The 72,089-nt window shown below is 37.1% G+C and overlaps 1 long non-coding RNA gene and 1 other non-coding gene across 4 annotated transcripts; one reads left to right on the forward strand and one right to left on the reverse strand.

Annotated features, from left to right (window-relative positions):
* Nucleotides 1-12,562: 12,562 nt before the first annotated feature.
* On the reverse strand, nucleotides 12,563-31,638 carry LOC133777863 (uncharacterized). 3 transcript variants are annotated; one of them, XR_009868892.1, is made up of 9 exons: nucleotides 31,207-31,638; nucleotides 30,243-31,083; nucleotides 15,155-15,510; nucleotides 14,638-15,076; nucleotides 14,066-14,560; nucleotides 13,741-13,954; nucleotides 13,346-13,667; nucleotides 13,065-13,148; nucleotides 12,563-12,803 (listed from the first exon to the last, which is right to left on the reverse strand). It is a non-coding gene; the product is annotated as an uncharacterized LOC133777863 (long non-coding RNA). The 3 variants fall into 3 exon arrangements; XR_009868891.1 differs by having other exon boundaries at nucleotides 30,243-31,638; XR_009868893.1 differs by lacking the exons at nucleotides 30,243-31,083; nucleotides 31,207-31,638 and adding an exon at nucleotides 15,659-19,747.
* Nucleotides 31,639-39,927: 8,289 nt separating this feature from the next.
* Nucleotides 39,928-40,034, forward strand: LOC133780959 (small nucleolar RNA R71). The gene has a single exon (XR_009869763.1). It is a non-coding gene; the product is annotated as a small nucleolar RNA R71 (small nucleolar RNA).
* The last annotated feature ends 32,055 nt before the right edge of the window (nucleotides 40,035-72,089 follow it).

Raw genomic sequence — 72,089 nt, forward strand, 5'->3', positions numbered from 1 at the left:
TTTATTAACTTGTTAATAAATTAATTCTTTTATTTTTAGAAAGAATAAAAATTATTTAATAAAAATAATTCTCACTAAAGTCAATGTAGTATTTTAGGTCAAAATATGTTTTCAAGACTTACCATGTTTTTACCTTGCAATAAGCAAAATTTTACTTTTTACCTTAAGTTCCAAAATCTCATTTTTACACTTAGTGTGAAATCCTCTTTTTCACATTTTTAACTACATACTTTGTTAGGTCATAACTTGAAATTTACTTACCCAATTGTTACCAAAATTTCCCAATTCCATTTTTGGTATGCTATTTAGGTCTTTGTAAAATCTTAGGTGAAAAGCAACGTTTTTAATTGGTGAAATTATTTTCCAACAATGAGGTAAAAATGACCTTATTTTCAAGTCCTTAATTTTTCCAAACTTTGGCACTTAGTAACATTCAAACTGTTCAGTATTTTCTTACCAAATTTTACAGTGGAATACTAGGTTATACCGAGATTATGTCCACAAAATTTTAGAAAAACTGGATTGATTTGCCCTGTACAGTGGCTGTACAAACTTTGTCCCGAAATTAAGAATATGAAAAAACAGTTTTTACCTAAACTTTGAAATAGCATAACTCACTAATTTTTAAACATTTTTTAGTGTTTAAAAAGCTCAAATTTATGTACGCAATCTCAATAACATCAATATACAGTGGATGCTTGACCCCTTGAAAGTCACAGCTCAAAGCTTGTATTTTGTTTTAGGGTTCTCACCAAAACCCTTAGGGATTTTGGTCCCTATTTTCAATAATCAACACACAAGCATCATAAAAATTATAGAGAAACCACCATAGCCTTATTACATCACCAACAAGAAACTTTAAGGATTAAATATATAAAATAATGCTTAAAAATAAAAACCATACAATAACAACCATTAAAAGTAAACTTTTTACCTCTTATTGTTCTTTCTTAAGGTTTGGATCTTTCTACTAGCTTTGGCTCCTTCAAAACTCTTTCAAATCCTTAACCAACTCCCCCAACAACATAGATAGTTATCTATTTAAAAACCTATGGTTAAAAACTTTACAAAGTCAAGTTTTTTCTTTGAAACTTTACCTTAGGGACACCCTTTCTAGACCAAAGCTTAGCTTCCAAGCCTTCTTAGTGTTCTTGAGGTTGAAGATGGAGAGAAAACTTAAGAGAGAGTTTTCAAAAAAGATGAGAGTGAAAGTGAGAGAGAGTGGGGCAGATTTGGGGGGGGGGGGGGGGGGGGGGGGGGAAGAAGGGTTTATACAACTCTAAAAATATCCTATAAACACTTGAGTGTTTTACTACCCACTTGCCTATTTACCCTAATACTTAAATAAATGGGATTAAACTTTATTAAAATTTTGTCAACCCAATTAATTCCTTCACATGGCCAGCCACAATTTAGTTTATATATGTGTTTATATATATATATATTTTATATAAAAGTTAATAAATATTTCTTAAGAAGAAAAATCCAATTTGACTTCCTATAACCCTTTCACTCTTATTAAGTTTTAAAAACAAAACTTAACACATAATAATTAAATTAAATGTCTCGCACATTTAATTTAATTAATCACACAATAAATTTTAACCTAAGGTCTATTCATGGAATAAAATTCCCCAATTCGGTAAAATTCAGCATTTAACACAAAATGCCCTAAAATTTCCATTTTCCCTTTGGTTTATTATTTTTTACCAAACTTGAATTTTTTTTATGAATGTATTTATGCCCAAAATATATTTTCCATATTTTTTCATTTTATTTTCCGAGATTTTTACCCGATCAAGGTTTTTGTGTGGGTTCAAGATCGAAAGTCTTATCTTGACTTTTAAACACAAAATCCATAATTTGGCTAGCAATAACTCATGGAAATAAATTCCAAAAAATATATAATATTATTTAAAATAATATTCTTAACTCGGGGAAAACAATCCTGACCCGAGTTGTTTCAAGGTACCCGAAACACAGGACGTTACAATACCTACAATTTATAGAGGTTTCGTCCTCGAAACTTAAAACAAATGAGGATACAGCTCCCTCATCTTGTCTTCTGTTTCCCAGGTTACCTCTTCAATGCCATGGTTACACCACTGCACCTTTGCCAATGGCACCGTCTTGTTCCTCAACACTTTTTCCTTTCTGTCTAGAATCATTACCGGCTTCTCCTCATAGATGAGTTGAGGATCAATACTCAGTTGCTCATAGCTGAGTACATGCAAGGGATCGTGCATGTATTTTCTCAACAAGGATACATGAAACACGCCATGCACCTTAGACAGGGCGGGCAGAATAGCTAAATGATAAGCTACTTCCCCGATCCTCTCTATGATTTCGAAAGGTCCAACGAACATTGGGCTAAGCTTTCCTCTCTTCCCGAATCGCATAGCCCCTCATAGCGGAACTACCTTTAGCATCACATTATCGCCAACCTCAAACACCAGAGGTCTCCTGTGTCAGTCGGCATATTTGCGCTGTCGATCAACCAAAGTTTGCAAGCGTTGCCTTATTTGTCGGATGTCCTCGGTAATCTCATCCGATCCAAAAAAATTTCTTTCACCGGTCTCATGCCAATGAATCGGTGATTGACATTTCCTTCTGTACAAAGCCTCATACGGAGCCATCTTGATGGAATCATGATAGCTAGTATTGTAAGAGAACTCTATCAGTGGAAGCTTCTCATTCCATGACCCTTGAAAGTCGAGCACGCAAGCTCTTAACATATCTTCCAGGGTCTGAATTGTTCATTTGCTTTGACTGTCTGTTTGGGGATGGAAAGAAGTGCTGAACTTTAGTTTAGTACCCAACCTCGTTTGGATTCTATTCCAGGATGTCGAGGTAAAATATCTGTCACGATCTGATACGATGGAGTTGGGTACACCATGCAGTCTCATTATTTATGCAATGTAAATATCTGCTAACTTATGTGCGCCATAAGTTACCTTGATCGGCAAGAAATGAGTAGACTTAGTCAGTCTATCTACAATAACCCAAATGGCATCGTTTCCCTTGGGAGTGGTTGGTAAAATTGTGACAAAGTCCATAGTGACCATCTCCCACTTCCATTTCGGAATTTCTAAGGGCTGTAACAATTCGGCTGGTCGTTGATGCTCGGCCTTTGTCTGCTAACAAGTCAAGCAATGTGCCACATATTCTGCCGTCTCCTTTTTCATCCCAGGCCACCAAAAGTACTTCTTCAAGTCTTGGTACATTTTTGTGGTACCCGAATGCATGGCATAAGGAGCATTATGTCCCTCGAAAAAGATCTACTTCTTGATCTCATCATCATTCGGAACACATATTCTGCCCTTGAACCCCAATACTCCATCTTCGGAGATATGGAATTCTGGTCGCCCCTCGTTCCTCACTTTGTACATCAATTCTTGAACCCAAGGTTTGAAAAACTACCCAACTTTTATAGCTTCCATAATGGTAGGCTCGATAGAGAGGTTAGCCAATTGACTAACTACTATCTCTAAATCCGAGGTAGCAAGGTCGGCTTGTAACTGTGGCGAAATCTCTTTCACTGTCATCACGTAAGCACTTGGTTGTCGACTCAATGCATCTGCCACCTTGTTTTCTTTTCCCAGGTGGTATCGTAGTCATTGAACAACTCCAACCATCGACGCTGTCTCATATTCAATTCATTCTGAGTGAAGAAATACTTCAGGCTTTTGTGATTAGTGTACATGTCGCAGTGTATCCCATAAAGGTAGTGCCTCCAAATTTTCAATGCAAAAACCACTGCTGCCAGCTCCAGATCATGAGTGGGATAGTTCTTCTTGTCGAGAAGCATAAGAAATTACTTTTATAGTGCTGCATCAGCATTGCCCTCAACCCTTGGCCTGAGGCATCACTATAAATAGTATATCCCTATGTGTTGTTAGGGATTGTCCGCACTTGGGCAGTCGTCAATCTAGTTTTCAGCTACGAAAAACTCTTCTCACACTTATCAGTCCATTCATACTTGATGTTTTTGCGGGCAAGGGCAATCATTGGTGCAACTATTTTGGAAAACCATATTTTTCACAAATCGTAGTTAATATCGCACTAACCCAAGAAAACTTCTAATCTCATGAGCACTTTTTGGAGGTTTCCACTACTTAACAACTTCTATCTTGGCGGGATCTACCGAAATTTTGTCTCCTGACACTATGTGCCCCAGAAAACTAACTTTCTCTAGCCAGAATTCGCATTTCCAAAACTTAGCGTAAAGCTTTTCATCTCACAGACACTGAAGGATTAGTCCCAGATGCGTTTCGTTCTCTTCTTGGCTTTTCGAGTATATTAGAATATCATCAATGAACACGACAAAGAATTTATCCAAATACTCGCAAAATACGCGATTCATGAGATCCATGAATGTTGTAGGCGCATTGGTTAGCCCAAAGGACATCACTAAGAACTCGTAGTGACCGTAGCACGTTCTGAAGGCTGTCTTTGGTATATCCGTCTCCTTAACCTTGAGTTGATGATAGCTTGATTGCAGGTCTATTTTGAAAAATACTGACGCTCCTTGTAAAAGATCGTCAATCTTGGGCAATGGATATTGGTTCTTGATCGTTACTTTGTTCAGCTCCCGATAGTCGATGCACATCCTCATCAAGTCGTCTTTCTTCTTCACGAATAAAATCGGGGCTGCCCACGGATAATGGCTTGGTCTTATGAACTTCATGTCCAATAACTCTTGCAATTTCGACTGCAACTCCTTGAGTTCAGTTGGCACCATCCTATAAGGAGTCTTTGAGATCGGCGCAGTTCCCGGAGTTAGATCTATCTCAAACACGATCTCTCGGTCTGGTGGAATCCCTGAGAGATCTTCAGGAAATACATCGGGAAACTTGCACACAACTGGTACATCAGAAGGTTGTTGACTCATCTCTTTATCCTTATCCACTTTGTTTGCCAGAAGACCGATGCATCCGTCACTCAACATTTTCCTCGCCTTCATCGCAAAAATCATGGGGCACTTCTTTTCTCTTGATGTACCCTTGACCTCGAATGGTTCTTCTCCCATTGGGGTGAAGACCACTTTTTTGCGCTTACAATTGATAACGGCTCCATATCTGGTTAACCAATCCATCACAAATATGACGTCGTATTCATGTAGGTCCAAGATTAACAGATCCACCGTCTGCTCACGACCTTCTACCCAAACTGGTACGGCTCTAACCTATGTCCGCACCAGCATACCCTCTCCCGAAGGCAAGGATACACCACAAATAACAGTATGCATATACAAAAGAATACTATGCACCAGTATCCATTAATGCATATGCAGAGGTTTGGGCGATTGAAATCTGACCTGACACCATATTAAATGGTCCAGCTCCTTTGTTTCTTTGCGTAAGTGCATAAACTTGAGGCGGAGCTCCAATTTGTTTCTGCTGGTCATTGTCGTTGCCCTTGGCTGGCATTCATCACTCTTTAGCAAAGTGCCCTAGCTTTCCACAATTATAACATACCCCACACTCGCCCTGATGGCATCAGTTACACTTGTTGCACAGTGGCCATTGTTCAAACTCGTGTCTCGGCTATTTTTTGGGACTAGCCATTGCCTGATTGGGAGGTCCCCCATTTCTTTTGTTACTTCCCCCAAAAATCGGCCTTGTGTGTCTTGGATTGTTTGTTCACCCCGAGCTCTGGTCAAACCTCTGGTTGAACTTTCCCCTTAGGCCATTTTGATTGGCCTGAAACTGTCCAGGGTTGTTGGGAGTGTACCTCCTATCTTCGTTTTTCTGTGCTTTTGGCTAGTTTGACACGACCCATGTCTCTGTGTTGGCCCTTCATAAAACTCCAGGTCTTATTCTCTTCAGTGTTCACCTGGTTCTTTGCGAACATTGACAGTTGGTCAAATTTTCGAACATAGTCCTCCACGCTCGACGTTCTCTGCTTCAAATTAGTGAACTCATTCACTTTGTGCTCGATCAGTACCTTACTAAAGTACTTGCCATTGAACTGTTAGGAAAACTTATACAGGATCTTTATTTATTTTCAAGTAGATCTAATATTAAACAAATTAATATGAGATAACCTAGAACATGTTTCTAAAATTTAATTCAAAGAGAAACAAAGACAAGAATACTTACAGTATACGCAGCGGAATGAAAGAGTCCTTCCTTCAGTTTCTCTAACTCTTGTATCCTCTCTGTCGCAGAGTATTATCAAGAAACTGAACTGATCTTCTATTTTCTTCACAGCCTTCCAATGTATCATTAGAATCACCTAGACTATTGTGGGCAATTCTCAACACATGAGATAGATACAGAGAAGAAGAAGAGAAAATAATCAAAGAGGCTTAGAAAAGGACTTGTGTTTAGAAAGAATCTAAAACTGTCGGAAAACTAGTGATTAAACTTATGTTTTGACTTCTCTCTAAGCACTCCTTTTATAGAATCAATAAGGCCATTTAATTTAATTAAAAAAATAAATAAAATAATAGCCATTTTAAAGCTCTAGGTTGAAATTATCATGGGCTTTAGGTCCGTGAAATTTCCCATTTGATTATAAGCCCATTGGTCTTAAAATCAAGGCATGTATTAGTTTCTATTGATTTAATTAATTAAATAATTATTTAAATCCTTTATCAAATTTATTATTTATAATTTGAACCTTGATTTAAACTTATTTATTAATTTAGATACCAATTTATCTTAATTAATAAATCTGCCATAGTTTCTCTTTTCTTCTCAAATTACATAACTCTTTGAAACTATGCAAAATTGACCTGGTCAACTTTGATAATTCTAATTGACAATTAAATCAATTAATTGAGACTATATAGATGATTTTATCCAAGGTACAATGGGGACCATGGGCCTATGAAATCAAGCTCCAATAAGTTATCATAAATCTAACAAATAAATTTACTAACTTATTAATTCCTCGTGACTCCACTATAGACTCGGAATTGCACTCTTGAATTCATAGAACGCTCTATAACAAATATAGATACGTTATTAATTATCCATTGTTACAACCATAATTGTCACTCAATCTTCTATAGACGGTCTACCATGAGATAGGACTAAAATACCGTTTTACCCCTCATTGTATTTTATCCTTAAAACACTTAGTTCCTTGTAAATGATATTTCAATAAACTAATTTAATTACTGAAATGAGATCTCTATCATTTAACACCTTGAACAAAACTAAAAGGAAACCATCGTTTCACTTCTTCATCAGAAGCTATAGATGTTCATATCTATGATTAACACTCCTAGTCAATTATACTACCGAGTTCCCAAGATGTAAGTATGGGCTAGTCCGTAGGGTAAGCTGGTAATGAACAAGTCAAATAACTCAAATAATACAATCAGTTAGAATACTAACCACTCAGAATCGAGATTGAATTGACCTATGGTCAACTTTATGATATGACTAGAATAGATAATAACGGTATGTTTACTTATCTTATCAACTATCAATATCGATCCAGTCCGATGTAACAAATAAATCTGATCTTATCTACTTTGCTAATGTTCTAGAAAGAACATAACACTGTAATGAGTAAGTAGATCATATCGTAGATTGGCAAGTCAGTGTAAATCCGGTGCACTGACTAATCTTAGGACTAACTTATTTTGAACATATAATCATATTTATATTCCACTGTGATTACGTCACTATAAATAAGATTAGCTATATGCTCGGGATTTAATAGAATTTTATATTAAACAAATAATCATGAAAATAAAACATGTGAGCAAAGTGATTGACCAAGTCAAAAAATGATTTTTATTCTTTTATTGATAATAAAATGAGATTACAAAGAATTTGGGCTTTAATTAGGGCATAAAACCCCAACATGAACAAGGTCAAGAACTCTAGCCATTCCATCTCGGCAACGTTATGCCCTTTCTTGGATGTGTCCCACCAGATGTGGGCATCTTTTCTCAACATATAGGTCACACAAAATACCTTCTCTCTCTCGGCTGTTCCAATGAAGTCGAAGGTCCTTTCCAAAATACTAATCCATTCCTCTGCCATTGATGGGTCACTGCTCCTCTCGAATATAGGTGGATTCTGGTTGTTGAACCTTTCTGATATAGGTTTCGCTCAGACAACTCTTAATGCTTCTACTGGTAGTACCGGTTGCTCAATGACAACCTGCGGACCAGGGTTCTGTTCTTCATTTTGTTTTTCGAGGTGGTATTTTGTTGTTTGCGGGTGGTACTTTTTTATTTTTAGCATTATTGCATGGCATGGGGAGTCATCCCAAAAAGGGTATTAAACCTTTCAGCTTGGAGGGCATCAGAATCCTTCTGTCTCTTTTGCCCTCTTTCAATTTGGGCTCTCTGCGTCTCCACTAGCCTTTGTAGATTATTCATCTGCTCGTCTATCTCGCAAATTCTAGCAGCTTGGGTTGGAGCTCTAGCGACATGTGCGTTCTAAGCTCTAGCAGCAGGTGCGGCCTAGCCCCAGCCAGCAGACCTCTTCCTCTCTGAGCTCTTGTCCTTACCATTTTTGTTTTATTTAAAATCAGAAAGCTCCTAAGCGCATAGTAACGAGAAGTTAATACCAACGCAGATTACCTTTTCCCTTTCGGTAGCCGCCACAAAGTCAAATATCCTTTATCTGAGTTGCCAGATTTGGTTCCAGCTATACTCTTTGTCCTCGGCCTCAACCCTTCCTCTGCCTCGGCCACAACCTGCATCTTGGTCAACGGCTGCTTTCTCGGCTTGGTCTGGTTGATTAACAACTCGACCTCCCCTAGCTCGAGTGTTAGGAACCATCGCAAGTCTTTATACCGCAATGTATAGTAGGGAAGAATATTAAACTAGGAATAAATGAGCATACCAGTTTTGCTCATAAACAAGAAAGAAGAACCATAATGATTCAACTCAAAATAGGTAGTCATAATATTCAGGGATATAACCTAGCAATACAAAATGATCATGAAAGATCATCCCATAGGATTTTAGTTAGCAGGACGACAATCCAAAAAGAGAACCCTAACTACACGTTGGGTTTCTACATCTATCTGCTACAACTACACCAAAGTCTTAAAACCTAGTAGGTTTGCAAAGTCTTTACAAAAAGTATCAACAAGACTCTCATAGCATAACCTAATCTAAGCTATCCAGCAACAATCCAGCTCTATGTCAGTATCCTCGTCCGACTGCTCAGGATCTTCCCCTGGCTCTACTGAAGACTTCTGTCATGTACTGCATACATTGCCAAACAACATGCTGATGTCGTTGATCGTACTCAAAGCATCGAGGAAACTCATCGTTAAAGAGTCTATACAAATCGTTCCTATGCCTAGGGATCATCGGTAGTTTCTATATCACAAGGTCATCTATCTCAGGTATATCAACCATAACCTACAATTTATAGAATTGTGGTAAATAAAATAAAACAAAGGAACATATATATAAAAAGACAGTACTTATAGTGAGTGTCGTTCTATCTTTGCGAAATGTACATGTGGGTTACCTATAGAACCGGCTCAACTCGAGCTCTGATACCAACTGTAACGACCTATATTTTTAAGACTCGATAATGCAGAGGCTGCCATCCAAAGTCTTGGATTCGAGCCTCTTCCGAGTTGATGAAGCCTTGTGCCCTCCTTCTAAATTCATCAAGAGTGGCTACCTTGTTGCGATGCATGTCGTCCCAGAGAGAGGATCTAGTTCTTATTCTAGATTGGAGGGCTTCTAGGCGCTATCCTACATCCACCTTAGTCTTTGAAGCTTCTTCTGTGAAGCGTTGGATGTAAGCCTTAAGAGTTTCAATGGGATGTTGTTTAATTTTGGCTAGTGCACAAACTTCCATGTCTAGTTTTTGGGCGCCCACAAATTGTTACGGAAAGCTAACTGTAATCAGGACCAAGATTGGATCAATCTCATCTTGAGCCTTTTCCACCACTCTTCGGTAGGTCCAACCAAAGTGATCGAGATGCACATGCATTTTTCGTTGTTTCAGACATTTGTTATAACCATCAAGCGATTGTAGCTGGATAGATGATCTCTAGGGTCAGTTGTTCTGGTATATAGGCCGGTATGTCCAACATCATGAACCTTTTGGGTAACACGAATTCTAGGATGTGCTTGGTGCATGGTTCCTTTTCTTCGTCTTCAGAATCGGAACCTCCGCCTTCTTGTTTGCGGACCAAGCGACCCGTGACCATTTTGAGAATGACCAACTGTTCCATGAACTGCCTGGCCATTCCATCGTCAAGGGGAACTCTTTTTTTCATCCTGTCATTGAGGTTATTCCTCAAGTTGCCTCATCGAGGGCGAATATTTTCCTTTTGGGCCTACTCCTTCTGACCATTAAGGTCATCTCGCAAATCCACGCGAGATGTGTCATCTCCCGAACTCACCGATTCTAGCTGCTCTCCGCGTTTATGCCTTCCGTGATCCTTGTTCACAGAGGCACTAGTATAAAAAAAAATTCCTTGATCATCTTGTTTGGGGATGTTTCGGGGCTTAGTACCCTATGGGTGTTTCCCCTATGGATTTCTTGGATCATTCTATCCTGGGACAAGATTCATCCGTTCTCTTCTAGGGAAATGCCCTGGGTCTGCCCTAGTTTTTGGAGCAGGAGAAGCTTTCTTGTGGGGGTATTCTTTTTCAATGGGACCGACCACTTTGGCTTTCCCTTTTACTTGATCTGGGTTCAATGGACCGGCTTCAGGATGTTGGGATCATCTCGCAAGAGGAATGGGGGTTGTAGCATTGTTGGGCACGCCAGTCCCTGTAGGTGGGGCAGGCGACTACGTTCTTGGGGGAGGAACGACTAAGTGATTGGCTGCAAATCCCTGAGCAACGATAATAGCTTGATTAGCCAGGAGGGACTCTTGCATCTGGCGGGTGGTCTACTACTGTTCTGCCATCCTTGCTTCTTGGTCGATGACCTATTGCCTCAGACGGACCAATTCTGGATCCTCCCATTCAAGTTCAACATCATTCTCGTTGAGATCAATAGAATTCTCAGTATGGCGGTCCTCGTACCCCTCTCCATATTCCTCATAGTAGTCTTCATCGTATTCACCCCCTTCTCCAAAGTTCTGGGAGTCGCCAGGCCAGGGCCCATGATAAGGCACATCCTCTAGTTGGTCTTGAGGAAGCTGTTGGTTTTGTAATTGTTCTCCATTGTCTTGTTGTTGCTGGTGAGTGGGATCAAACATGGTATGTATGGTGTTCACCATCTTCGTAGATGACAAAGATTGATTCAAGATTTCTTCAAGCTCTCAATGAAAGCACTCAATGAAAGCACCAAAATGTTTACCAAGTTTTTCAGAAACTATAAATATATTGAAAAATAAGAGCTAGAAAGAAAGGCTAGGAAATGAATAAGATCACACGAGTCACTAGTTTTAGGCTTTAGAGAGTTTAACAATAGAGGTATTCTACAAGATCAACATTGTTTTGCTTACAAGAGAAAATCGAAGATCCTCGCTACAGTGCACGAATGACCCTATTCATAGGCAGTCATGTGACTTGGGTCGGACTAATCCGGGCCCAATAACGATATAATTATAATTGCTCACTAATGGAGCCATAATACAAGAATGTAACGTGATTAAAAGATGTTAATCTAGGCCCATTGGGACGGCTTATGCATGGTATAGCCTTACAACTTCCTCTTATACATTGGCACAGACTGATCTGCCTGGGAAGGTGATTTGGGCCTGCTTCTAAATTTTGACCCCTTTACTATGCTAGTGCTACTGGCCAATTATTGGGCTCGGTATGGCCTGGGCCAACATGGTTTCCTTGTTCATTATTCATTGTGCCCAAGTTAGGCCCGGGCCTCTCCTGAAAGCCCATGGAACTCGTTTGGCCATGCCACGTGTCCAAAGTGGAAAATATGGATAACACCAGTCAAACCACTCGAGGTTGCAAGGATCCTAGAAGCGCTTCGATGGCCCCTTCATGACATGGAAATCCACATTGTGGGTCATGCCAGCCAAGTGAACGTCAAAGACTTGAGGGCCATAGAAGAGCATTCCCCCTGGGACGGCCTGGAGTGGCCTAGGGGTTGAACCTAACTGTGAATTATCCTTCTTCCTCCTATGGTATTTCCCTTTTTGTTTTTACTTTCATGAGCTAATCTTGTCATGCTTCTTTCTTTTGTAGTATTGCTTAGCTCAAATCTGTGGCATCGCTCGGTTCTGAGCTCAAAGAGAGGAGCTCAAGGCCACCCAAGCTGCATTCCAAGACAATGAACGAATAGCCAAGGACTGGGTTATTGAGGTGAGCCAGCGATGAGACAAGTTGCAGGTCGAGGTCGATAGCCTCAAGAAGAAACTTAAGGAAGTCTATGTGCTCACTACTGCAAAAAAGGCTTTTTAGGGCTCACAAAAAAGTTTTTATGGCTCGCGAGGCGCTTGTCCTCTATTTGAGAGCCTTAAAAATTGAGGTTTTTTAGGACTGGCCTTTAAGTAAGTTTTTAGGGTTCTCTTCACGAGTTCTAAAAGAATATTTGTAGGACTTGCAATGTGTCTCCTAAAAGATCCTGTTGAGTGTCTTTAAATTAAGTTTTTAGGGCTCTCTTTGCATGCCCTTAAAATTTAATTTTTTTTAAAAAAAAAATGCAGCTACAATTTTCATTTTGATTTAAAAAACATATCCCTTTGAGTGTCCAAAATGTATTAAAAGAAATTTGAAAAGAAAATACTAAAAAAATAAATTTAAAAGAAATTTAAATTTCTCTACATGTATTGTAAGCTAGCTATTATAACATCTTTCATTTTTCTCCAACCAATTGTAAAAATGACATCGCCTATTCTTCTCAAACTTCGTCAATTTCTTGAGTAGAATAAGGTTTGTCAGAGGTGAACTGAAAAAATAAAGAAACAAAACTTTAATTAGAATTATATTAGTGGTAATAAATTCAAAGCATATTCAAAAATTATACTATATTAATATTATGTAGTTGTATATTCATTGTTACCTGTTATCTAATGGTACATTGAGAGGATCGAGAAAACAACAATTATGCAAATTGGGATATAATAAAAATAGCATCCAAGTATTATCATGTTTCTAACTTTAGATTCTATTTTTTTGTATCAATGAAAAGAATATTAATTAAACTTACCCATGGTTATAAGGCATAATTATCCAATCATGCATTTTAGACGTTCAGTATAACATCCTATCACATAAACTTGAGCACGACTATCTGCAGGAGTCACAGAAGTAGAAACCTTATTCGGATTCATAAACAACAATGTTCCTCTCTTTTCCTCGTCTAATAATAGTGTTCGGTACAAAATAATACCAACAAATATTATTCATTAAAAAGAAAAGTTAAAAGAAAACTAAATAGTTGATGAAAGAAAATTCTTACAATAATTATTAGCTTCATATAGAGCATACCTCATGTAGAACACAATGCATGATTGTCCAACCATCTCCTTTCTACAAAATTCAAGTATTTCATCCCGAAACAGAGAAAAGTATTCACAAGCATGGCCAAACACACCAAAGTCAATGGACACTTCAATGGCATAATCATGTTTAGGCCAATCATTGACGATATCATATACTTGTCTCAACTTAGGCGACAACGGAGAAGGTTGTTGCACCTCTTGTGACAATGACGCCTTAGGTGCTCGTTTTGGAACTAGTTTTTGTGTTGGTGGTGCGAATGGTAGAGAAGTTTTTTCCTAGCTTGATTTCCTGTTTTTTTCACGACCTCCTAATAAACTCATAACAAATAATTAATAATGGAATAAGTAAATAAAAATTTAAAAATCTTAAAAAAAAATTACCTGTGTCGCTGCATTGAAGATGACTAGCAACTTAGGCCAATGTATCAATGTCCTAATTGTTTGACCATATAAATCTCACTGGTAGGGATCGGGTGAACTAGTAGAGCATTAGGTTGGTCAGCAAACTCAATTGCGTCGCGGTAGTTTTCCCCATGGATGTCTATGCTACTAGTAACAAGAATGTATCCCCTACCAACGACTTTGGTGATCGACCCTAATGCAAATTTGCATTCAATCATTTCATCTTGCACATATTTATAAATTTTTATGTATAAATATGTTATACAAGTTCAAGAATTTAGATTTTAAAAAGATAAATTTATACCTTATTTGAGCCAGGAGTGGGGATAAATATAGGTGCCTCCTCTAGTTGTGGGGGCGATGGTGCTAGAGGTTGATGCTGCGATTATGGTGATGCCTGATGAGATGGTGTCGCCTGATCTATGGGTGATCCATAGTGTGGCACTAACAAATGAGGAGATCCTCCAAAGCCACTACGTTCTCCTTTCATCTGTTCCATAAATTGTCGCATCATTTGCTCTTGTCGTTTAATAATTTCCTGATGTTGTTTCATTGTTTCATCTTGTTGATGGTATTTTTCGTCCATCATTGCAAATCGAGCGTCAACTGAGGAAGTCTCAAATTATTTTCCCTTCATCTTACTGGATCGTGGGGTTTTTTAAAATTGGCTAGGCGTTACACCGAGCCCAATTTCCCTCACTCAACCTCTATTCTCAGGGGTGCCTAATGCCATAGTAAGCACATCCTTAGACCCATCCAGTTCAAATTTTCCATCACTCATGAGCTGACTAAAGTGCTCCTACAAACAAAATATAAAAATATAGTTATTCTCTTTAAAACTATGTAATCCAATCATATAAAAAGTAGTAGACTTACTATATGCGAGCTACGCTTGTTGCCTCGGCACCAATTGACTCACCCTTTTTGTTAGAATGTCCCACCAACACAAACTATGACCTGTCGATTTTAGACACCTCGAGTCCAAAATTTTGTTGTTGCAGCCTTTTCACTACCAACAGATACCCACCTCGTAACATATGATGGTCGTGTTTCTTTTTCTTTTCGAAGATCTTGATGTATTTTTCTTTTTTTTCTTCCAATCATCAGTCATACAAGAAACACATAACTTATCTCATTCTGTTTTAGTGATCAACTGTGAGCAACCTCTTGGCATTTTGAACATCTTGATGGTTGGATTTACGTCTAGCTTATCGTGGATGCATACTTTAGTCAAATAGGATTTGAATGATCTCCATTGTTTTGCCGCCCCTGACATAATTTTTCTTTTTGCTTTATAGTCTATGTCAAACGTAGCCTACACTTGAAAACAATACATATCATTAGTCTATATTAAAAATACAAACAATATATATTATAGTGATAGAGAAAATACCTTAATGATATCCTTAAATTTTTCTTTGTCTGATTCTAGGACATTATCCCAACTCGCATGGGTAATTGAAGCATACCACTTTAAAGTTGATCTGATCATTGATCCTAATTTTGATCTCGTTGTACCAATCACTTGTCCATATTCGTTGAACTTGATCGGTACCTTAACACCTTCACTTCGCATCTTGGCTATGTCGAGGATGGTACATAGTCCTCTAACAAATCCCACCTCCTCTATACCATCTTCATCATTCTCCTCCTGACCAACATCATCTAGCCCAGGAAGTAAGCAATCATCATCAAGTCCAGGAAGTGGACAATCAACATCAAAACCTTCTGGATACGGCATGAAAATATCTGAAAATGAAACGATTATTAACAATGTTAATAGACAATCATCAACATAATAGTAAAATTAAATATAGAATGAACACATCCAACCTTAATAAGAAAAAAAAACAAGTCAAAATGTATCAACTTATATGATCAACCAATACACTGTTACCATAAAAACGCAAACAAATATCATCGTCATCTACACCATCATCAATAGGGTATTCGGTAAGCTATGGTTCAGGAATTGTGACAGGTTGCTGAAGAAGTGGCAGGTCATGTACATCATTCTCTTTGTCTCTCCAATATATCGGTTGAGTAGGAACCACGACTGACCATTGCTTGTCTGATGGATCATTCACATAAAAAAACTAGTTTGGCTTGTGTTGCCATTATGAAATGATCATTTATGTGCTCAATTCGATTTAAATCAACATATGTAAAACCTAAATCATCAACATTTACTCCCTTATCACTTTACACCCAATCACATAAGAAGACTGGCACTCTAGTTGTAATATAATCTAATTCCCAAATTTCTTAGATTAGTCCATAAAATGTCATATCACACTCTACAGGATTTTTGTCCTTTGAACTAGAGAGTTTTTCTTCAATACAAACTGCACTATTCTGTGTGGTTCTTACATTATCTCGTTCCAAAGTATTGAATTGAGTACCATTCACAATGTATGATGGGTACTTAAACACATTCAGAGAAGGACCACGGGAAATCCACTTAACTATGTTTGACACATGACTTGATGTTTGAGTCACTTCAATTGCAGTCTTTGTTAAAAACCAAAAATGAAATAAAAATTAATGACATGTCATGCAATCAAAACAAAAGATATAAAATTATTTACTTAAATCAATACCTTACTCTCTAACCAAGTACTAAACATATGATAATGTTAATCTTGGATCCATTTTAGGTTCTTTGACTTAGATAGATATTTTTTTCGAATCCAAATTTTATGATCCATTCATAAATGTATAAAAAATTAGTATGAATCAATACAAATATCACAACAATGTTTTATCATAATGTATTTGTAATGACCCAAATTTCCTAATAAGGCTTAGGACCTTGATTAGGAGGCTGGGAGGGACATAAATGAATTATTATGTCATTAAATGATTATATGCATGATTATGTGAGTTATATTATTATATGATGATAAATGCATGCATATGGGTCCACTTTTAATTATAAAGGCATTTTGGTAATTTGGCCCGTTGAGGGCATATTTGTATATTTTCATGCATGTTGGTGAATTATGAATGAGGCCACATTATAATGTGGATTTATTCGAGCTATTCGACATGAGACGATCTTTGAATGGATGTTAGCGGTTTTGTCATAACGGGGTTAATTTCCCGGCCCAGGGTGAGTCTCAGGATAATTTGATGATTAGTACATTATCGGGAATTATAGGGTAATGGGATATGATTTATTAGTATTTGAGAATATTGGGAATAACGGGAATTGGAGGACGTTAGTTATAATTAATGAGATGGATGAAAAATGGCGATTTTTCCCTTGCTAGCCTTGAAAGGAAATTATTTAACCTAGGGGCATTTTGGTCATTTGACCAAGGGATATATTCAACTAGAAAGTTGTAGAAGGAAGCTTAAGCAGTAAAAACAGAGCACGTTTCTTCCTCTTCCTCCCGAACATCTATTTCTCCTATTTCCTTTGAAATTTTGAAGCTCCAATTGAGGATTCAAGCAAGGGAATCAAGGCATGGGGGTTTAGGATTGTGTTCATCCATTGAAGAGGGTCTAATCCTGAGTTTGAGGTAAGAAATTCAGCCATGAAATCTCTAGTTTATGCCCTGTTTTTCAGTTAGTTTTCAGTTGGAATTTTTTATTTGATAGTTGTGAATTCAATAAAGTTTTTGGCAAAATTTGATTGGGTTTTGATGCCTAAGACTAGTAGGATTGGTTTATGGATTCATTTTTGGGTTTAGTTGAGGTTTGGAAGCAGCTTTTGAAGTTTTGAAAGTGGAGAACTCAAAGAGGAAAAACCAGGGCTGGAATACCCTGGTTCTGGCGCTACAACACTATCTAGTGCATGTCAACTCTGGCTGTAGCGACATTTTTTTTCAGTTAGTTTTTAGTTGGAATTTTGGATTTGATAGTTGCGAATTCAATGAAGTTTTTGGAAAACTTTTATTGGGTTTTGATGCCTAAGACTTGTAGGATTGGTTTATGGGTTCATTTTTGTGTTTAGTTGAGGTTTGGAAGCAGTTTTTGAAGTTTGGAAATTGGAAAACTCGAAGGGGGAAAAACTAGGGTTGGAATACCATGGTTCTGGCACTACAACACTGTCCAGGGCATGGTAGCTCTGCTTGTAGTGTCATAGCGCCTGGGCGACAATGCTGTAGCGCTACCCTGTTTTTCCAGGGCACTTTTTAGGGTTTTTGACTCGTGGTATCAATTCTTAAGGCTCGAGATCAAATTTATTAACCTTGTTAGTGGGATTTGAGGTCCCGGGAGCGAGGTTTAGATCATGAACCTTTTATTGTTGATTTTATTGATGGAATTCCATATTTGGTTATGACTAGGTGACTGATAAGGGATCAAAGGATTGATCGTTCTCAAGGGTCATTTTTAACTTATTTCTCCCTCGAACCAGATATAAGAAAACTATACCCAATATGTGATGCATGTGATGCACAAGATACATGAGATTAGGGCATGGCATGAAAGTTGAATATGAGATTGATAAAAGCTTGAGGCTTTGTAATTGTGCATGATTATAATTATGCTTATGATTATTTATTAAGCATGCTAAATGCCTTATATCTGAATATTTGACATATGATACATGTTTGTTTGCATTACCTCATTGAGGAAGCTGTGACTCATTTGTCAAGTTCGGCAGTAATACTGAGCACTGGTCGTATGGTATTGGCTTATGAGTCAAGAACGATATTAGCGTGTTTAACATAAGTTGAAAAGATTATTACTAATCGACATAAGTATTATCATCATAAGCATGAAATGTTTTATCGACCTTAAGTTTGATGAAAACAAAAGCGCTTGTCTAGTCTAAAGGCTAGTTACTTAGAGCCAGGGCCAAATGGCTCAGGTGACTGCAATGTCACATGGATGTGGGGGCTGAGCCCAAGTTTGTGACTCATTCATTAGTCACTTATCTGATTAGGGTGCATAGCCCAAAGAGTGTGACTCATTAGTCACCTATCCAGAGTGTGACTCATTAGTCACCTATTCAGAGTGTGACTCATTAGTCACCTATACAGAGTGTGACTCATTAGTCATCTATCCAGACTGTGACTCATTAGTCACCTGTCTAGAGATAGACTTATCAGTCATCTACACAGAGATAGACTTATCAGTCATCTATTTTGAGAGTGACTTATTTGTTAACTATTTAGAGAGACTTATCAGTCGTCTACCTTAGAGAGACTTATTAGTAATCTACCTCAGAGTGAGTGACTTATTAGTCATCTACTCAGAGTGCAGGACTCCACAAACATTTATTTGTACCTACTTGCATGCATGAGTAGGGTTATTACTACTAGGAATGTATATAGTGATTTAGTAACATGTTATTACTTGTTCATGAGCATATTGAGTTTTCTTGCTGAGCTTCGGCTCACGGGTGCTATGTGGTGCAGGTAAAGGCAAAAGAAAGCAGGACCATCCTTGAGTTGGAGAGCTTAGGTGAAGATGTGTACATATGCTGCTGCTCGACCGCCACGGCCAAGGGTTTATAGAGGAACTACGGTTAAACCCTATTTTGCCGCTTTGGTCATCTGGTTGTAAATATTTTATTGTAATTAACCTTTAAATTATATTTTGCGATCCCAGTGTATATAGTAAATGTTTTAATGAAACATTGTATCTTTGACAAAAAAATTTAACCCTAAACCGTTAATCACACTTAGTTACATGATTATGAACAAATGGCTCGGTTAGCGAGTTTAGCACTGTTTAAAATGCACAACGTAACGCTCCCTGGGTAGTAGGGTGTTACACACTTGGTATCAGAGCAAGCCAAGGTTAAGGGTTCCCGAAGACAAGATGGGCAAGTACACTCGTCACTAAAGATAGCTTCACTCAGGGTATGGTAACTATTTATGTGGTTATGTGCTTAACTACTTAAATAGAATGTAAAGTCTTTACCTGCATATTGTACTAGGGAGCATGAGATTCTAATTGAGTCTGGCTCTTGATTATTAATATGATTATATGATTACATGCTCCATGAATATATATATATATATATGAATGTGATAATTGCATGCTAGAGTTGGAAGCATGGTGTGTATGTTGGAAGAGCAAGGGTTATGAATTTATGAACAAATGCTATGGGCATGTTTTTAGCACTGCAGTGGTTTGTGATTGTAGTGTGGTATGATTGATCCCGTCGGGAAGGCTTTTGAATATGCTCATCATGTTTAATGGGTCAAGTTATTGACTGCAGATTCAATCAGCAAGCATGTATCCAAGGCATATAATGAGACCTGGTAGTGGTTATACCGGGGCTGGGGATTACAGCCAAGATTTGAGTTCTTAACCTGCTTCTAAGGATTTCCAGTAGGTGTTTACAGATATGCAATTAAGATTGCGGAGGCAAGAGGAAGAGATTATGTGTTTGAAGTAACATCATAATCTATTCGGGAACACCTCTTCCTTTGTTATGCTAGGAGTTGCACCAGTTTTGGCTTAGCCTAGGTTTGAGAACAGGTGTGAATTTCTTTGTGGAAGATTCCACGAGTATTACCCTCTAGTCTTTGAGGGAGGCCTAGATCCATTCAGAGCTGAGCAATGGATGGGCTTGATCAGTTCCAACCTGGACTGTATGGGGTTGGTATGTCACGATAGGGTGATCTGTGCTACATATGTATTGTGGGATGATGCCCAAACATGGTAGGAAGTAGTATCCCGAACACGAGATACAGTTGTGATAGACTGGAAAGTATTTAGGCAGTTGTTTAATGAAAGATTTTACTGTGATGCAGCCAAGACTACTAAGATGAATGAATTTCTGAACCTCGTTCAGGGAAATGCAACTGTAATCGAGTATGTTAACAGATTTAATGGGTTGGCCAAGTTTGCTTTTGATATGGTACCCACAGATGTAGCTCAGAAGGAAAGGTTTATCCAGGGATTGAATCCCAGAATAGCTCAGAGCGTTAAAGTCGCCCAGTGCATGAAATTTCCACCTATGCTCAGGTGGTAGGGAAGGCTCTTGCTGTTGAGAGCACATGAAATGAGATTATAAGGGATGGTGCTGGAGAGCGTAGTACTCAAGTAGTGACACCTCTATTTATTGAAGCAAGCAAGAACAAGGATTGGAGATTTTTCCCAATATGCGCTTGGTGCAAAAGGCGTCATTTGAAGGGATGTCGACCAAATGTATGTTTCTTATGTGGGATAGCAGGGCACCTCAAGAAGGATTTCCCAAGACGGAGGACAGATGAGCAAAATGGGATAGACAACTTGACTCCAACTCAAGTGTTCACTCCGATGCAGTCAAAGTTGGAGACTGAGACTGAGGCTAGTTCCTCATGGGTGGCAGGTCAACTTTTAGTTCTGATTTTTTTGTATTATGTTGACTAGTTTTGGCGCCATGTTGTTCTTTGCTTGTTGCATCTAGAGAAGCATAGACTTGTTATACAAATTTCATGGTTATGTTGTGATGAGTTAGATTATGATGGAAAGGACTCATCAGTTGTTTTGATAAAGTTGGTTATGACTGACTTCATTATGATCCTGGACATAGATTGGTTAGCCAAGTATGGGGCAATGATGGGTTAGAAGGAAATAATAGTGACTCTTGAGCTTGAGAGTGAGAAACCATTACAGTAGTTGGCACTATGTTTATGACATCTGTATTTAGAGCTGGAGACATATTGCAAGAGGATGCATAGGACTTTTAACTAGCATGGTGGATACTACTTAGGTCGTGCCAGTGGGACCAAGACAGGCTAGATAGTCTATGAATTCTAGATTTATCTCCAGAGGAATAGTCCGGGTTACTTTCATATAGAGAGATAAAATGGTGATTAAATTGGTGCCAGAGAAGGAATCAAGTCTAGGGTATTGTATTGAACGGCTTCAACAAAGATGTAAGAACTATAGGCTCAGTTATTGAGTAAGATAGTATTCTCCAAGGTGGATCTTTGATCTGGTTATTTCCAGCTAGAGATCAGGGAGAAGGATATGAAATAGACTGTTTTTATATCAGATAAGGGAACTGAGAGTACTGAGTTGTTTTGATGAATAGAATATTCAAGAATTATTTGAATTGGATTTGTGATCGTCTTGATCGATGGTATTGTGGTATATTCTCGGTTAGAGATTTTCTAAGGTCAAGGAACGCCTTAGAGGGCAGGAGTTTCCTTGGATGGGCAGGTTATTACATGTGCTTTGTGGAAGATTTTGAATCTTCTTACAGAACAGAACAAGTTGTAGGTTGTTATGACACCTCAATGATAGGAAAAAGTGATTTCCTATGCATCATGTTAGTTGAGGGATATGACCAGAACTAGAGTAGAGTTACTAGTGGGCCAGGTGGCCAACATTATGTTTGAGTTACTCTTGTAGAAAGGATTAAAGGAAAAAAAATTAAGTGAACCACAAATGGGAGAATTGAGGGGAATTTCTTAGCTGGATTAGCTAAGGATTATACAGTTTCAGGTATGGGTTTATTGTGGTATAAGATTGGATTTTGAATCCGATGGACACTGGGATTAAATGGGAGATTCTGGGTGAATCTCATACTATTCTCTTATTCTCTTCATCCATGCAACATGAAAGATGTATTAGGATATGAAATCTTTTATAGTGGTGGCCTGGGATGGAGAGAGACATAATGGAATACATGACAAAGTTCTTAACATGTTAGCAAGTCAAGACAGAGTATCAGAAACCAGTAAGGTTATTGTAGCCTTTGAGTATTCCATAGTGGAAATAAGGAAACATCGCAATATGTTTCGTGATGGGGCTGCCCAGGATAGTGGGTCAGCATGATCTGGATTGAGTCATTTTGGGCCAGTATTTAAAGTCAGCTCATTTCTATTAGTAAGGACAAGTAATACAGTTGATCAGTATACAGACCTCTATGTGAGAGAAGTAGTGCGCCTTTATGGAATTCGAGGTCTATCTTATCAGATGAGGACCCTGCTATTACTTCCAAGTCTCGAGGAAGGTTGCAGAAGAGGATGGGTATACAGTTGGAATTTAGTACAGTTTATTATCCTCAGACTGATGGTAAATCAGAGAGAGAGTTATCCAGTTATTGGGAGAGTGTCTTATGAGATGGGTGAGATGTTATATCTGGATCCTGAGGTAGTTCAGAGGATCATTGAGGGTATTAAAAAAGAGTTAGAGCTTGGATGCTTACTTCTCAGAGTAAATTGAAAAGTTATGTTGATTTGAAATGTAGGAACATAGAGTTCCAGGTGGAAGACTGTAACTTCCTTAGAATATCACCATGGAAAGGAGTGATGAAATAAGGGCAAGTTGAGCTCTAGATTAGAAAGGAGTGTTTGAATCCTCAATAGGATTAGTCAAGGTTCCTTTGGGTTGGCATTATCTTTGACACTGTCGCCCGTATATAGTGTACTTCATATTTCCATGTTGAGGACATGGGTTAGAAGAGACTCATGTGTTGAGTTATGAGAATCTGGAGATTGAGGCTAAGTATCTTGTGAGGAATAGCCAGTATAGATATAAGACAGGAAGAACAGAGTTTAGAGGAACAAAGTTATACCTTGGGTTAAGGTATGATACAGAAAGAGTAAGGTCGAGGCAGCGACCTGGGAACTGGAATCAGATATGCAGAATTTATATTCCGGGCGGTTCAAATAAATTTCGAGGATGAAATTTCTATAACGAGGGGATAGTTGTAATGACCCAAATTTTCTAATAAGGCTTAGGACCTTGATTATGAGGTCTGGAGGGCCATAATTGACTTATTATGCCATTCAATGATTATATGCAAGATTATGTGAGTTATATTATTATATGATGATAAATGCATGCATATGGATACACTTTTCATTATAAGGGCATTTTGGTTATTTGGCCCGTTGACGGCATATTTGTATATTTTCATGCATGTTGGTGAATTATGAATGAGGCCACATTATAATGTGGATTTGTTCGAGCTTTGAATGCACGTTAGTGGTTTGGTCATAACGGGATTAATTTCATGTGGATATATTTGCAGTAATCGAATCGAGGTGATCCTAGTGAGTGAATTAGCGGAATAGTCACAATGGAGTCTAATACCCGGCTCGGGGTGAGCCTAGGGGTATTTCGAGGACATAATGCGTATTTGGGATTTATTGGTTAACGGGTAATTATTTGGTGATGAATTGGGTACGTCGGGATTAATTAGGAATTTATAGGTTATTTGAGGATTAGCGAGAAATGCGGTAAAATACGAGTTCACCCTTAATGGCAGTAAGAGACTAAGGATAAGCTAGGGGCATTTTGGTCTTTTGTGTTAAGAGGTAGGATTAGGATAAACTTGGGGGACCTAAGGAAAACAACCAGAAACTAAAAAGCAGTATCTCAGCTCTCTCTCTCTCTCTCTCTCTCTCTCTCTCTCTCTCATTCTTCTCTTCCCTTGGTGCTTTGGAGGATTTTGATAATCTTGAGGAATTGGCTAGGAATACAAGGATTGAAGATAGGATTTACTTGAAGAGCAGCTCAAGGTCAGAATTTTGGTCAAGGTAAGGTTTATAACCTATTTTGCTGGGGGATTTTCTTATTAGTTTAAACTTTGGGTGAGGTTTATACTTTAGGTTTAGTTTTGAGTTGTGATAAGCTTGTTGGGCTGGTTCTTGGGTTATAAATTATGCCTAGGCTATGTTGCTAAGAATTCTAGACTCACTTGTGACTTAGGAGTGTGGTTAGAGTGAATTTTGGAAATTTTGGCTGAGGAAAACGCAGTGAAACCGTTGAAGATTTTTAGGTTTTGGGCTCGAGTTGCGACCCTGTTCTTCAGGCGCCCAGAAGTTGCCCAGGCAGCGCGGCGCATGTTAAGGCGTGTCGCGGTGCATGTCCATGGTTTTTCCTTAGATTACTCTCTGAATTCTAGGTGGTCGCGGCCCCTCTGAGGAAGGTCGTGGCTCAAATAGGAATTATTGACCAAAACAGGGTTTTAAGCTCGAGAACTCAAATTTAAGGGCTCGGGAAGGATTCTACTACCCTGTTTAGTAGGAGTTGAGGTCTTAGAGGCTAGAATATTATTCTAAAGTTTCTCAGTGGTTTAGGGCTTGAGGGATATTTTCTATTATTGTGTTGTGACTACGTGTTACATCTAAGGCTCGGGTTTTGGGGATTGTGCTCGGAATCGCACTACTCGGTCAGCTCGTGACGCAGGTAAGAATACTGTTTGTGCTCGTAGAGCAGGGAATGGGCATATTATTTGTGTTTAATGCTATGTATGAGTATTTATAATTGTTATGCCCTGTTTGTGTGATTATGACTGATCGACAAAGGTCGGGATCGCAAAGACCAAGAATGGAAACAAACATGTTTGAATGCAGTCTGAATGGCACAAGCATGTTGAATGCAAGCCCCCATGGCATGGCCATCTAGAGTGTTGTACTCATCCGTTTAGTGTGGACCGTGAACCTGGTGCCAAAAAATGCATCCAGGTTGGCATAGGGCACTATGTTAATAGTTGGTGTTATCTGTTTAGAGTTATTCATTTACTAGAATGAATTGTTTTATATGTTATGTGTGTGGAATTTTCTTGCTGGCCCTTGGCTCACAGGTGCTCTATGGTGCATGTAAGGGCAAGGGAAAGGCCAACCAAGCATGAGCTAGAGGGCATGGAGCGGCGCGTTCATGTTTGGCATGCCTGGCCGCCACAACTGGGATAGTTTTGAGACACACTGTACGAACATTTGATTTTTCCGCTTAGGTCGACTGTACCCTAACTTTTGAGTTGTAATTATATTTTGAAACAATGTTTTGGGATCCCAATGTAACAATTTCATAGTTTTAATTAATGTCCAAACCTTTTATACTTAATTTTCATTAAACGAGTCTTTATTTTGATTTAATCACACTTTTTATTCTAATACCTCGATTACAGTAAACAAATTACAACCCGCCAACCTAAGCGGCAAAAATAGGGTCAACCCCTAGTTCCTCTGAGAAACACCTTGGTCGTGGTGGTCAAGCGGTCGCATATGTACACATCACCACCTAAGCTCTCCACTCAAGGCTGGGTGAGCTTTTCTTTCCATTTACTTGCACCACATAGCACCCATGAGCCAAGGCTCAGCAAGAAAACTTATTACTGCATGTATGTAATATCAATAAATGATTATGGTAATCATTCTGGGGCTTGCAGCCCTAATCAGATAGTGAGTCACACTTCGGGCTCCGCACCCTAATCTGATAAGTGACTATTAAGTCATACTTTAAATAGATGACTAATAAGTCTATCTCTGAATAGATGACTAATCAGTCTATCGATAGGGCTCTGCACCCTAAGCCATGTGACATTCAATCACCTAAGCCTTTTGGCTTTGGCTCTATGTAACTAGTCTTTAGACTAGACAAGAGCTTTTAGATTTCATCGAACTTAGGATCGGTCAAGCATTTCATGCTCATGGTGATTAGATCTAATCATTTTGGCCTGTGTTAAAAACACTAATGTTGTTCTTGACTCTTAAGCCAATACCATACGACCAGTGCTCATATCACCGCTAAACTTGACTGACAAGTCATAACTTCAGGATCAATACTAAACACTATTACCGTTCTCTAACTAATAAGTCAGTACCATACACAAATAAGTCAAGCTGCTATGCATTTACTATGCAATCAATGTCAATATATAGAGCACTCAACATGCTTCATCAATAATCATGCATGTCACATACTGGGTGCAGTTTTCTTACCTCTGGTTCGAGTGTGAAATAATAAAAGGACGACCCTTGAGAACGATCAACCCTTAGGCCCCTTAGCGGTCAGTTAATCATAACCAAATATAAAATACCATCAATAAAATATGTAATAAAAGGTTTCCAGACCAAAACCTAGCCTTCGGGACGTCGAATCCTACTAAATCGGGTGCTAGGAATGATCCTAAGGCCTTAGGTTTGAGTTCCCACAATTAAAATACGCTTTTGGCCCAATCTTCCCTTAAGCACCGCAGCCCCACACCTCTGAGTTGTGGCCCACCTCCAAACAGAGGCGCCAGCTATAATCAGCCTACACCAAGCACCGCGACCCCAACCCTCATCAGCCTCTCCTCTCTTCTTTATTAAGCTTAGGTCGTAGCGCCCAATAACAGGGCCGCGACCCCACCTGGAACTCAGCCAAAAACCTTCATTTTTCCCCTTTTAAATCATTCCAAAAACCTATACAAACATATCCAAATCAAAAAATTAAAGTTCCCAAACATCCCTATGATACAAAATAACCAAAGCACAAGGCTCAAACAACTCAAAAACTCATCAACACAAAAATCCCATTCAAAGCTTAGAAACTCAAAAACTCAAAACTTGAAGCTTGGATTACCCCTGATTGAGTCGTTTATCGCTAAATCTTCTGGTTAATAAGCTTCTAATATCCCCTAGAATTGCTATAACTCAATCCTCGCTTGAATCTGAATCCTAAAACTCAAATTCCTTTGAAAATGCAAGAAACGGTAAAAAAAGGATAACGGGAGAAAGAGAAAAATTTGTTTGAATGTATTTCCTTCTGATAGGTTACTTCAAGCTTAAGTAACCTCAAGTAAATCCTAATGCTCAGGGTCCCAAAATGCCCCCGAGGGTCAAATAGTCGAAATTCCCATAATTTCTTCCTGATCTCACTAACTCCCAATATATCATCAAATAATCATTCTCGTTACCCAATATCCTGATAATTGACCCCGTTATGACAAAATAGCTAACTAGCATTCTAGGATCATCTCATGCCGAATAACTCAAACATATATCCACATAATAATGTGGTCTCACCCATATATCACGTACATGCACATAACTATACAATTATGCTCTCAATGGCCGAAATTATGAAAATGCCTTTCTAATATGGTGTGGGCCCACATGCTTGCAATTAACATCATATAATAATATAACTCACATAATTGTATATTAAATCAACCATGGCCCCCTAATCCAAGCATTAAGCCACATTAGGGAATTTGGGTTGTTATAACAGTGGAAGTGGGAGGATATTACCATGGATTTCGTGGTTGGATTGCCGAGGACAGTGGGGCAACATGATTTTGTGTGGATGATTATGGATAGGTACACCAAATCAGCCCACTTTTTTCCTATTAGAACAAATTAGATGGCAGAGCAGTATGTTGAGTTGTATGTAAAGGAGATTGTGCTACTCCATGGGGCTCTGAGGTCGATAGTGTCCGACAGAGATGCCACATTCACCTCTAACTTTTGGGAGAGCCTGAAGAAGGCTCGTTCTTCTCTTCCCTTCTTGGTGCTTAGGAGGATTTTGAAATTCTCGAGGAATTGGCCAGGAAATCAAAGGATTGAAGCTAGGATTTACTTGAGGAGTAGCTCAAGGCCAGAATTGTGATAAAGGTAAGGTTTATAACCTATTTTATTGGGGGATTTTCTGATTAGTTTAAACTTCGGCTGAGGTTAAGACTTTAGGTTTAGTTGTGAGTTGTCATAAGTTTGTTGGGCTGGTTCTTCGGTTATAAATTATGCCTAGGTTGTGTTGCTAAGTGTTCTAGACTCACTTATGACTTAAACGTTGAAGATTTATGGGCTTTGGGCTTGAGTCGCGGCCTTGTTCTTTAGGCGGTGCGACTCGTGTGTGCGAGGAAGCCCTAGGAGTCCCTGAAGTTGTCTAGGCGTCGCGGCGCATGTTAGGGCGCGTCGCGGTGTGTGTCCAGGGTTTTGCCTTAGAATTATCTCTGACTTGTAGGGGATCGCGACTCAAATAGGAAATATTTTCCAAAATAGGGTTTTAAGCTCGGGAACTCAAATTTAATGGCTCAAGAAGGATTCTACTAACCGGTTTAGAAGGATTCGAGGTCCCCAAGGCTAGAATATTATTCCAACGTTTTTAATTAGTTTAGGGCCTGATGGATATTTATTATTATTGAATTGTGACTAGGTGTTACCGCTAAGGCTCGGGTTTAGGGGATCGTGCTCGAGATCGCACTACTCGTTCAGCTCGAGACACAGGTAAGAAAATTGTTTGTGTCCGTAGAGCAAGGCATGGCCTGATTATTTGTGTTTAATGCTATGTATGAGTATTTATAATTGTTATGCCATGTTTGTGTGATTATGACTGATCGATGAAAGACGCGATCGACAAGGGCCAGGATCAGCGAAGGCTGGGAACAACGACAAGCATGTTGAATGCAGGCCAAAGAGCAATAAGCATGTTGAATGCAAGCTGAACGAGAACAAGCATGCTTAATGCAGGTCGCCATGGCATTGCCATCTACGGTGTTGCACTATCCTGTTCGGTGAAGACCCTGAACCCGGTGCCTGGTAATGCACCCGGATTAGCATAGGTCGCTATGTGAATTGTTGGTGTTATCTATTTAGAGTTATGCATTTACTAGATTGAATTGTTTTATATGATATCTATGTGGAGTTTTCTTTCTAGGCCTTGGCTCACGGGTGCTCTATGATGTAGGTTAGGGCAAGGGAAAGGTCGACCAAGTATGAGTTGGAGGGCATGGAGCGGCACGTACATTTTTGACTTGCCTGGGCGCCACGGCTGGGATAGTTTTGAGAAACACTGTACAAACGTTTGATTTTTCCGCTTAGGTCGACTATACCCTAACTTTTGAATTGTAATTATATTTTGAAACAATGTTTTGGGATCCCAATGTAACACTTTCATAGTTGTAATGAATGTCCAAATCTTAAATACTTAATTTTTATTAAATGAGTCTTATTTTTATTTAATCACACTTTTCAGTCTAATACCTCGATTAGCGAGCTCATGGCACATTTTAATTAGCCAATAACAAAGTTGTTCGAACATGTAACACCCTTATCATTTTGAAAAATGATGGATTGATGTCTTTGACATCTAATTTTGCTTTGACTAAATAGGTCCAAGTGAAGCGTGACTTATCATCTATACTAGTTAAAAAAAATTACTTGAATCCTTCCACACTAATGAAGGATAAATGACCCCAAATGTCAAGATGTATAATGTCAAAGATAGAATCAGCAAAATGATTATGTGAGGGAAAAGGTAATCATTTTTGTTTGGCCAAATGACATATTGAAGAGTGTGAGTAGTGAGACTTTGGAAAAGAAAATTCAATCTTTTCATTGATTGAATTTTAAATGTACAATGAGGGATGACCTAAGTGTGTATGCCAAAGGTTACATCAATAGTAAAATTACAAGTAATGGAAAAATCAGAGCAAGGTAAAACAACTTTATCTTGCTTGAGTGTGTAAAGATTGTGAAGTCATTCAACAATCCCAATTTCCAAATTTTTTTGTTGGTGCCTGGATTAATGAGGCAGCAGTGAAAACCATGATGTTGAAGTGGCTTAGAGAAACTAATTGACAATAAAGAGATTAAGCCTAAATTTGGGAACTTAAAGAACATTAGTAAGAATAATGTCTTTGTTAATATGGACTATACCAATAATATGAACATCAATTGTTTGTCCATTAGACAGTAGAACATTAGGAGGAAAAAGAGAATTGCTAAAGGAATGAAACAATTGAAAATTATGGCATATGTGGTCGGTTGCACCACAGTTAATAACCCAATAAGAATTAGAAATTAAAGAATATTTACCAGAGAAATTAGAGGCAGCATGGGCCAGAGTGGTTTCTTCTTAATTGGCCTCTATGATCTGATTGGCTTCAGCATGATGAGCATGATTACGAAGTTGTTGACTGAGTAAAGAGATGAGTTGTTTGTAGTGGGTGTTGAAGGCTTGATATGTTGTAGAAACCATTGGAGCAGAGGGAGTTTGGCTTGTGCTTTCTTGATTGGCAGCAGGGGTGGGTCTTTTCGATTTTCTTTTGTCACCACAACCATGTAGAAATCCATGTAAGAAGAAGCATTTGTCATTTAAATGACCGGTTTTGTTGCAATGGGAGCAAGAAGGTCGGGTGTCTTGTTGCGAGAATGGTGTGGTGGATTTGTGACAGCCGAAGCAAGGGAGAATGGTTCAAAAGAACCAAGGCTATGTTGCCTCTATTCTTAAACAACCATAGAAAAAACTTTGGAAAGGGAGGGAAGAGGGTGAATGAGAAGGATTTGAGCTCTTACCGAATTGTAGGATTCATTTAGGCCTGTCATGAATTGGAGAAATTTTTCTTGGTCGAAGTAATTAGAGAACTTCTTCAAAGCACCACAAGACTATTAGGGGCTGGTTGAAATTCCTTCAATTCATCCCACATGGTTTTGAGTTTGGTGATGTAGGAGGTGGACAAATGATCTCCTTGATGCAGACCTTGATGATTGGATTTTAAATGAAAAATTATGGGTCCATTTCCCTGGTTGAATCGCTCAGCAAAGGTCACTCCACTTATGACATGCAAGATCAATGAACATTATGCTTTGAGCAATGTCAGAGGAGACCGAGTGTAGCATCCAAGACATGACCATATTGTTGCACTTGGTCCAAGAACTGAAAAGAGAATTAGAAGAATTAGGGCATGAGCGAGACCCATCAACAAAAGCAATTTTATTATTTTCACCAAGAGCCATTGAAATGGCCCTTTTCATGACTTTCAGAGACAAAAACGAGTACGGGATGATGTTCTGAGCTCAGAAAGTAGGGACTGGACATATCTTCATGAGCTGGTCGATCGGTCATCCAAAGGTTCGTGGAGCCATCAGCAGTAGAAGAATGGGGATCGTTGTTGAGAAGGGGATCTCGAGTGCTAAGGTTGTCTGGACCATCTTGGTTTGAATTTCTTGCGGTAGGGTGCGCCATTGTTGTCAATCTTTATTGGTGTGGATGAACTCTGACATCATAATAGTGCTCGGGCACTGAGAGGAGAAAACCAGAGAACATAGAGGAAAAAGAGGAGTTTGCTTTATTAATTTCGTGTAACTAAGCTGTACAAAGGGAAAGAACCGTCTTTTATATAGGCAGCCTAAGTAGGTTGTTACAACAAGACTTAGCTAAGTAGCAGATTTTGTTAGACCAATTGCTAACTGAAATGTACAACTAATCAAGAAGCTGAAGCTAGCAAATACAGTTATAAAATAACTATTAACTAAGGGTATATCTAATAATTAGAGTCTCAAGATTTGAATTTAAACCTTGAAAATCCTGTCCTACGAATACAGTTAATAATATCCAAAAGAATTCCACCATAGTCAAAGCAAGTAGAATTATAACTACTCAAAAGTTTAATAGCCCAGAGGCAATCTGACTCAATACAAACCCATTAATTCATTAATTAATGATTCTCATGATCATTTATTTATAAAACTAACTTAATTCATTGGTGAAAACTACTGCCTACCCAATATATATATATTGAAATAATCTCGACCTTAATCACTTAAATCTCCTAAACCGAGTCACTAAAATATATATATATATATAAACCTATTACATTGAGCTTTCTCATTAAAACCGCTTACTCAAGTACCACTTTTATTTAACTAAGGCAATAATATAAAACTTGAGTCTCCCAAAACTATATGATAAAATATAAACAACCGCACCCCCCTGGCCTTGGTGTCATGAGAAAATGATTTACATTATGTGTATGATAATAATGAATTTTTTTTTAGTTGGATTGGACAATTGAGAAAATGTGTGAATGGCGGGCTCTAAAAGTCACAAGTTGGGGGAGACTTAATTTATAGAGGTACGTATATCTATGATGATGAAGAATGAACCTTAGTCCCAAGTGCTCTCTGCACTATTTCAGCCATATAAAATGTCCACACCTTTCATCTTCTTAAATTTCTCATCACTCTTGTGAACTTTAACCTATTGTTTTCTCCCTTATCTCTTGATATGAGTTAAGAGTGGGTTAAGTTAGCTATCATTAAGAAAAAGTTATTACACCATAATTTTTTAGTCATGCTACAATTTTTTTAGGATTCAATGTCAATTTAAGAATAATTAAAAATATATTGGGTTAGATTACAAAATGCAATCATAAATTATCATTGATGTATAATTTTGATTAATTTTTTTTATGTACAATACAATTTGATGTAGCTAAAATTACATATAATATAAAAAAATGCATTTTATTTTGAGTAATATTTATTAGTTATAATTAGTTACTAATTTTTTGAAGGGTTTATATATTTTTGGACCTTTGTTTTTTCTCATTACCTGTTTGGATCTTGTGTTTTGATAAATTATTTTTTAGACCCTATATTTTGTAAAATAGTTAAAATAGAACCCTAAACCAGATTTTGGTCAATATTTTTTCAATTAAAATCACAAATAATTTACCAAACTAATAATTCATAACAAAAATAAAATTATTCTGCTTAAAAAATGTGTTGTTATATTCAATTTTTTCTTCATCAAAATTGAGTTTATAGTTCTATTTTAATCATTTTATAAAACATAAGATCCAAAAAATAATTTGTCAAAACACATGATACAAACAAGTGATGATAAAAAATAACCAAAAAGATATAAACCCTTTTTTTAATATAAATTTAAAAAAATATTGTATTCACTATTAATATGAATATCACATGAATAATTAATATCAATATGATATGTATAGAGACAGAGAGAGTACTGACTAAAGTAGTAGTCCTAGGGAGGTCCCCATTAAAAGACCTGTAATACACGTTTAAGCGAAATTTCACGCTAAGACTCTGCTTTTTGGTTTTTGTTTTTGTTTTATCAGTACATCAAAACAAAACTAAATACACCAAAATTCAGAAAGGAGAATGGTTGCCACAGTGGGAACCTCCGGAAAAGTCAAATCCCAAAAGTAACAGAATACACTGCTTTAATTATGTGACATGATTTGAATACGACTTTTTTATATATATATTTATTTTATATGCATTTCGACAAATGCAAGTGGGATATATATTATCTATTAACATACACCGACCTATGCCTTTTGCCAGTCGCTTTATTATTATTATTAGCAGCCACAAACTTACTTACTACTTAAGTTATTTTTTTATGGTGAAAATATATTGTCTATATTTTGTTATAATTGTCTATTTTAATAGTTAAATATATTTGTGGTATGTTGGTGAAAATATCAAATTAAATGAATATTTGTAGTAAAAGTACATAATTTAAGAGATATATGTACTAAAAATACTCAAATTATAAAATATTGGTGACAAAGGTACCCGTGTTATAAGCAAATTTGATGTCACGTGGTGGACTTAGTGGCAAAATAAATAGTTGTAACAAAATATAAACGGAAGATACTTTCTTTGACAAAAAATAATTTTAGTATTTAAGTACAACAAACATAATAATTTAAGTACTTTCCTCACAAATATTATTATTATTATTATTATTATTATTGTTGTTGTTGTTGTTGTTATCTTTTTGCTCATTTATATTAAGGAAAAAGCTTTTGTATATCACTAGTAAAACTCAACTAAGTCTTATACAAAGATAAGCCAATATATAATCAAGACAAAAAGACTAAACTACCTTAGAACAAATTGTTATTAGTTGCAACTAATAACATAAAATAAAACTAACTAAGGTAAGCTAATCTTAATACTCTCTCTCAATATGAGGTGTAGAGATTTTGCTGCATTCATCTTGGACAAAAGTTCTTTGAACTGAGTGCAAAAGAGAGACTTGGTAAGAAGATCGACAAGGTTGAGTTTGAAGGACACATGTTGTAACATCCCAAAATTTTCTAATAAGGGTTAGTGTCTTGATTAGGGTGCTGAGATAGAAAAATATGAATTATACGTGAGTTAGTTGAATATTGTGAGATTATGTGAATTACATGAGTTATATTATAATATGATAGACTATGCATGTTTAAGTGTATTAAATGTGCTTATAGGTCCGTTTATGTTAAAAAATTTATTTTCATAATTTTAACCCATTGAGGGTATAATTGCGATTATATTGTATTATGTGATTGAGATCACATTATTATGTGAATATATTTGAGATATTCGGCAAGAGTCGATCCTTTTGAGCAATGTTGTGATAAAGTCACAACTTGGACTAATACTCGGCTCGGGGTGAGCCAAGAGGTATTTTTGTTAATTCAGGGAGTTACCGAGACTCATTGGAGTATGAGTCGTATTTTGGGAAAAAAAATAATGGTATTTGGTGTTTGGCAGAATGAATTGGGATTATAAGGGTTATGTCGAATTAGAGAATGTCAAATGTAATTTTTGCCCTTGGAGGCTTCAAGGGAAATACTAAGTGGCCAAGGGCATTTTGGTCTTTTTAAGACCATGTGTATTTAGTCAAGGGGTTGAGTTGATAAACTTTGGGAAATAGAAACACACTCTCTCTTCTCTCCCTTGTATGAGTGCTCATTGAAGCTTTGAAGGAAACTCTTGAAATTCAATGCTTGGAGGCAAGTCTTGTGGGAATTGAAGCCTATTTTGGGAAGATTGAGAGCTGTTAAACTTGGGAAAATTGATGGGAAACGTTTTAGGAGAGGTAAATCCATGTTTCTAAGTTTTAGTTTTGGTTTTAAAGTTTTTGAGGTTTTATTGAATTCTGAGTTTTATTGCAGTTTTGATTGAGTTTTAAAGTGGGTTATTATGCTTCTGAATTGCTGCGACCATTTCAATGGTCGAAATTGGCTAAAATCGTATTTTGGGATGATTTTGGGAAGATTGGTAATTTTTTTAATCACTGGAAATCTGGGTTCGTGAGGTTTTGTCGCAACCCACATGAACTCAGCGGTACAGGTGGTGCCTCGAACTGCCTTAGCATCGCAGCGTGTGTCCAGTTGTTTTGAGCTTAGGATTCTCTGACTAGTTGAGCGTCGCGACCCTTTTAGGGGTGCATCGCGGCTCAAATTGGGGGAGGGGGATGGCCAGATCGTATTTCAGGTTAGGAGAACCCAAACCTAAGGGCTCGGGAATGGTTCTACTACCTGGTTTAGGATAATTCAAAGTCCTGGAGGTTAGGACTTGATCTAGAAGCCTTTATTAGTTTGATTATTGATGAGTATTCCTTATTATGATTGTGACTAGGGTGAATCGCTAGGCTCAGGAGGAAATGATCGCACTCATGGTCATTATACCTAGTTTGCTCAAGACTTGAGGTAACAAAATTGCACCTACACTATGATTAGGGCTTCAGCCCCAGTTATCTAACATGATTATAACTGTGCTTAGAATTTTTTATTAGAAATACTTGACCATGTTGTGCATATATGTGTTATGTGATGTATGCTTACTTGTTATATCTAAATATATAAGCTCGGCTTATAAGTTCAGAGCGGCAAAGCGTGCGGAACAAAGATCGTGAAGGGGAGTCCAGTGTGAGGGTCCAGTCCCCACTCGCCCGACAAGAACTGAAGTTGAATGCCTAAGTACGTATTTTGCTCGGTTGGGTCGGACGACAATCACATTGAGCGTGGGGCTACTCGACAAAGTGTACGGAATGAAGGTTATGAAGACGAGTCCAGTGTGAGGGTGCTATCCCCACTAGCCCAACAAGAACATGAGTTGAATGAATTTGTACTCATCTCACTCGGTTGGGGTTGCTTGGTTAGGTCGCTCAACAGGACTATTTCTTGGGCCGTATATTTGAGAACGATTTTTATTTAAGGGTGCAGTCTTCACTCATTGGCAAGAATCTCTAGTTGAGTGCCTGAGTACACACTTCGCTCAGTTAGGCCATTTAGTAGGGTTGTTTCCCTGGGCCGTGCAATTGATTCCAGAGAATAAAAAGGATTTATCCATAAACTATAAAATATATTTCCTAGTTATATGATTGGAATAAAAGTATTGAATAATTGTGAAGAATGTGTTTACTGCTTTTGAATATTTGGATATTGGTATGCCTTGTGAGGTTTTCCTTCTTGGTCTCGGCTCCCAGATGCTCTATGGTGTAAGTAAGGACAAATAATAGTTGGACCAGCCATGAGTTGGAGGGCTTTGGGGGCGTTGTGTACATATGCGGCGTGCTCGACCACCACAACCGAGATCACTTGCTGGAACTAGGCTTGAACCCTGATTTCGCTACCTAGGCCGAACCTTTGTATCTATTTTTTTTATGTATCACCTTATAAACTCCTTTTGGGATCCCGTGTACAGAGTTAAACCTTTTTAATGAAATGGTTACTATTTGACAAAATTTTAATACCTAATCCTCGAGTTAGTCTTAGTTACACATTTTAAGTCCAAATGACTTGTTTAGCGAGTTAAGCACTATTTTAAAACACACAGTGTAACGGTCCTAGATTAGTAGGGTGTTACACATGTATGAGCTTGAGGTATCCATCTTGAACCTTTCAACAAACTAAGTGGAAATATTTTTCAAGATGCTTGGTGCGTTCATGAAATAGTGGGTTTTCGGAGATGTGAATTGCTGCAATGTTGACACAAAAAAGGAAAGCTGGTTTGTTTTGTTGAATTACGAAATCCTTCAAGAGTGAAAGAAGCCATAAAATCTCCCAAGAGGCATTTTTCAAGGCTATAAAATCTTGAAATAGTTGCTTGCTTTTTGGATTTCCAGCAAATGAGAGAATCACCTAAGAGAACACCATAGCTAGTAACGGATCTCCTTGTATCAAAAGAAGTATCACAATCAGCATCACTAAATATTTTAAGTTGTAAATTCTTAGCTGGAAAAGTAGATTCAGCTGGTAGTTATTGCTGGTTTTGTGAATGATATGTCAGCCGACATTTATTAAACGATTGGCAGCAAAGGATATGTCAGGTCTAGTAATTGTTAAATAAATCATCTTACCAAAAAGACTTCGATAAGACATAGGTTCAGATAGCACATATCCTTCATCTTTTCTTAGCCTTAAATTAGGTTCCATTGGAGTGGAAGCAACCTTACAACCTAAATAACATGTATCACTAAGAAGTTGTAAACTAAAAGGTCTTTGAAATATTGATTTGAAAGGTCAAGACCAAGGAAAAAATGAAGTGGGTTAAGGTCTTTTAGTTTAAATTTTGAGTTGAGATGTTTTTAAAGTCTTTTATGACTAGGGGATTATTGCTAGCAATGACTATATCATCAACATATATTAAAAGAGCAATGAAAATCCCATTGGTATTCTTGATGAATAAAGAATGATCAAAGGGAGATGGTTTCAATAAATCTTGAATAAGAGTGTCGCTTAATTTAGCATACCATCGTCGTGAAGCTTTTTTTAAGCCATGTATGGCTTTATTCAGCTTACACACGTGATTGGAAGGAAGCTTCCCCTTAGGTAGATATCATTTTGGGAGTTGCATATAAATCAGTTGTAGAACCAAAATGTTCGGCCCAAAAATGTTTCTTTTTGCGAATAAGTAAGATAGTACGTGAAAATATTAATTAAAACTTAATTAATTTTATACTTTAAGACTAATAAAATGATATTTATGAGCATTAATCACAACCCCCAACTAGCTTATTGCTAGTCTCTAGTAATTCAAGCGAAATAATAATTGTCAACATAATATATTTCAGGTCAAAAATTATAAAAGAACTTAAGTATTAACACAAAATGTTAGTAACAAGTCAACAAGAGTTATTTTGGTGTTTCTCGATCATGAGGGAGTTCCTCAAAGATTGGATTCCAAAACATGGTTCTTTTAGCCTGTGAGTGTTTTACAATTTAAGGGTTGATTTTAAACTCATCGGGCTCAGAACTTTCTGAAATTTGGAAGAGGTGATTAAAATGATTAGACGTGTATTTATCTTCGAGCTCTTTCGAAATAAGTGTATTTTTTCAGATATGATTGGAAACATTCATCGTTTTTAGGTGGTTGTTTGACGATGTGGAAAACATTCACTTCTAGAGTCATGTTCCCAAAAGATATTTTCATGAGACCATTCCTAAAGTTAATGAGTGCATTTTCTGTTGCAAGGAAAGGTCTACCGAGAATGATGGGAATTTTGGACTCTATACTCACTTCAGATTGAGTGTCCAAGATGAGAAAATCAACAGGGTAATAGAATTTTTCAATTTGAATTAGAACGTCTTTTACTATACCCGAGCTTTCTTAACTGATCGATCAGCCAGTTGTAGCACCATAGATATGGGCTTGAGTTCTCCTAGACCTAATTGCATGTATATTGAATATGACATGAGATTTATACTTGCTCCTAAGTCTAGAATGGCTTGACCAAATTCCTGCTTCCCAATTTGGCATGAGATAGTGGGACAACTAGGATCTTTGTACTTAGGCAGTGTCTTGCAGTCAATTACCGTGCTAGCTTGTTCTGCAAAGAATGCAGTTTTCTTGACATGGTGCTTTCTTTTAACGGTGCACAAATCCTTGATAACCTTGGCATAAGCCGGCACTTGCTTGATCACATGCAACAATGGCAAGTTGATCTTCACTTGTGTTAAAAGGTCTAGGATTTCACCATGATTTTCCAGTACCTTTCCAGTGGATTTCAACACTTGAGGAAAAGGTGCCTTTACTGGAATGCTTATTGGCACATCATCATCTAGAGTGGGCATTAACGTACTCGTTGTCTTAGTTAACGGTGAAACCGTACTTTGACCACTTTGAGTAGAGATGGCATTAACCTCTTTGAAATTTGTATCTGGAGAGGAGGAGGTTTGTGCCATGTGTTGCCATTTTTGATGGATTAGAGGTTGAGCGGGAAGTCTACCATGCTCTTGAATTGCCAAAGTAGTGTTCAGCTTCGTCATTTGGATTTTTATGTCTTTCATTTCCTCTATCATTTGTGTGAAACAAGATTTGAGCTCTTGAGTTAAGGATATTTGTGTTTGCGCAAGCGTTTGCAAAGTATTCTCAAGAGAATTACTTGACTGCATGTTATTTTGAAGGAGCAATGTATGCTTTTGGTGGTTGATGCTGCTCAGGCCTCCATTGGCTTCCAAATGCTTGGTTTGAATCCTTCCAGCTGAAATTTGGATGGTTGCGCCAACCAGGATTGTAAGTGTTTGAGAAAGGGTTATAAGGCTTCTTGTAATCCCCTAAAGCATTGCATTGTTCCTTATTTCCTCCTCTTAATTCACCAAGAGTTGGGCACTCTTGCGATTGATGTTCCGTCCCTCCACATATGAAGCATGGATCTTGTGTCTCTACCTTTGCAGCCATGTGTATTCCTCTACCTTCTTGAGATTTGAAAGCCTCGAATTTTTGTCTCAATGATTCAATTTGGCTTTTGACGTTGTCATCTTCCCTTAATTGGTAGATTCCAGTTGATCGTGGCTTTTCCATAAGACTCGGTCCATTCCATGTGTAGGACTTTTCAGCGAGATCGTCGAGGTACTCGAAAGCTTCATCGGGATCTTTTTGAAGGAATTCATCATTGCACATCATTTGTACGAATTATCTTTTTCCGGTTGTGAGACCGTCATAGAAATAGCTTATCAGACGCTAGCTTTCGTATCCATGATGTGGACATTGATTTATCAAATCTCTAAACCTCTCCCAGACCTGATGGAAAGTTTCATGGTCTTTTTGGGTGAAGGTAGAGATTTGCCTCTTAAGGCTGCTAGTCATATGGGGCGGAAAATATTTGGCAAAGAATGCTTTTGTCATTTCGTCCCATGTTCTGATAAATCTAGGCCTTAAGGAATACAACCAGCTTTTTGCTTTGTCTTTGAGAGAAAAAGGAAAAAATTTCAATCTCACAATGTTGGTGACATCAGCTCGATTGTTGAATGTAGCCACCACCTCTTCGAATTCCCGTATATGCACGTACGGACTCTCATTTTCCAACCCATGGAAGGTTGGTAAGAGGTTAATCATGCCGGGTTTGAAATCAAAATTTGGCATATTGTTGGGATACATTATGCATGAAGTTATGGCTGTACGTGTAGGATGTAAATAATCCTATAGCATTCTTGGTTGGACTTCATCTTGATGAGCCATCCCGGGTGGTTCAGGAAGTCTTGGTGAATTGGGGAATTTGAACGAATGGAAGAAAACGACGAACTAGGAGAATTTTCTAAAGCTTCTACTTATTGTCTCACGAATCTCCCTAGTGTGTCTCTATTTCGTGGCATAAATATATATATATATATATTTAAGTATTATAAGCGCAAGTGTGCAATAGTGTAATAAGTATACACCAAAAATGTTCTCAGGCCAATTGGGAAGGTTGCCAAGGTACCACTTTAGGCCCAAGAGCTTTTCTAGAACTCCCCGAGGTTCTTAGAAAAGATTGGAGGGTAACGCTAACACAAACCTTATTTAAGAACCAATTTTTCTAAGACAGAAGAAGTTTTGTTTTTACTAATTTCCAAAATTACACAAATGTTCTCAATACTTTTTTTTTTAATTTTATGATTTAAAATTGTATGCTTTTCTTTTTCGGAAAAAAAACTAAATCTAGAAAATAAATTCTAAACCTAAAAGTAAAATAAAATAAAACAATAACAAAAAACAAATAATAATAATAAATAAATAAAATAAATGAATAAATAAAAAAATTACTAAGGAAAAATAAAATAAAAGTGAAATAAACAGAAAATTATACTACTTTTTTTTTAATAGAGAAAAAAAATTAATTTACTATGCAAACATTTAATTGTAGAATCACCTCCCCGGCAACAGCGCCAAAAATTGATATCGCCCAATAAATCCTAAGCGGTCGCAGTAGTAATTGAGCTATGTCATATCCATAGAGAGGTAAAATACAAGTAAAAAGAAAGATTAGTAAATTAGAAATAATAAACTTTGAAAAAGAATATATTTTTTAAAACATTAAATAAACAAAATCGAGGAATTAGAATCAGAAAGAAACTATGGAAGGCATAAGTTTATTCATGCAAACATATATATATATATATATTAATAAAATTGATTCATTCTACTCAACTATAATTCTACACCATTAATTATAGTTGGAAAATATATATAATAAAGCTTACCTTAAAATATGTTCTTTAATTAAATTATACTAACTTCCAATTTTAAAAACCTATCATATTATATACCTTAAAGCGACAAAATATCAATGGCAGAATGCAGTAAAAAACATATAATATAACAAATATCATAAATTAAATTAAGAGCCTAAATTACATAAAAAGAGCATGACTAGACTTATGTAAAAGACACTAATAAATTTAGAATAAAAATTAGAAGAAAATAAAATTAATTTTAACAAAGATATAGAAATGAAGAACAAAATAAAGAATCAATATATTAAAAATATAATGTGAAACATGAACTTCACTCTAGCCTTTCCACAAGAGAATTTAGCCTAAAATAGGTATTGTTTTCACTCAAAGAAATGTAAAAGAAAATAAAGAAAAATAGGAAAAATAACATTTTTCTCTCTAATTATACTCTCCACCTTAATTCCATAATCTGATCATTTTCTTCTACATTTGGCTCTCTATTTATAGTGAAAATATGACCCAAAATTTGTTAAAATCGTGTACAAAAGAGTGGGAAAAATGGCTGCAAAATTGGTGCAAAGTGGGACAAGTGGGAGACAAGTTGCAACAGTAAATGGACACGTTGGCCACATGTCACGCACTGATTGGCTCTAGAAAAATGGGGCTGGTGGAGTGGGGGACAAGGAGGCCACGTGACGACCTTTGGTTGGCTGGCAGGAAGCATGGCAGGATGTGGTAGGCAGTGTCAGGCATGTCAGGCGGAGTGGCAGGCGGCTGGTGTCAGGCGTGGCTCGGCTGCTGGTGGCTTGGATCGACTTGGCTTGCTTGGCTGGGCGAATGGCAGGCTACCGTGTGGCAGCATGGGGAGCAGCTGTTGGCTTGGGCCTAGGCTGTTTGGGCTTGGTTTTGGGCCTAGTTTACCTTCAAAAATGTCACTTTTTCATAATTTCTTCAATTATAATTCTTTCTTTCTTCTTTATTTTTCTGTGTCAAAATACATTTTATTTCTTGAAAATTGAACACAAATTAAATTAAAATAAATATTTTCCAATATAAAATATATTACAATAAATCCATGAAAATATTAATTAAAACTTAATTAATTTTACACTTTAAGACTAATAAAATGATATTTTTGAGCACTAATCAATACGTTTCTAGGGACAGCGGACAGAAGCCACTAAGTAAAATAGTAGAACATGCGCAGAGGCGAGACATGCGCAGAGGCCATGAAGTCAGAGGCAGGTCCTCTGATTGGCCTTTTTGTAAAGGATCTATAAGGATGCACTTTTAGGCGGGAAATTCTATTATGCAACAGCCAATCAGGGAGTCTTCCTTACCTTTATTTATTTGGGTTTTTTCCTATAAATAGAGGGAGGGAGATTCTTAAACATCAAAGTGTCTCTCTTGCAGGTGACCCAGGCGGTTCAATGGTCATCAGAGATCCTAATTTGATAAAAAAAGATCAAAGAACCAACGAGTTTGGAGAAAGTACTTCCAGAAATAGAAAGATCAAAATTGTTGCATCAACAATTGGCACTGTCTTTCAGAAACGAATAGAATCAAGAATCGATTCTCAGTTTCACCCGAATTCTTTTTAGAGGACGATCTTTTCCTGAAGAGCGAAATCTTCTGAAATGGAGAGTCGACTGAGCAAGAAGCCATGCCACATAAAATTAGCAACACGACAACAACAACCTCCATGGCCTCAACCAATGTTGACATCACTAAAAAGGGCGACAAGATGTATTGATTGATGGAATCAAGTCAGAAGTAGTTCGACAAAGCCATTAAAACATTAAGAGAAGCACAGATTAATATGGAAGTAGAAATTACCGAATTGAAGAAAGAAATCGCAGAACTTCAAAAAATTCAAGACAAAAGTGGACCCAATATTAAACGAAATGAGGCCCCATCGTCATTATCGAGTCGAATGATGACAAAGTTCCTTGTGATAGGCCTGGATTTTCAGTTTCAAAGCCACCATCATCAGCTTGCTATCTGCCCAGGGCAACTGATCATCGCGCATAACCGCAAGAAATGTGTCAAAACTTAGAAGCGGAGCCATCCCGAGTGCACCCCAATGCAGCTAAGCATGGATGCACACAAACCATTAATGGAGCTGAGTCTGGAATAACAAATACTAATCCAACTCCAATTGGCCGAGTACTTGAGTCCTGGAAAGAAGAAATGAAGCGTGAGGTGATGAGAAAAATTTTAGAGGGGAGACCCTAGCGTGTGTCAAATTTTTTGGAGTTGGCTTCAAGAGGACCGACGAATCTCCGTTCACCGAATGGATCTAGAATGAACCCAAACACAAAGACTTCGTGATTCCGTCTTTACCAGCCTTTAATGGCAAAGGATACCCTCTTAGTCACCTTTTTCAATTCCAACAGAAGATGGCCTTGGAAGCCAATAATGAAGCAATACACTGCAAAGTATTATTTACTACATTCTCCGGGCCAGCACTTTAATGGTTCTATCAACTCAAACCAAGGTTGATTAATGGCTTCAAAGACTTTCGCATAGCTTTTTTTGCAGCAGTACAATGCGTACCGTGAGGCTCCAACAACTATGGCGGTTCTTTATCAGATTGAACAAGGAGAAAATGAGCACCCACGACCGTACCTGCAATGATTCTTTGATTTGGTCCAAAAAATCCATGATGTAGATCCCACTAAAGCTGCAAATTTTTTCGTCAAAAGTCTGCAAGTATGGACCCTTTTGTAGGAAAACCTCACTTTGACTCCACCTTATGATATGGCAAAGATACAACTCAGTGGAGAAGGCGTCTTTTGGGTGTTGGAATGCCACAAGCGTGCGCAAAAGAAATCAGGCCTCATTTCAAAAGCCCCACCAGGAAATCCCGCACCTCCAATCAGAAGAGACAAAAGGAATGATGGAGAGAAAGCTTCACAAAGGGGAAATAAAAGATCAAGGGGCAGCAATGATACCTTCTGATTCTCCTCCTATGAGTTTACAGCACCACAAGAAGTTATATACGAGGAAAACAAATGTAATGTCCCAGATTTTTCAAGACTTGATAATGCGGAAATATAAACGTTTTCATGTAACAAAATGTCTCAAAAACCCGTATAAAAATACTTTTTAAAAGTCGTATGGCCATACTTAACATTTAATACAAACATAGTTTATGAAGAGTAAAGTGAGCCTAGTTTATGAAAATAACACAACATTTACAAAAAACAAAACGACTTCCCAAAAGGTCGGTCCACATGTACATTCACAAGGTAGACTCTAGCGCTCACTGCACTGCCTTGCCCTTGTTCTTACCTACAACAGGAAACAACTAGGTAAGCGAAAACACTTAGTAGGTTCAACTTTAAAACAAAAGCATGCAGAGAAGACAAGTTGTCACTGACCAAGTTACTGTCCACTGATAACAATAGCTCCCAAAATTAGGGTTCCGGATCAATCCGGACCCCAAGCAATCAATTTCAAGAACGCAAAAGCGTCCTGGAAAACTTATGGTTATGCCTGATAACCAATGAAAAACTATTTCATATAAGAAGATAAATCCCCGCACTCAGGAAATCCCAGAGCAAGAAGATATAATATATCACAATATAATTCGAGACCAACGCTCGACAATTTCAAACAATTCGGGTGTATCACGCCCTCACAACAATTTTGCTAATCAGTAGGGGAGAACAAAGTCTCAACACTAAGATCTAGCCAATAAATATCCCAATCAATGGTAACTATTGAGTTACCTAGGGCATCGCTACTTATCCAAGAGTAAATCCCTCACAAGGGTAACCATCAAGTTACCTAGGGCATTCCTACTATTCAAGAGTGTAATCAAAGTTACACGGGTTTACAGAGACTTCTATATTAATTAGTGGTGCTGGTGATCAGTTTCCCCTAGGGTGTTCAACCTCACTCAAACTTGGCAACCCCTAGTATCTCTAGGCACTCTCACTGAATGGTCAATATTCACGACTACTATCCGGGAATAACTTATCAGAGAAATGGCTCGGGTTCTAACCGTTCAATGATTAAGTAAGCATGAGGGCCCCTAGGTCCCATTCATTTTGGCACCCCTAGGTTTAAACCAGCAATTCTCACCTCTTGGCCACTCTTCGCGGTAGTGAACCAGACATAATAAAATTAAGCAGTGTTACGGGGATCGACCGTCTAGAATATGACGGATATCTACCGGTCATATTTTCTGAATCAGCACCCACTAAACTATTGTCTCTATGCAAACTTTCTACGATAGTGTATATATGTGCATGTGTCCCTATAGTAACAGATAATACAATAGTCGTTTCTTGTTGTGCCACACAATATAATTTGACTTACTTGGAGTCCTTAGCTCTCAACAGGATTTCATCCTCCAATGTATAGTCCAGTTATGCTTAGCCAATACTGTAATTATCCATACAATATACTCGGATTAATTATGACACTTCATAATTCATTATTATTATTTTGGGCAGTTTGGTCATTTTAAAAATCACTTGTAAGGATTAAAGATCCTTATTTGGTTTTAAACCCATTTAAGAAACTCGTACTAAAATATTTGAGACTAAACCCTAAATCTCGGGGAGACCTATCCTATGGTCTCGATACTTAGGCTCGAGTATCGCAATAGTATTTTTGCAAAATCCGCTAAAAATCTTTTTCTTTAAAAGTTCCGCTATTAACCTGTACTTTCAACAGACGGTTAAATATATAAAAGATTTTAGGCTGTATTATATCTAGAAAATACTAATTAAATTCCTTATTTATTTTTCAAGAAAATAATCTCTTAATTTTCCTTTTATTTTTCTTAAGGTTTTAATCTCTAAAATCCGTTTAAGAAAATAGCCTGATTTTAACTTAATTAGAAAAACCATTAATAATTTCTTTTCTTGACTAGTTAATTTTGTGAAGTCAATTAATCAAGTTTACTTACTAGAAAAATAATTTACTTAATTACTTTCTCAAAATAGAGGGTTTTTAAACAATCTTTTAATTGATCAACTTATTAATAATTTAAATCTTTTATTTTTAAAATGAATAAAAATTCTTTAAATAAAATAATTCTCACTTAAACTCAAAGTGGTATTTTAGGTCAAAATATTTTTAAGGCTTACCAAGTTTTTATCTTTCAATAAGCACAAATGTTCTCTTTTATCTTAAGTTCCAAAATCTCATTTTTACACTAAGTGTAAAAACTCTATTTTTCACATTTTTTGACTACATAATTTGTTAGGTTATAACTTCAAATTTACTCACCCAATTGCTACCAAAAGTTATCAATTCCATATTTGGTATGCCATTTAGGTCTTTGTGAAATATTGGGTAAAAAGGAGCATTTTTTTATTGGTGAAAATATTTTCCAAACATTAAGGTAAAAATGACATTATTTTCAAGTCCTTATTTTTTCCAAACTTTGGCACTTAATAACTCTCAAACCGTTCATTATATTGTTACCGAAATTTACAATGGAATACCAGATTATGCCAAGAATATGGCCACCAAATTTTAGAAAAAACTAGATTCATTTGACATATACAGTGGCTGTCCAAACTTGGTCCCAAATTTAAGAATACGAAAAAAAAAACAGTTTGTTACCTAAACTTTGAAATAGCATAACCCACTCATTTCTAAACGTTTTTAGTGTTTAAAAAAGCTCAAATTTATGTACTCCCTATAAAAAACATCACAGTACAATTTTTTTTAAAAAAAATCAGTATATAGTGGATGCTTGACCCCTTGGAAGTCACAACTCAAAACTTGTATTTTTGTTTTAGGGTTTTCAACAAAACCCTTGGGGATTTTGGTCCCTATTTTCAAAAATCAACAAACAAGCATCATAAAAATTATAAAGCAACTACCATAGCCTTATTACATCACCAATAAGAAACTTTAAGCATTAAATATACAAAATAATGCTTAAACATAAAAACCATACAATAACAACCATAAAAAGTAAACTTTTTACCTCTTGTTGTTCTTGTTTTAGGTTTTGATGTTTCTACTAGCTTTGAATCCTGCAAAACTCTTTCAAAACCTTAACCAACTCCCCCAACAACATATATAGTTAGCTATTGAAAGATCTGTGGTTAAAAACTTTACAAAAGTCAAGTTTTTAAAGCTTTACCTTAGGGAAACTCTTCTTAGACAAAAACTTAAGCTTCCAAGCTTTCTTAGTGTTCTTGATGGTTAAAAATGGAGAAAAAACTTGAGAGAGAACTTTTTTTTTTTTGAACAAATGAGAGTGAGAGAAGAGTATAGGGTCAGTTGGGGAGGGTTTGGAAGAGCATATCAATTTAAAAATATCTAAACACTTGAGTGTTTTACCTTTATCACTTGGTGTCATTAATCCTAATTTAATTGGGATTAAAACTAAAAAATATTTGGTCCACACAATTAAATATCTTCACATGGCCAGCCAGTATTCCTTTTATTTATGTTATTATTTTTATTTATTTATTTTTATTATGGTTAATAGATATTTCCTAAGAAGAAAAATTCAAAATGACTTTCTATAACTTTTTTCACTCATATAAAGTTTTAAAAATAAAACATAACATATAATAATTAAATTAAATGTCTCTTGCATTTAATTTAATTAATCACACAATACAATTTAACCTAAGGTTCATTTATAAAATAAAATTCCCCAATTCGGTAAAATTAAGCATTTAACACAAAATGTCGTAAAATTTCCATTTCCTCTTTTGTTATTATTTTTTACCAAACTTTAATTTTTATGAATGTAGTTTATGGCCAAAATATATTTGACATAGTTTTTAATTTTATTTTCTGAGATTTTTACCCGATTAGGGTTTTTGTGTCGGCCAAGACCGAAAGTCTTTTCTTGACTTTTAATCACAAAATTCATAATTTGGCTAGCAATAACTCATGGAAATAAATTCCAAACAAATATACTATAATTTAAAATAATATTCTTAACTCAGGGAAAAATCTCGACCCGAGTCGTTTAAAGGTACCCGAAACGCAGGGCGTTACAACAAAGAACGACCAAGATGAAGATTTTATGATTGATTAGATACAAATGATAAGTGTTAAAATACAAGCAAGATATAAACACTTTGTAAAATTCACATAATGAAGATGTGAAATTTGTGCTTCAGTTGTAGGCACTTATAAAATGCAAATTTGAATCCAAAGTGATACATAAAAGTATCTAAGGGTTCCCAAAAATTTTGGTGGCATTTAGAGAATTTTTGGGACCTTTGGAAGTATCCAAAGTCAGATAGGGTGGAGATACGTCGCCAACCAAGAGGTGAGACATCGCCTGAAACCTAGGATTTCAAGAAACCCTAACAGGTGATGCGTTTCCTGCATGCAGGCGACGCATCGCCTACTGTATTAAGTGAAATATCATAAAATTCTCATAATGATGTTCTTTTCAAGTCTACTCCCATTGGTTAGACCTAATGACGGTGCCTGCTCTATATAATTGTCAAAATAGTGTTTTAGAAGACTTTATCACTCTCTCCAATCTCTCTCTCTAGTTCCAAGAATCTCTAGTTTTCTCCAAGAACCCTCCAAGAAAGTGCTTGACTTCGAGAGTTTAAGGCTTTTTCAATCGCAATCCTCATTTCCTCAAGACAAGGCATCAAGCATCCATGGTGGCTGGGAAATAAAGTATTAGGACAACATTTTGCAACATGTAGAAGCATTGGTTTTTGTTTGGTTTCTCAAAGGATTTGCTCAAATTGGTGGTCTTGCCTAGGGTTTTGAAGCTTCATCAAAGTTGAAGAACACCACTGTTTTACTTGGGTTTGCATGTTCTTTCTCAATTCTTTTAGTCTCTGTCAATCCAAATTTTGTGTAGATTCTATTTCTTGAGGTGGTGTTATCTCACTCTCCCCCAACATTTTAATACTCTATAATTTGAGATAGCATATCATGGAAGAATATAGCTCTCTTTTGACATTGAAATTCATTACTCAAGACTTTGTTAGAATGGATAGATTTGATAGGACTAACTTTGTTAGTTGGCAAGACAAGATTAGATTCTTGCTCACTACTTTGAAAGTTTTCTATGTCTTGGATAAAGACCTATAGGCCTTAGAAGAGCCCAAGGAAGATGATACACAAGAAATTGTCAAAGAAAGTAAAAAGCGAGAATAAGATGAGTTGATTTGAAGGGGTCACATCCTCAATGCCCTCTCGGATAGGCTCTATGATCTCTACACTAACACCAAGAATGCCAAGGAGATTTGGGAGGCCTTGGAAAAGAAGTACAAGAACAGGAAGGTACTAAGAAATTCCTCATTACTAAATATATAAAATTTAAAATTTATGATGATAAACCCCTTCTTTCTCAAATTCATGAGCTACAAATTATTGTGAATAAATTGTCTACTCTTAAAATTGTATTGCTGAAACAATTTCTTGTTGGTGTCATTATAGACATGTTACTTCCTTCTTAGAGAGGCCATAGAAAGAAGATTCTCCATAGAAATGAAGAGATTTCTTTGGAGGAAATTATCAAACACTTGAGAATTGAGGAGGAATCTCGCTCTAGAGATATGAATGAAGAGAAGTCCAATGGAGAGACTTCTAAGGCCAATGTGGTGGCTAACCCTCCTAACAAGGGCAAGGGTCAAAAACCCTTGGGGCCCAAGAAGAATTGATGGACCCAAAACGGGTATGTTTAAAAATTTATAAATCGCAAGCGCACGAATTGTTCATATAGAATAGTGATCGTGTAAGCAAGGATGTCGAACCCAAAGGAGTTGTCTAAAATCGAAAAGAGAAAACTATTTTAAATCAAAAGTAGTAAATTCTAACCTAGCTCCAAAGATTGATGAGTTTTAATATTATGAACATAAAATAAAAGATTGAAAAATAAAGATATTTAAGAGAATAAAAATAAAGCAATAATGAGTTGAAAATAAGTGTTAAAAGAAAAGATTATTAAGATACTAGAATCCACAAAATGTAAGTTTAATAATATTTATTAGTATATTGATTCCCAAGTTTTAGTGATAGTTAAAATAATTCAAACTATCATTTTCCAAATAGATTTATAATTTTAAGCACAAATTTCTTCTAAAAAGATAGGATTTTTCTTCACTTTTCAAAATTATAATTTCAAAGCATTTAGTGTAAATCAATCTAATGAAATAACAAATAAATCAATGAACATTATTTATAAGTCAAAACATAATATTTTTGTTCTAAGCATGGATGTGTACAATTTAATGACACATCTTACACAAAGAATATTATGTTTTTGCAAAATGAAGAACAAAGTGCATATTATCTAACAATCTAAAATATGAGATATTAAAGATGAAAAACATATATGAAGAAGAAAAATCCATAAACTTGTTGCATTACAAGGGAAATCAACATACAACATAAACATTACCTAGTTACAAGTTGCTTCATCATGATCTTAATAATCTTATGAAAAAGATTAGAAGCACATAACTAGAGTAGAAATTACAAACATAAATAAGAAAATTTGAAGGATGAACCCCCAAATTTTTCCTCTAAAAATACATAGAAATAACCAAAAAGAAGAAGAAGATGAAGAGAATAGAGAGGTTTTGAAATGTGTAGAGTTTTTGGTATGGTAACCTCCTCTCCTCAAAATTGGACACCCTAAATCCCTTATTTGTAGCAAAAAATGAGGTATTAAAATAATCAATTTAAATTAATTAAATTGATTAAATTAATTTAATTTATTATAATATGGAAAATAGGGGTAAATTATAGGGTGTAATAATGATGTTTTGGGGTAAAATGTGTAGAAAAGTTTGGGTAAAAAGTGGTATTTTTAGACAAAAGGGACAATGTTTGGCTCAAGAAAATTGGGCATGCATGAGTTGGTGGCTGTGACAGATGGGCTGCTGGCTGCGTGGAGAAGATTTTTTGTGGCAGGTGGCTATTTGGAGGAGTTGTTGGGCTTGGGCCCAAATGAGGATGGCAGGCCCAAATAGATGCTGAGGCAGGGAGTGTGAGGAGACCGTGGCTGGTGGCTTTGTGGTCATTGGTGCTTGGCTGAAGAAGGAAATGCAGCTGGAGAGAGGCGTGAGGTGGCAAATGTTGGGCATGTGGGCTTCGGCATGGGCCTGGCAAGTGGGCTGGTGCTGCTTTGGGCCTAAGAAAGAAGACAAAAATGCCACATTTTTTCTTGTCTTGCTTTCTTGAAAATGTCATATTGTCCTTCATTTTTCTTTCTTTTCAAGAGCATAAATTTCCTACAAAATAAATATAAAATAAATCATAATACAATATTTTCAACTATAAAATAAATCAATTTAATTCTTTGAAAATATTAATTATAACTTAATTTATATTTTACATTTAAGTTTAATAATACAACATTTTTTTACCACTAACTTAACAATAATAATTCAAATAATTAACTACAACAATTTACAATAAAATAACTATAAAAACACACAAAAGTATATAAAATCATGATAAGACTAATAAATTCAAAATTACTTAAAAACTTAATAAATTAATTAAAGACTCAAGAATTAAGAAACAATTAGCACATAAAAAGTGGTAAAATAACTCTATTTTGTAGAGTTATCAAGAATGATGGACAATTCAAAAGTTCCAAGGGACCTTGCTTTGTGTGTGGCAAGAATGGACACTTTGCTAGAGATTGTAGGTTCAAGAGGAGCCATAACAATGAGGCAAGAGTCAACTCAACCCAAGAGGAACTAGTGGGAATACTAAGTGAGGTTAATGTCATTCATGGAAAGGTGAGTGGATGGTGGTATGATATGTGTGCCACCATTCATGTTACCTATGATAGAACTCTATTCAAGACCTTTGAATCTTCAAAGATAGGGCATGAAATCCAAATAGGCAATGAGAAAATGTCCATGTTTGAAGGAAAAGGAACTATTGATTTGTTCTTCACATCAGACAAGAAGGTTCTACTCACTAATGTTTTGTATGTACCGAAAATGAGAAGAAACCTTGTGAGTTACAATTTACTTGGCAAACCAGGACTCAAGGTTGTGATAGATTCTGACAAGCTAATTTTATCAAAAGACAATGTTTTTGTGGGAAAGGGATATGCTTGTGATGGCATGTTAAAACTTTGTACTTTCATTGATCATGTGAATAATAAAGTTTCTTCTTCTTGTTATATGCTTGACTTAAATTCTATTACTTTGTGGCATATTAGACTTGCACATATAGGATTTAGCACAATTAAAAGGGCTATCAAATGTGGATTAATTGATTGTGATAATATTGAGCATGACCGATGTGAATTATGTGTTAAATATAAAATTGTAAAGAAACATTTTCCTAGTGTTGAAAGGAACTCTAAGTTGTTAGATTTGATACATAGTGGTTTATGTGAACTTAATGGAATGTTAACTAGCAGAGGAAATAGATTTTTTTTATTACTTTCATTGATGATTGCTCTAGGTTCACATATGTATAATTGCTTAAAAATAAAGATGAAGCATTTGATGTATTTAAGGTGTATAAAGCACAAGTTGAAAATCAACTTGAAAGGAAAATGAAAGTGCTTAGAAGTGATAGGGGTGGTGAATATTTTTCAAATGAATTTAACTTGTTTTGCATAGAACATGGAATAAGTCATGAATGTACAGTCCCTTATACTCCATAACAAAATGGTATAGTGAAAAGAAAAAATAGAACATTTATTGAGATGTTTTATGCTATGCTATTACACTCTAAATTTAACTTTAGTTTGTGGGGTGAAGCCTTGCTATCCGCTTGTCATATTTTGAATCGTATTCCCATGAAGAAAAATAATATATCTCCATATGAGTTATGGAAAGGAAAGAAACCAAACAATGGTTATCTTAAAGTGTGGGGTGTCTTGCTTATTGCAAGAGCACCGTTTCTAAAAGGACCAAGTTGGGTCCAAGGGCTATAAGATGTGCATTTATGGGTTATACTCAAAATAGCAAAGCTTATAGATTATTAGACTTGGAGTCTAATATGATAATTGAATCTATAGAGGTTGAGTTCTTTGAGAATATTTCATGCGATGACAACAAGTTAGAACCAACTCAAACTAGAGAGCCTCAAGAGGAGACTCTTAGAATAGTTGGTGAACAACCTCAATTGCCTAGAAGGATCCAAAGGCTCAAATATTTGGGATCAAACGAGAAATGTTCTCCAATAAAGACACTATACCTTGTTGAAGGTGACAATGAGGAAGTTACTTGGAAACATCCAATAGTATTTCAAATAAAAGATGATCCCAAAACCTTCAAAGTAGCAATGTCCTCAAGAGACTCCGCATTTTGGAATGAGACAATTAATAATGAAATGAATTCAATTATGTCAAACCGCACTTGGGAATTAGTTGACCTTCCAAAGGGATCCATACCAATTGAGTGCAAATGGGTATTTATAAAGAAATACCATACCAATGACACCATATAATCCTTCAAGGCTAGGCTAGTAGCCAAAGGATTCAAACAGAGATAGGGAATAGATTACTTTGATATATATGCACCGGTAGCAAGAACTACTTCTATAAGGTTGTTGTTTTCCTTATCATTTATATATAACCATTATGTTCACCAAATGGATGTTAAAATAGCATTCCTAAATGGGGATCTCGAGGAGGAGGTCTATATGGAACAACCGGAAGGTTTTGTTCTTCAAGGAAATGAACATAAAGTGTGTAGACTTGTCAAACCATTATATGGTTTGAAACAAGCTCCAAAACAATGGTATGAGAAGTTTGATAAAGTCATTGTTTCTAATGGATTTACACACAACAATGCGGAAAAGTGCTTATACTCTAAGACTTGTGTTGACTTTGTCATACTTGTGTGTCTATATGTAGATGATATGTTGATTTTGAGTACTGACATGAGAGGAATAATAGAAACGAAGAGGCTTCTATCTTCTAACTGTAAAATGAATGACCTTGGAGATGTGGATACCATTTTACGTATCAAAGTTAGGAGGAATAGTGGGGGTTCTGTGTTGAGTCAAACCCATTATGTTCAGAAAGTTCTCGACAAATCCAGTCATCTCAAAATCAAAGAGGCACATACACCATTTGATTCAAACAAGAAGTTTGAAAAAAAATGAAGGACGGTGACTCAATTGGAATATGCAAGTGCAATACGAAGTCTAATGTACGCCGATCATTGCATAAGAGTGGACATTGAATATCCAGTTAGTAAACTTAGTAGGTTTACTAGCAATCCAAGTATCAAGCATTGGAAAGCTATTGAGAAAATTCTTGGTTATCTTAAGGGTACCAAAGAGTATAGTTTTCAATATACAAATTTTCGAAAGATACTTGAAGGATATTTCGATGCTAATTGGATATCGAGAGTTGGAGATAATCTCTCCACCATCAGTTGGGTGCTTACTCTTGGAGGAGGTGCAATCTCATGGGGCTCCAAGAAGAAAACGTGTACATCACACTCAACCATGAATCAGAGTTTATAGCTTTAGCGGCAACCGACAAAGATGTCGAGTGGCTTAGGAATCTCATGATGGATATTCCTTTAACCACAAATATGGTATCAACAATTTCAATACATTGTGATAGCCAATCCGCACTTGTTAGAGCATATAACAATGTGTATAATGGAAAGTCTAGACAAATTAGTCTAAGACATGAATATGTGAGACAATTGATTCAAGGTGGAATCATACCGATCTCATATGTTAAGACAAGTGAGAACTTAGCGGATCCATTTACAAAACCTCTTGTGAGAAGGTTAGTAAGTTCTACTTCAAGAGGGATGGGATTGAAACTCCTAGAATAATAGATTCACCAATGATAGAAACCCATCTCTTAACTTGTACAAATCCAAGGGAAAGAGCTCAATGGGTAAGAACGAGTCATTGATAAGTGAATAGTTTAAGCACTAAAATTTATGATGAGTTCCATTAGAGATGATTAGTGTTGGTTGCTACTGAGTTAGGGTTAAGCTTAGGGATTTTAATGAAATTCAGTTGCGTGTAACAAGCATCTATAAAGGTAGTAAAGATGCAGTAAAAACATCACCTATGCGGACTTAGAGGTGGTGCCGCCTCTCATTGGAGTTGGAGTTTCTCCTCGAAAAGTCCATGAAGAGATAAACACATGACCATGAAAGTGCTAAGCAAGAAAGTGGAAAAACAAAAGATGTTGTGGAGGTATGTAAGGTATCACAGGTTTTATTATATGGAATACTTGGTTCAAGCTTTAAGCAACTAATGATTTCGATAAGACTTTGTGGTATTTTCACTAAGGTAAAGTTCAAACAAAAAGGCATTTTATTTTATGCACCAAAATTATTTAAGCTAGAGAGTGTGGCTTGTATTTAACAAAGTGGGGGATTGTTATGATTGGTTAAATACAAATGATAAGTGTTAAAATACAAGCAATATATAAACACTTAGTAAAATTCACATAATGAAGTTGTGAAATTTGAGCTCCAATTATAGGCACTTATAAAATGAAAATTTGGGTCCAAAGTGATACATGAAAGTATCTAAAGGTTCCCAAAATATTTGGTGTCATTTAGAGAATTTTTGGGACCTTTGGAAGTGTCCAAAGACAGAGAGGGTGGCGATACGTTGCCACCCAAGAGGCGAGGGATTGCCTGAAACCTAGGGTTTCAAGAAACCCTAACAGGTGACGCGTCACCTACTGTATTGCGTGAAATATCATAAAATTCTCATAATGACGTGTTCTTCAAGTCTAATCCTATTGGTTAGACATAATGACGGTGCCTACTCTATATAAGGGTCAAAATAGTGTTTTGGAAGATGTTATCCATATTTTCCACCTTGGACATGTGGCATGGCCAAACGGGTTCCATGGGCTCTCAGTATGTCCCATTGAAGGCATTGTAAGTATGGTTCATTGAAGGAGCGAAAATATTCCTTATTCAAGGACATATTCCCTATTCAATGGTGTATGGATGCGAAGCAATCATCCCAATAGAAACCGCGGTCCCGTTTCACAGACGAGATACGTATGATCCCATCTGGAATCACGCTTTACTTCAAGAATCCCTGGATATCTCATCAAAAAGATCTGGGAAGAATCACAAGTGCAGCTAAAGATGTATGAGAGAAAGATAGCAAGGCACTTTAACTCGAAAGTTAAGAGCTGAAGGTTCAGAACCAACATTCTAGTCCTGAGAAGAGTCTTCCCTACATCTCAAGATCTGGGACTGGGGTTTCTAGGACCAAACTGGGAAGGACCCTATGAGATCAAAAATAATGTATGTCCGGGAACATATCGTCTAAAGTGGCTAGACGGAACAGAGGTCCCAAGTGCCTAGAACGTAGAACACCTCAGCCGATACTATTAGTAGTTGGGAGGATTTAACTCTACTATTTCTATCATTTTTACTTTCAAATAATGTACGCCCCATGTCCATTTCTTATTTAATGAAAATGGTGTGAAAAAAGCACCATAAGAAATGTTTTAAGAAAAGAAAAAGTTCATGTCCGTCATTATTTTTTACACGAACAAGTGACCTAAGACTACACTCTTTGGTCACTTGGGGGGTAGGACCAACTATACAAGTCCAGGATCAAAAACAAAAAAGGATGCAAAGCTCAGAGCTTAATCTTGATCCAGATTCGTATAGACTGGGGGTCCAAAACCCAACTCCCAAAAGAGGATTCAAGGCTCAAAGCCCAGTCCTAATCCGGATTCGTATGGTCTGAGGAGTTCAAAACCCAACTCCCAAAACATTGGTCCAGACCTAACATGGTCTAGGATAGCCTAATCCCTATTCATGGTTTCCCTATAACAACCCAGGACCGTTGGAACTCGATTCTTAGGTTTAAATTGATTAAATTTAGTCTTGTAAATAGTCCAGGCCATTAGAACCTGAACCTCAGGTTCGAGATAAGTTAATCAACTAATTTCTACCTAAATAATATCTTTAACAGTCCAATTCGTTGGAACCTAAACATCAGAGTCAAGATAGATTAATCAGATAACATTTGATAATTCCTTAACGGTCCAGGCCGTTGGAACCTGGACCTCGGGTTCGGGATAAGTTAATTAACTAAGTCATATTCAATACTTCTTTAACGGTCAAGGCCGTTGGAACCTGAATCTCGGGTTTGGGATAAGTTAATTAACTAAGTCATATCTGAGAAATCTATAATGGTCCAGGGTGTTGGAGCCTGAACCATAGAGTTAGGATAAACCAGTTAAGTTATATTTAGTAAGCATAAAACGGTCCAGGCCGTCGAGACCTGAACTTTGGTTTCAAGACAAATAAATTACCTTCTAATTTTTTTCTCCTAATGGTCTTGGCCATTCAAACCAAGCTTCCACATTTAATCCTTATTCATGCATAGTTGCAAAACACTTAGTGAATTTTTGAGAAAAAATAAATGAACATAAAGCGGGAATCATTGTGCAAAGACAAAAACCCATATAATAACAATATAGTAAGATAAACAATTGTCTTAAGCGCATCTGCGCCCATAAATAATATGTTTACAAAACCAAAGAAAAGAATAGAGGAATCCCCAAATAAAAGTACAATGGCTCAAGCCTGGGCTTCATTCTGATCTGGGACGTCTGGAGCGTTTTCATCTTGCTAATCCCCAGCAAGGAGCTTCGCTTCCTCTTTTTCCTTAACCTCAAGCTCGGCCCTCTTTGCAGCCAGATCCGGATAGAGGAGGAGATTCATATTCTTGTCTTGGAGCTAGGCCATGTAATTAGCCTCGTCAAAAGTGGCCGCCAACAATTTGTCAGCCTACTCCTTCTCATTGCGAGCCTCCTCACTCTGCTTCATCTCCAGCTAGACCATGGCGTCCAAAGCCTAGACTTGTGCCCCAAAAGACGCCACCTTTTCTCGCTCTTGGTGAAGTTGGACCTCGGACACCTCCAAGATTGCCTTGGTCAAAGCCTCTGAGCCAGGAGCACGAGATAGCTCCGCTTCCAGCTTATCCACAAACTTCTTATGTTCGACATCTTTCCTGGACAGAGCTTCCTCATGTTGAGCCTGAACCTGGGCAGCCTTCTTGGCGAGGGCCTTCTTTGCATCTTCTCGCTGGTTCACCACCCCCATCTTGTAATGACCCAACTACTCTAGACTTTGGACCATTACTAATTTCTATACTAATCTTACGAAAATATACATTTGAAATAACATATCTTTATTTCAAAACTATAAGGTAAAGGTTTAAAACTATATAAAATTCATAAGTAGGACATTGGGATCCCATTGTTTGAAACAAAACATAACTTTGACATAAGGAAAACTTAATTAAAACTTATTACAACCAATTTCAGAAAAATACATAGAAAACCATAATTAAAGAGACTTCATCCTCGAATCGAACTCTCGGTCCATCGATTCCATCCCGCCTCAATACACATCCCCAAGCTTCCAAGAAGCTTTCCCGCCACCAAAGCTATTTTCCTGCACATATTAAACATAAAGGAATGAGCCTAATGCCCAGCAAGGAAAATCTAACACATAAACCATATACATAATATTCATATCAACATATACTAAAACATATCATAACATATGTCACATATACTATAATGGCCATTTTTACTTGGGGTCCCGTAAACTAAACAAGTCATATGCCCATTAGATTTGTGGGGCTTGCTAGCTAAGCAAGTCATATGCCCATAAATTTATTGGGGCTTGTTAGTTATACAGGTCATATGCCCAAGTCTACAAACATACATAATATAACATATAACATATACATAACACTTAAATCATAAGATAACACATAACATAACATATAAAATCCTTTCCTATTTTCCTTACCAAAAGTACCGGGATATGAGAACAGGTTTGGGACTTTGGAACACTCCTAAAAACCATCAATGAATGGGTGAGTATATTGAAGAAAAAGGAATGAAAAGAATGGACGAACTATACCATCAAGAATATACTTACCAAAAACCTTATGTTCAAGATCTTAGATTTCCTATCCAAAAATAAAGAATAAAGTTAGGGTGCTGAGTAGAAAACTATAAGAACTTAAGGAAAACAATACCAAAAATGAACTAGAGTTTGGAATACCTTGAATGCTTCTATGACCAATCTAAACCTCGAACCGAAATGTGCTATAAACCCTACTTCCCAAGTGTTTGGTAAGCTTATAATGATTAAGCTTATAATCCCCAACCCAAGTGTTTACACTCTCAGAAATAACCTAGCAGCTTGCAGCCTCTGAACTTAGCTTGATGGATGAATAAATGGCTGGGTGCTAGGCCATATTTATAGAGTTCAAGAATGAAAAGATCTTCATTTAACTTGAATAAAATAATGGCTTTTTAAGTGAAAAATATTTGAATTATCGTTCAGCAAAGGCTGAAGACTCAGTCAGAAAGATGCTGGACTTATCAAGAGGTTAAAGATTAAAAAGAGAACCTTTTCAAAAACATTCAAAAATATACCAAAGGAGCCGATATATCGCCCCTTGTAGGCGATATATCGCCTAGGCCAGCATGCTCGAGGCTCGTCGAGGTGATCGTACGAAGTTACGTGTTTTTCGTATCCCCGTACTGCGATATATCCCCCCCTATAACTGCGATATATCGGCATATGCTGAATATTTAAACACGAAATTGCACATTTTCAGCTTAATTTGAATTGAGTAAATAACCTTGACTAAGTCCTCTAACGTTTTCAAAGCTGCTGACAGACCCTAGGATATTCAAACATTACTCTTAATAAACTTATTCTTAAAAAATACTTAATTATCATTAAACATACACATGACAAGTGTTACTATCTTATTGGGTCTATCTAAACCTTATAATATAATAAATATCACCATCAATATTAGTCATATTAATCAAACCTTAGGTTAAAATTAATATTCTTAAACTATAGGTTAAACTTAGAAAATCTACAAGTGTTACTATGAGTGTCCAATTAAATCCCGGTCTGAACCAAAATCCACAGTCATAAAAATACTATAATTATTACTATTGCTACTACTATCTAACTAGTTAAGTAAAGTTCTTGGACTCTACAATTCTCCCCTACTAAAAAAGAATTTCGTCCTCGAAATTTACTTACCAAATAACTTCGAATACCAGCCTTGCATGTCCTCCTCCAACTCCTACGTTGCCTCTCGTTCAGAACTATTACTCCATAGGACTTTGACTATAGGAATGCTCTCGGGCCGTAACTGCTTCACCCCCTTATCCAGGATGCTAACCGGTCGTTCCTCGTAAGTCAAGTCTTTCTGGAGTGCTATCGTATCGTACTTGAGGACGTGAGATGGGTCTGACACATATTTACGTAGCATCGAGATGTGGAACATGTTGTGACCATCTGCTAGTGCTGGCGGTAGGGCTAATCTATACGCAACTGCTCCCACTTTGTCCAATATCTCAAAAGGACCTATAAATCGGGGACTAAGCTTGCCTTTCTTCTCAAACCGCTTTACACCTTTCATAGGAGATATTTTCAAGAAGACTTGATCTCTGACTTTGAATTCCACATCGTGTTGCTTGGCATCCGCATAGCTTTTCTGACGGCTTTGAGCAGTAAGCATACGTTGTCTAATAAGCGCTACTGTTTCTTGAGCTTGTCTAACAGCTTCGGGACCTAGAAGCTGCCTTTCTCCTACCTCAGTCCAGTGAAACGGTGATCGACACCTCCTTCCATATAGCAACTCATAAGGTGCCATCCCAATCATTGACTGGTAGCTATTGTTGTAGGAGAACTCTATCAGAGGTAGGTACTTATTCCATGATCCTCCGAAATCAAGTACACATGCGCGTAGCATATCTACTAAAATCTGAATCGTACGCTCGGACTGTCCGTCTGTCTGAGGATGAAAAGTTGTGCTAAGACTTAACTTAGTACCCATAGCTTGCTGTAAACTTCCCCAAAACCTCGATGTAAACACCGATCCTCTATCTGACACTATTGTCTTGGGGATTCCATGCAACCATACTATCTCTTGGACGTAGATGTCTGCATATTGGTCTGTCGTGTATGAAGTCTTAACAGGCAGGAAATGAGCCGACTTGGTTAGTCTATCTATTACTACCCAAGCGGAATCATGCTGCTTATTCGTCCTTGGCAAACCTGTCACGAAGTCCATGGCTATATCGTCCCACTTCCATTCTGGTACGCTAAGCGGTTGCAATAAACCTTCAGGCCGCTGATGCTCTGCTTTCACTTGCTAGCATACAAGACACTTGGACACAAACTCTGCTATGTCCTTCTTCATCCCTGGCCACCAATAGATTACCTTGATGTCATGAGTCATCTTGGTAGACCCTGGGTGAACTGAGTACGGGGTACTGTGCGCTTCTTCTAGAATCATCTTCTTAATTCTTTGATCATTTGGCACGCATACCCGATCCTTATATCTCAATAAACCTTGACTAGATATTGAGAAATCTATAGCCTTGCCTTCTCTGACTGCATCCATATGTGCTGCTAGGGTGTCGCATATCTCAGACCAATCCGTATATCTTCTAGCAGATTTGACTGGATAGACAAGTTAGCCAGCTTACCAACAACTACTTCTATTCCGGTACTGATCAGCTCCTGCTGTAGCGGCTTTTCTATTCCGGCTAAAGCTGCTAAATTTGCATAACTTTTCCTACTAAGCGCATCGGCAACTACATTCGCCTTCCCCGGGTGGTATAGGATTTTGCAGTCGTAATCCTTCACTAACTCTAACCACCTGCGCTGCCTCATGTTGAGCTCCTTCTGAGTAAAGAAGTACTTTAAACTTTTGTGCTCAGTAAAAATCTTGCACCGTTCTCCGTAAAGATAATGGCGCTAGATTTTCAACGCCAAGACCACCGCTGGCAACTCCATATCGTGAGTTGGATAGTGCTGCTCGTACTTCTTCAACTGTCGTGAGGCGTAGGCAATCACCTTATCATTTTGCATCAGCACACAACCCAATCCTTGCTTCGATGCATCGCAGTAAAGTACGAACTTATCGTTGGGTGTCGGTTCACAGAGTACTGGTGCTGAGAAAAGCTTATCCTTAAGCAATTGGAAGCTTTCTTCACATCTATCATTCCAGTTGAATCTTTGTTGTTTCTGGGTCAGGTTGGTGAGTGGAGTGGCTATCTTAGAAAAGCCCTCTACGAACATCCTATAATAACCTGCTTACCCTAGAAAGCTTCTTACTTCAGATGCATTCTTTGGTCTTGGCCAATCATTCACAACCTCTACCTTTTATGGGTCTACTGCAACTCCGTCTTTTGATATAATGTGCCCGAGGAACGCCACTTGTGAAAACCAAAATCTGCATTTCTTGAACTTGGCGTAGAGTTGATGCTCCTTCAGTCGTGACAAAATCAATCTCAAATGTTCCTCGTGCTCTACTTCATCCTTAGAGTATACTAAGATGTGGTCGATGAACACTACGATGAATTTATCTAAGTAGTCCTTGAAGACCCTGTTCATCAAGTCCATAAACGCGGCTGGTGCATTAGTAAGACCAAAGGACATAACCAAGAACTCGTAATGTCCATAACGAGTTCTAAAGGCTGTCTTAGGAATATCCTCTCCCTTTACCTTGAGCTGATGATACCCGGACCGTAAATCAATCTTTGAAAATATAATTGCACCTCGGAGTTGATCAAGAAAATCATCGATCTGGGGTAGCGGGTACTTGTTCTTAATCGTTACCTTGTTCAGCTCGTGATAGTCTATTCATTTCCGCATACTTCCATCCTTCTTCTTCACGAATAGTACCGGAGCTCCCCATGGCGAATGGCTCGGCCTAATAAAACCCAAGTCTAGGAGTTCTTGTAGTTGCGTCTTTAACTCCTTGAGTTCCGTAGGTGCCATCCCGTATGGTGCCTTAGAGATAGGCTTGGTGCCCGGTACTAATTCTATTGTGAAGTCAATTTCTCGAGTTGGCGGCAATTCTGGCAAGTCATCGAGAAATACCTTTGGGAATTCTCTTACAATATGGACATCTCAAACCTTAAGTGTTGTCTCCTTTACCACATATGTGATGCTAGCTAAGAATGCTTGACATCCTTTTTCCATCATTCTTTGAGCCTTGAGAGATGATACTAACGGAGTGCGTAATCCTGAAGCTTGTCCCATGAAGCATAGTTTCTGGCCGTCAGGAGTCTCGAACATCACCTTCTTGCATTTGCAGTCGATGGTTGCGCCATGTCGTGCTAGCCTGTCCATGCCTAGTATTACGTCAAAGTCCTTGATCACCAATTCTATCAGGTCTCCTTCTAGTTCTACGTCCTCAATCTTGATCGGTACGCCTCGTACTATCCATGCTGATAGAACTACTTTGCCCGAAGGCAACTGGGTTACAAACCTAGTTCTAAATCTTTCATAGGGTTTGTCTAGTTTTTCTATCATTCCTAACGAGATATACGAATGAGTGGCTCCTGAATCAAATAATACAGAGCATATGTTATTGAGGATAGGAACCTGACCTGTGACCACCTTATTGCTAGCATCAGCCTCTCCTTGGGTTAAGGTAAAAACCCTAGCAGGAAACATCTTGTCATATTTCTTTCCTTCTGGCTTGCGCTGAGGACAATCTCTTTTTCGGTGTCCTTCCTGACCACAGTTAAAACATTCCTTGGTGTTTCCGCAGCATTCTCCAGGATGTTTCTTCTGACACTTAGCACATGGCGGGTATTCCACATAACCCGGCCTATTTCCCCCATTATTTGTCTTTGCCCTCTTATCGCTGTCAGATTGCTTGTTATCAGGATGCCTTCTCTTCTGACTGTTACTGTTGTTGCCGGACTGATTGTTGCTATTATAGTTGTTGTTCCGGCGGGTCTAAGGTTGACCTTGTTGTCTAGGCTCAGGGTTACTGGCTTCTTCTTTACTTACATTAGCCTGCAACCTCTCTACTTCTATTGTCGTCTCTAGAACGTCGGCATACGTAGTATTCCCCGGGTTTGCTAGCTTAACCCCCATCTCGATCTTCGGTCGAAGTCCTCTAACGAACTTGTTCACCCTCAGAAAATCAGTTGGAACCATCTCAGATGCGACCTTTGCTAGGCGGTCGAACTGACGAGCATACTCTGCCACTGATAAACTACCTTGCTTCAAGTTGGTGAACTCCTCAACTTTTGAAGCGAGTATAGCCGAATTGTAATACTTCTTGTGGAACAACTCCACAAATCGAGTCCATGTCATGGTGACAACATCATGGGATTGCTGGACCAAGTCCCACCATATCCTGGCATCCTTCTTGAGTAATGATGAGACACGGGATATACGGTCTGCATTACTGAGATTCATGTGCGTCAAAATTGGCTCCACATTCCTTAGCCACTCTTCTGCCTCAAAGGGGTATGTAGTGCCTTTGAAGTTTGGAGCGTGCTGTTTGCAGAACCTCTCATACACTGGCTCCATGTGTTGTACTGGATGCGGCGTGTAGTTCGCCACTGGCCATCCCCCATATGGTCCAACTTGTTGGGGTGCTGAGGCCATTTGCTGTGGCTGAGGCTGCGACTGAGGCGGAGGCTGAGTCTAGGGCTGATCCTGTTGTCGTTGTTGCTGCAAAAGTTCCTCGACTTGTTCTCCCAGTCTGGCGATCTCCGCAGTGTTGTCAGCTGGCAGTGCCGGCGCGTTGCGGCTGGCAGTAGCACACTCTCCCCTTCTGCGAACTGGAGGGGCATCATTGCTCACTAGAGCAGTGTTGGAGGCGTTTCTGTTGGTGCGTGCAGATCTTCGAAGCGACATCGTAGCAGAGTTCTAACAGTTGAAAGAAACATGTTAGAACTTTACCTAATAGGCTCTAAGGCAAAACTTATTCTAAAACAAACATATCTCAGACCTATTGATTATGAATTCTTATGAAAAATTATATAAGTCTTTTTTTTTTAGAATGGGTTTCTATACTTAGAAAAACAAGCCATCTTTATTATTTCTAAGTTTGTTTCTAATCATCCTATATGACTTAATTCTCAGGCTCGAAACTTATCTTTGTTCCAAAGTTAACCATATTGAGGGAGGACTGGGATCAGTAAAATCGTTCCCACTACTATGGCCCCCTAACTCTCAATATAGAAACTTGGTTCATTGATTTGTATCCACCCTCACTGAACTTAGTCATTATTTTTTTTTTTATTATTTATTATGATTGCGAAATAAAAATCAAACTCATACATGATAACTAAATAACATGATATTAATTTGGAAAAGATTTTTTTTTTCACTTATTACAACCATAAAACTAACTATTCCAAAAATCAGGATCTTCTATATCCGATCCTTCATCTAGCATATCATCATCTAGCTCTTCATAATCTTCATTATTGTCCTCCATTATTGGTTCGTTAATTAGAGCTGGTAAAAATTTCCTTTTAACCCTTCTAATTACCTCTTGATCCTTAAGTACCATTAATTCACTAGCGGATAATTAATCTATAATCTAGTTATAAATTTGAGCTCAATTACTATTCAGTTCCAAAATCAACCCTTAAGGGAACCATTATTCGATCTGTCAGGAAATCATGGATACCATTATTGTAATTCATTTTCCCAGCCATCGATGATGTTGAATCTCCAAAACAAAATTCATTAGCCTCATTATTCTAAGAGACCTGAATGAGTGAATCAAAAGATCCAATAAACATAAATAGAAGTTCATGAATACTCAAGATTTTGACTGATCTACAAATGATCATCTATTATGATAAGAATTAAATCTTTACGTCAAATGAAAAGTTTATAAAGATAATTAATTTTAATCGGTCATGTCATATATAATCTCTATTATATACAGCACCTTTACTAAGATGTCTATCCACATTAGTAATCTGAATCTAGATTACTTGCATCTCATATGCTTAGAAAACCATTCCTTAAAGATTCCTTACTTTAATATGTTACTGACTATTTTATTCATTATATATGATATTAATGCTCTCATACTAATATAAGATCATATTCTCATTAGTGAATATGGAATTTTCTTGATATTAATATATAATTAATTCAAACAATAATTATAACATTCAAATATAATAAAATTGTACATTTATTTAAAACCAATTAAAATTTCTTTACATGCTTTTAGGGCACTAATCCTAAAAATCTCTCACTTGCCCTCAAAGCAAGTGAGGCATCTCCCTTAATCCTATATTGCGCACTTGACCAATGAACAACTTTGTAGGAAGTGTCATGGTAAACGGGTAAGCCAGGTTCAGTTCTGATGCTATCTTCATAACATTCACGTCATCTCGGTGTACAATCTCTCTTACCAGATGATATTTTATTTCTACATGGTTCCCTCTCTTGTGGCTTCTCGGTTCTTTGGAATTAGCTACTGCTCCACTGCTGTCACAGTACAAGATTAGTGGTTTATCCATATCTGGGACAACTTCTAGATCATTGTAGAACATCCTCAACCAAACTGCTTCCTTAGCTGCTTCACAAGCTGCTATGTAATCGGCTTCCATGGTTGAATTTGTTATGCTGTATTATTTAATGCTTCTCGAGACAACAACTATTTCTCCAAGAGTGAACACTGACCCAGATGTCGATTTTTGAATCTCTTTGTCTTATTGGAAATCAGAATTAGTGTATCTAGTAGGGTATAGCTCACCCCCTGAAATATACCATCAAATAGTCTCCCATTCTCCTAAGATACTTGAGAATGTGCTTTATTGCAATCTAGTGTTCCAAACAAGGATTTGATTGATAACGACTTACAATCCCAACTGCATAACATATGTCGGGCCTAGTACACAACATAGCATACATCAGACTCCCAACTGCTTAAGCATATGGATACTTTCTCATATCCTCTTCCTCCTGAGGTGTCTGAGTACATTGTTCCTTGGAGAGAGAAATTTCATTTCTGGTTGGTAACTGAACTTTCTTGGAATTTTCCATAGAGAATATTTCAAGAACCTTATCTAAATAATTAACCTAAGAAAGTGCCAAGAGCTTGTTCTTCTTATCCTTTAGGATTTGGATTCCCATAACATAGCTCGCCTCACCCAAATCTTTCATTTGGAACTTTTCGGCTAACCATTTCTTCACATTTGAAAATGTCTCTACATTGTTCCCAATGAGCAAAATGTCATCAATGTAAAGAACTAAGAAAACCACTACTTTTCCTTTGATGTATTTATACACACATGCTTTGTCGAAATACTGTCTGAAGCCATATGTTTTAATTATTTCGTCAAAAGTGATATTCCAAGATCTAGATGCTTGCTTTAATCCATAAATTGATTTTAGTAACTTGCACACCTTTTGATCTTCCCCTTTCTTTATGAACCCTTCTGGTTGTACCATATATATATATATACTTTCATCAAGATAGCCATTTAGATATGTTGTCTTGACGTCCATTTGCCATATCTCATAATCTTTGGCAATCGCTATGGATAGGAGGATACAAATGGATTTGAGCATGGCCACAAGAGAAAATGTTTATTCATAATTAACACCTTCTCTCTGAGTGTAACCTTTGGCTACAAGCCTCGCTTTGAAAGTCTCTACTTTCCAATCTACACCTCTTTTCTTCTTGTATATCCACTTACACCCTATGGGCCTGACATCTTCAGGTTGATCCACAAGTTTCCAAACAGAATTTGAATACATCTACTCCATTTCTTGGTTCATGGATTCTTGCCATTTCTCATTTTTAGGACCATCCATTGCATCTCTAAAGGTTAATGGATCGTCCTTGTTTGTATCAGAAACAAGGACAAGTGCCTCATGTTCGTAGCGAACAAGTTGTCTCACAATCCTCCCACTACGACGTTGCACCGAGATTTCTTCTTCAGGAATCATGGTTTCCTCAGTTTGCCATTTATCATTTAATGATGAAGATGATTGTGATGGAATCTTATTAATTGTGAGTTCCTCTAATACTACCTTACTCCGAGGAGTATAGTTATTCATATAGTCATGTTCAAGGAAGGTCGCATTTGTTGAAACAAATTCCTTTTGATCCTTGGGACTATAGAAATAATCACCTCTTATTTTTGGAGTGTAGCCAACAAAAATGCACACTTCCAACCTTGATTCAAGTTTTCCTGATTTAGGTCTAAGAACATGAGCAGGACAGCCCCAAATTCCAAAATGGTGCAAACTAGGTTTGTTTCCATTTCACACTTACAGTGGAGTTTTGCTAGTGGTCTTAGATGGGACTACATTCAAAATGTACGTCGCCGTTTGAAGTGCATATCCCCGGAATGAGAGAGGAAGTTAAGCGTAGCTTAACATAGACCTGACCATGTCCAACAAGGTCCAGTTTCTTCTTTCGCAAACACCATTTTACTGTGGCCAACCTGGTGATGTGAGTTGGGATAGAATACCATGCTCCAGCAAGAAATCTTTGAATTCTAAATCCAAATATTCTCCACCTCGATCAGAGCCAAGTGTCTTTAGAGTCTTACCTAACTGCTTCTCAGCCTCAACTTTGAATTCTTGAAACTTACCAAAGGTTTCAGATTTCCTAAGCATTAGGTATGTATGACCATATCTCGAGTAATCGTCAATAAAAGTTATGAAATACTCATACCCACATCTTTCTTGTACATTGATTGGACCACGGACATCGCTCTGTACAAGCTCAAAAGGTTCTTTGTCTCCATTGCTTTTCACTTAGAAAGGATGTTTGGTCCTTTTTCCTTCTAGACAAGTTTCACAAAACAGAAGAGTTCCAACTCTTAGTTCTCTCAAAGATCCATCTTTTGTTAACCAATTTATCCTATCTAGACTTATATGACCAAGTCTAAGATGACAAAGATATGTGTCATCCTCGTTTGAAACTTTTTGCCTTTTGTTACCTTGCGGTTTTGCTACTTTAAATAATTCTGAATTATTGAGTGTTTGTTCATTTTAATGAAAGCGATAAAGTCCAAATATTCAATTGTATGTCTAAAGAAAAAATTAAGAATAATCAAATTATAAATAAAATATTCTAAATTCATTACATGCAATAAAATTCCAAATTAAAAAAAAAACTAAACATTGTTCAAACAACAATAACGTTTTCTTTTAATAAAACTAAAGAATTTTAAATAAATAGATTTTCTTTAACACTTTCTTGAACTAGACGCTTTTCCTCTTTTCCTCTTCAATTTTTTTTCTCCATATGAAAGTTCCTCTTGATCGCTCAAGTGTTGTAAAGAAGAAAAAATAACAAACAAATTATTAGTGCTTTCTAAATCAATGATTTAGAACTTTATGTATCATTATCCACTATTCAGCCCAAGGTAAAGGTAAATCATATCTACCTTTTTTATGATTGTGGTCTTGTCTGTAAATCCTCAAAGGCAGCATCCCACAAATCACGAGCATATTCAATGTGTTCGAACTTTTTCCTTAGCTTCTCTTCCATGGTACTAAGACAATAAAATCTTGCCATGTGATTTGATCTCATCCAATCAACATATTTCTCATGTTCCTCTTTACTTGTATCCCATGATGGTACAGGAGGAGGCCTCTTATCATTATAGATATGTTTAATATTTTTTGCTGGAAAAACAAACAAAGTTGAATTTGTCCATCCATCTTCATCCTCTTCAGTCATTTTTACATTTTTTATATGATCATCAATCTTTTTATGCATTACCCGACACGTTATAGGAAAATAATTGGGTGGCAACATTTTATGACTGAAAATAAAACACAATAATATTATCATTTGAAAAATATCAATGTTTTGGAAAGTAAACATGATGCATGAATGCAACAATTAAAACACATAAATTAACATTTACTTTTCCACGATAAAACTACCCAACAAATAAAGTGTTGCCTTAGGGACGGTCAAGTTAAATTCAGATAGCTTATAAGACAATCTTATCTTTATAATTTAAAACTTAAAATAACTCTTTATTTTCTCTTTTAAATATAAAGTACCACTGGTTTGATCAAGATGTAATTATCCACCGCAAAAGCTTAATTATATCTTTGTAAAGTAACCCATTATTTTGGATTTCATGACTTATCTTAGAGAGTGTCGCCTTATGGTCAGTCAAGCCTAAAATACATCACTTCCTCCTATCTTCGTAAGAAGCCAACCTTGATATTGATATGTCTAGAAACCTTCCTCAGGGAGGCAGAAACAAAGCTGCCTTGAGGCCCTATTCATATCTCACGGTGTTGCACTAATCTTGGAGACCATAGGTCACATTAAGATGTTCACCTTCTCCCACTTACTATTTTAGAATAAATGTGTTTTATTAAACTAATCAATTAATTGCTAGTTTATTAATAACCCTATGGATGTAGTTAATTACAAAAATCATAATTATAAAAGAGTCTGTGTCAAATCATAATCATAATTATGGTTCAAACCAGTTGGAGGCTAGGAGGTCCCTTTGGTTTGAGTTGGCCAATTTAACTTCCCAGTCAAGCCTTGGCTAATCTTAGGTGACTTTAATGCAGTTTTTTATCCAAATGATAGAATCGGTGGTAGGGCTATTACAATGAAAGAGCTAGAAGATGCTAGACAATGGCTTGATCTTGGTTTGGTGGAAGAATTGAAGATAATGGGCTCTTATTATACTTGGTCAAATAATCAGGAAGGGGGAAATCGTATCTATTCGAAATTGGATAGGGTGTTCTCCAATGAGGATTGGTTGGACTCTTTTCCTAATGTTAATGTTGTTGTGCACTGGGAGGTGGTTTCAGACCACTGTGTTATTCTTTTGAAGCAAATAACAGTCCAAAATAAGGGAATTCAACCTTTTCGTTTCTACAATATGTGGATTTCTCATCCTCAGTTCAGGGCAACAACTTTGACTAACTGGCATAAGCCTTTAAAAGTTGAGGGTCGCGGATTGGAACAGGTCGTTTGGAAGCTTATTCATCTCAAGCATGAGCTGAAGAAATTCAACTGGAGGGTTATTGGAGATGTGGTCAGAAATTATGAGGAAAGTAAAATTGTGTATCAACAGGCTAAAACCAATCTTTTCTCAGACCCGAAGAATTACAGTTTGTGTACTGCAGAAAGATCATCTTTTCTGGAGTTTAAGAGGCAGGAGAAACTTTATGCCAGTTTTCTTTCTCAAAAGAGTAAGATTGATTGGCTCCGTTTTGGTGATGAAAACTCCTCATTCTTTTATGCTAGTATGAAGAAAAGGAAAATTGCCAACAGGATAGTGTCATTTGTGTCTGAAGGAGGCCGAGTTGAAGATAATTACCCAAAGGTGATCAATCATTTTGTTCAGTATTTCTAAACTTTCTTGGGTAGTTCAAGTAAAGCTTCAGGTTATATTGATTCTTTCACAATAGCTTTGGGTCCAATTCTGAACTTTGAAAATCAGTTGGAGATGATTAAACCTTTTTCTTGTCAAGATGTCAAAGCTGCATGTTCAGTATAAGTTCTATAAAAAGCCCTGGTCCTGATGGTTTTGGAGCTGGTTTCTTTAAAAGTTTATGGAAAGACATAGGGAAGGAGGTGTCTATGGCAGTTCTTGAGTTCTTTGACTCTGGGTATATTCCTAAGTCTCTGAATAATACAATTTTAGCTCTCATTCCTAAGGTTGATCATCCTACTAATGTTGTTTTGTATAGGCCTATTTCTTGTTGTACTACTATTTACAAATGCATCTAAAAAATTCTTTGCCATAGACTGGTTTCTGTTCTTCCTAATCTGATCAATCATAATCAAGGGGCTTTTATAAACCATAGGTCTCTTGCTCATAATTTCCTTATTCTTCAAGACCTAATTAAGGGATATTATAGGAGACATTGTTCACCACGTTGCTTGATGAAGATAGATATAAGTAAAGCTTATGACTCCATAGATTGGGACTTCTTGGAGAATCTACTAAAAGCATTTAGATTTCCTAGTTGTTTCA

Source organism: Humulus lupulus, chromosome 5, assembly GCF_963169125.1.
Source record: "Humulus lupulus chromosome 5, drHumLupu1.1, whole genome shotgun sequence".
In the NCBI taxonomy this organism is placed as follows: Eukaryota; Viridiplantae; Streptophyta; class Magnoliopsida; order Rosales; family Cannabaceae; genus Humulus; species Humulus lupulus.